This window comes from Chroicocephalus ridibundus, chromosome 1 (genome assembly GCF_963924245.1).
Source record: "Chroicocephalus ridibundus chromosome 1, bChrRid1.1, whole genome shotgun sequence".
Classification (NCBI taxonomy): Eukaryota; Metazoa; Chordata; class Aves; order Charadriiformes; family Laridae; genus Chroicocephalus; species Chroicocephalus ridibundus.
The window spans coordinates 138,979,932-139,040,879 of record NC_086284.1 but is presented as its reverse complement, the minus strand read 5'-3'; the positions used below and the strand labels follow the sequence as shown (position 1 = coordinate 139,040,879).

The window sequence follows — 60,948 nt, the reverse complement described above, 5'->3', positions numbered from 1 at the left end:
GCTATGCCCATCTACAACCTTGCAGAAAGCCTTCAAAGAAGAGGGTGAAAGTGTGCGTGGACTTGTCTATGCACACACATGCGAACACTTATATTTCCATCACTTCTTTAAATTAAATCAGGGAAGTCACATGTGTCTATGGCATCTTAGGATCAAATACATCCTGGATGAAGAAAAAAATATTAATTTAAAATGTTTGAGAATTAAACCAGTAAAACTGAAAACTGACAACTAAAAAGGCTCTTTAAGAATGCAAAAAACCCCAAACATTAAGAGTTAATTAGTAAAAAACATATTGAAATTTCTAGGACCTTCTGAAATGCAAACAATGAAAGGCAGTTGTATATGACCTTCAGCACTTTCCCTCACACACAGACGTGCATACATTTTACTAATGTCCCTTGACTACTATTAAAAGTAAACAGTTTTCAAAATGAATGCAGACCTTATCTGGTGGATAGAAAAATGTCATGACTAATTTCTGCATTGTATAGCTTACAATGGGTGTCTTATGCAGAAGGACATTAAAGGGTAGTGGACAGACCCCTTTGTACCCTCAATAAATCTGCTCCTGGTTATCCATCAGTGCATGGGGCTATCAAATATACATTCTTTCTAATGCCTTTACTTTCTAATGGAATAGAATCATTTGGGTTGGAAAAGACCCTTAAGATCGTGAAGTCCAACCGTTAACGAAACACTACCAAGTCCACCACTAAAGCGTGTCCCTAAGCGCCACATCTACATGTCTTTTAAATGCCTCTAGGGACGGTGACTCAACCACTTCCCTGGACAGCCTGTTCCAATGCTTGCCAATCCTTTCAGTGATGAAATTCTTTCCTAGTATGCAGTCTAAACCTCCCCTGATGCAACTTGAGTCTGTTTCCTCTCGTCATATCGCTCGTAATGTGGGAGAAGAGACCAACACCCACCTCTCTACAACCTCCTTTCACATAGTTCTAGAGAGCAATAATGTCTCCCCTCAGCCTCCTTTTCTCCAGATTGAACACCAGAGTTCCCTCAGCCGCTCCTCATAAGTCTTGTTCTCTAGACTCTTCGCCAGCTTTGTTGCGCTTCCCCGGACCCACTCCAGCATCTCAATGTCTTTCTTGTAGTGAGGGGTCCAAAACCGGACACAGTACTCCAGGTGGGGTCTCACCAGTGCCGAATACAGGGGGATGATCACTTCCCTAGTCCTGCCCACCACCCTGTTCCTGATACAAGCCAGGATGCTGTTGGCCTTCTTGGCCACCTGGGCACACTGCTGGCTCACATTCATCCGGCAGTCAACCAACACCCCCAGGTGCTTTTCCACCAGGCAGCTTTCCATCCACTCTTCCCCAGACCTGTAGCACTGCATGGGGTTGTTGTGACCCAAGCGTAGGACCTGGCAGTTGACCTTGTTAAACTTTGTACCATTGGCCTCAGCCCATCGATCCAGCCTGTCCAGATCCCTCTGTAGAACCTTCCTACCCCCAAGCAGGTCATCACTGCTACCAAACTTGGTGTCAACTGCAAACTTACTGAGGGTGCACTCAATCCCATCGTCCAGATCATTGATAAAGATATTAAATGTAACTAACCCCAATACTGAGCCCTGGGGAACACCACTGGTGATAAGCCACCAACTGGATTTAACTCCATTCACTGCAACTCTGGGCTTGTCCATCCAGCCAGTTTTTTACCTGTCCAAACCACGAGCAGAGGGTCTCTCCAGGAGAATGCTGTGGGCAACGGTGTCAATGGCTTTACTAAAGTCAAGGTAAACAAGCCTTTCCCTCATCCACTAAGTGGGTCATCTTCTTATAGAAGGAGATCAGGTTAGTCAAGCAGGACCTGCTTTTCATAAACCTATGCTAACTAAGCCTGATCACCTGGTTGTCCTGTACCTGCTGTGTGATGGTGCTCAAGATGATCTGATCCATACTGTGGTGTTTTGGACTCTCTCATTGTCATAAATTGTGTCACAGACACATACTTGGGTGCTTTTTCAGCACTACAGATAAACAGCAGTGAAAGTCTTTGCTTACAAAAATTTCTCTGCTTTATCTTCTAGGCTCAAAATAGGCCACACCTTTTCACAGAAGATACTTGGCCGCTCAGTGATGTTCCATGCTTACTGAAAAGGCTGAAGCTCAGCAGTGGCAAACGTTTTCTAAGAAGCAAGAAAACCAAGGGGGACGCTTTTCCAGCGTCCTAAATTTTGCATTTGATTGTGCACTGAATGAAACATGACTGCTGCACCCTTCCCCTGAACTGTTTTCAGTTACCAAGGAAAAAGGAATCTTCCTGCTGCAAAAAGAAGATGCCATTTTCATAGCAGAGCTTCTGCCTAGAATTCAAATGCATGTAGGCACCTTCTTCATTTTTCCTCAGTCAACTAAGTATCGTGTGTGATTTTACCGGTGAAGGCCGGTCATTGGGAGGAGTCCTCATTTAGCCTTCCATGATGTTGAAGAAGAAATTATTTCTTTCATCACTTATTTCTACAAAGTGTTGGCTTAGAATACGACCTGACGGAAAGTTTCGAATGAATTCTGATTAGCCCAGTACAACTAATTGCAAGCAAGGAAATATCTCTGTACTTTTATTATATATTTATATTGTTAAATCTCACTTAAACTCTACCTTAAGTCTATTTTTTGAGATTCAAGTGATGCATGAGCCGCCTCATTCTGATTTTCAGTACAGATATTAATTCCTTTCTCAGCCCTAGCAGTTCAATTCAGTGCACTTTAAATATATTATTTATAAAACCGTTTCCTTCATATACTTATATTCATATACACATGCAAATGCACACACATTTATAACTTTAGCAAATGGCAAACATTAAAGGAAATATGCATTGATTAATTCTTATGTGTGGCAACAAAGCAGAGTTTCAAGAGCAATTAGTTGATGCAAAGATTAAGGCTTAAGAAGACAAAAGCAGAATCCAGAAGAGTTGTGGTGAACAGGAATAAATAAAATAATTCTCTCAGACTTTCATGTGGGTGGACCATGGCCAGAGGCACGCCATTTCCACCTCAAAAAAAAAAAAAAAAAAAAAAAAATCTCTTCTTAAAGGAAATAAATACCTTAACAGAAATCAAGACTCAGCATGTATCCATTGACCTAGCCACGAAAACTTTAGCAACTTTAGCAATAACATTTTTTAACGAGACTATCACATACTGGTTTTCTTTTTCTGTTAATGAAGTATGATAAATTTTATTCAAATTATGCAACAGTTCAAAGAAGTTATGATTGACATTTCAAGAGAATTCTTCACAAATTGACCATATAAAGAAATGAGATGACAGGAAGGAGACAAGTAGGTGAGAATTGTACATCTGAGACCTAGGATTTACTATCTCCTGCTCCTACTAATTTTCTTTTGTTCAGAGTGTGAGGAACAGTGATCATACCAAAAATAAATGAAGCTAGCAACTGGCATGTACTTCTGTGTTGAAATGATCATGGCAGCATTCACTAGAGTACTATAATTCACCATTGTTTTAAGAAGGCGTAAAATAATAGTGCAGACCTGGCATAATTATGACAACTGTGTTTTTTCAGTCAAGTATTAATTCTCAGGCTTTTCATAAGGCTTTTTTTTTTTTTTTAATTATTATTTTTAACAGTGAGTAATCTCCCACACCACACAAATCCTCCGTCTCCATCATCTCTTCAGATCAAGATTTCTATTAGGACACAGTTTATATTTAGCAATAACAATGTATATAGTCACAGGTATCCATGAATGAACATGGGCAGACAAAGTTTTCCTCTACAGTCATGCTTGCCTGGGCAGAGAACCTGAATGTAGTAGAGCTAAGTAAAATTCTTGTGCTACATGTTGCTTGAAAGTCAGGGTTTTTTCAGCATAAAGAAGATGGCATGCATAGATAGATATTTTCAAACATACCCTCATTAAAACACCAAGAGTTGGTTGGACATGGTTTCCCTCCCCTCGCTCACTATCTATTATCACAGCGTTACCATAACCTAAAACCCAGCAGACTGAGGAGTACTGCTGGAAAATTCCCCTCCCCTTGAAGGTGTAGATTTCTCTCCCTGCCAAATAAAATAAAATTTAAAAAAAAAAAAACCCACAAAAAAAAGCAGCTTCAGACCTCACCCTTTACATCTGCATTGAGGATATTGGCAGATACTGCATAGTGATGCAGAGCACCAGTAGCCTGCTACTACATTCATAACAGCTGGAATTGCAGACCCTAATTTGGAGTAATAATATAATACCATAAAGGCAAATGCTTACTTGGGTTTGGTTACAGCACTTCAGCTTTCACAACATATGACCCCACCCACACAGAGACAGTTTCATCTTACAAAAATGGGGATAAGCCCTATTACCTGTATAATTGTGTCTGTAGACATCTGCATGGCTTACATTTCCCGATTACATTCTGGCCATAGTCCTTCTAGACGAAGCCCAGTCCCCTCCAAGGCTTAACTGTAACTTCAGCAACTTGCTTGTCAGCTTAGACAGTCCACCTTCTTCTGAGATCAGTGCCTTTCCTTGGTATCACTCCTTCTCTGTGGCCTCAAGCCCCTTTCAATATGTTGCTTTGCTACCCTCCCTGATGGCCCTCCAGTACTAACTCATTCCACAGTAACAGCGGACAGCACAGTCCTCCAGCATGGGGACCATGTTTAATATGGCAGAGCGAGCCCTTCTGATCTCACCATCACTTTCTTAACAAGGGGCCCTTTAGCACTTGAAAAACACCCTAACATTAAAAGCAAAAAAACAAATATATTCCTTGAAATTTTAAGAGCTCGCTCAGTGGTGGTGACAGATGTCAGATTGACACGACTGAAGAAGAGAACTTTCAGTGATGCATATGCAGGTTCTGGTTAGGCACTGATAGTCCTTTTTGCCTCCTCTGCCACCCCCCAGACCTCCCCTCATGAACAACATGGTGCTGAAGCCATCACCTGGAGAGACCACCTCGAAGAACAGTGTAATCCCCATGCCAAATTAATGCTTGGGTTCCTAGCTGACACCGCCAAGAGAGGTGCCAGTCTTGATGGTCTTAGCAATATAGATACCTGCCACCCACAGAGAGCCAGACTGAGAGACCATCAATTCATAAATTTATTCTATTTATTTTATGACATCACATCAATTAAACTTCTATTCCAAACCCTTATGTTGTAGCTGAAAATACCTCCAGGCAATACCTTCACATTTAAATTAAAAAAATATCTCACTTCATCTGGCTTCTTCTGTTCCTCCTTCCCCCTCATCATAGCTCGGAAATGACATACAACAGATGAAGGAGTATGGAAACAAACCTAAAATCACCATTTTAGACATTATCCCAGCAGGTGTGCATGTTTTACTTGGAATTTATGAGAAGTAGTAAATATTGCTAACTCAGCTCTGCCCATCTTGCCGCAAACTCTTTCTGACCAATTTATATGCAGCATCCTGTTGCCACTGGTGGCAGTGGATGTGGCTATCGGAACCCACTACAGCAGACTGTAAAGAGCTAACACTTTCTAGTATTGCCTCCCAGTAAAGCTTTAAAATTGTCATAAAAGCTTTTATATTTTATCTGTTTGAATGTGTATTAGCAATCAGCAGAACAAATCTCTAGGTAAAGTAATGGTTTGGGCCTCTTTCTGTTCAGATGCTAATCACTCAGCCTAAATAAGCAGCCTGACACTGCTGAATTTCATTACTCATTTGCCTGTCACTAAATTAGATGAGATTAATAAATAGAAACTGAAAGACAGTCACCAAATTCATCTCTCCAGTGAAACTCATCTTCAAACAAAACTGAGAAGAGACCCTAGTCATTTACCATATGTATTATGGGATCTTTTTTTTTCATTGTGTAGATGCTCAAGTATAGCGGGATTACTTTTCCTGATCTCTTTTCTTAACCCCATTTGTCCCAGACAGGCATCTCGGTCTTACACCTGATAGGAAGTACTCCAAGGCACCAGGCAGGTTTTGAAATAAATGAGAAGAGAATTAATCCAGTCACACAGCAAAAGCGAGATAAATTAATGACATCTCAATGAAACACAGTAGTCACCCTGTCCTAATAAGGCCAGAGAGGAAAAGACATTCACAAGGAGAAGCACCAAGCAGCCTGCACAGTCTCTGAAGCTGTTTCCTCTGCAAGGGTATCCTATTCCACGTGCCCCACTGGTGCCCATTCTTCTGAAGTTCTGACCTGAAGCTGTCCCCCACATCGCTATCTCCCTACTTTCCTCCACAAGATTAGACCGCTTGGTTAAGCAAAGTGAGCATGTGAGAAAAGCTGAAAGGGAAATAGAAATCAGACCGCAATTGACACTTTGCCCCAAACCTGATCCTATAGTGCCTGAGCATGGTGAAGCAGAGGAGACTGTTATTGTAGTGGGAGCTGGCACCAGCCTCTGTATGTAAGTTGCCTAATGCTTTCCATTATAAAATTATTGCAATCAATTTTTGAATAATGTTAAGACCTCTATTGTTTGTCTTTGAAATCTGGCAGAAGCAGGGATTGCCTAAGGGCCAGTGTCATGCCTTTCGCTCTACTGTTAATAAATTCAGATTTGGACAAGTAATAGAGGTGTTGAAAATCACCATATTCTTTACTGTAATTTCCAGAACGGAGAGTTATCTTGGCAAGTAGCTAAAACCCCAAGAGATCTGATGCGTCTGCCTTCATGCTGCACCTACAACATCTCCATGAATGGCTATATCTTGGGCTGGTACAGACAAAATGGGTCTGCCAGTCCACCAAGGTGACTCAGTGTAATAGGCATGGGATTACAATGGCCAGTGTGGGGACAGGGTATGGTGGCAGCTACAACAGGAAACAAGAAAGAAAGAAAAAGTCACTGGGGTGAGAGATCCAGAATTGGGAGCAGCTGACTAAAAAAAGAGATCCAAATGAAAGGAAAAGGGAGGGTTATGGGCAAAAATGTGATGAAGACAATACTTCAAAGGAAAATTTACTCAGAGAAATAGAACTCACTCTACATGTCCCTCAGATGTCCTGTTCACACAGGACACCTTTTTTTAATGAACTGAATAACCTGTTTCTGTTTGATGATGCTCAATCGGAAATTGCTTGTGTTGTTATGCCTGGAGGTCAAATTTTATCAATGGAGAACGATAAATGACTGCTGGGGTAGAGCTTTTTTTGTGTTTATTAATTAAAAGTCTGCGACTAATATGAAATTACATACACAATGATAGAAGGCTATTATTTCAGTTGTCATCTGAAGGCTTTCAAAGGTAGAGAAATGACAAATATATAATTGCCTTGTGTAAACCTATGTATTGCAGACCTTAATGACAGGAAAATATTTCTATTTTCTCACAGGAACCCTGTGTCAACCTGGAAAACATGTTAGTTCCTAGTCACCCTGAGGAGGTGGCAACTTGAACCTAATGCATCAAATGAACTTGGACCTAATAATACTAAATGCTGACACAAAAAAAGAAAAAAAAGAAAAAAAAAGAAAAAAAAAGGAAAATGGATTAAGGAAATACAGCATGTCTTTTGTCACAGTACCCTTCATTGGTTTACATTTTTGTGCTTAAAGTTAGACCCCGTAGCAGCAACAGAGATGATGGGAAGGGAGAGGGGAACACAAGTTTACTAGATAGCAGTGAGGCGGTCACATACACTGGTGGGAGGTGGAAGCAGTGGCAAACCCTCAAGGAATCATGAACTAGGCACAACGCCTACATTCAAGAAAATGGGAAGCAGGGTTGAAATCTGGTCTGCCCTGAACTAGTCAGAACTGCTGCTTTTAGCACAATTAGCCATGTAGCTGAGCATTCTAGCACAGCCCTGGGGACTCATATCCACCTTCAGCCTAGCCTACATGCAGTTTTCTAGCCTTCATTTTCCCAACGTCCAAACAAGCACTGCGGTTGTGCTTAGAGTGCTCCCAGGGCCAGCACTCTGGCACACACTGCTTGTCTGCTACTGTCTTCAAAACTTGGGAGCTCCAGCACTTCAACTGTATGTTTCCAACTGCAGAGTCAGTTATGGAGCTGTTATACCAGAAGTTATAGTAATTGAGTGCTACATCTGGCTTAGTTAAGACTTCTAGATATGATGATAGCCTGCAGTAGGATTTTGCAGTTGTTCAGCAGGGGTTGAACACAAAGCATTCCAACCAGGTAGAAGTAACAGTGGCCTGCTTTGGCAGGGGTGGGGGAAACTCTATTCCTATGGTTTCCATGTCATCTCTAGACCCATTTTTACAAAAATCTCAAACTCAGCATGCTGTATAAGCACATATTCAAAAAAATCTTGCGAGGCCTTCTGAACTTCGTCCATCTACCTAACAAAAGGGAAGAATTCTGCAAAGAAGAGTGTGGAAACTAAGAATTCCCATTCCAGCTGAGGCTATTAGGATTACCTCTGGGATTACTGTTTACTCATTTCCCAGCAATGCTTCCATATTATTATTTCAAGGCAATTTTCCAAACTTTTTTCCCAAGGGGGCGTATTAATATAACCTTCCTGAACTATTCTTTAAGTCAGTACATGCCAAACAAAGGCTGCACAAAGATTTGACAATGTAGCTCTTTTGCTATATAAAATTGCACAGCATTTGTAAGTAGACTAGGAGAAGATAATGTTCATGTCCCACTCAAAATTCTCTTAAGGTATTGTGTTTTAATTGCACTGCAGCTTTTGCTGGGTGCTATATATATATGTAAAATAAATATATTATTTTTCTGTGTGTATTTTCTTTAAGTATTGCCGAGTACTGCCATGCAGCGTTGAAATAATTTTCTATTCCATCCCATTTTAGAAGTGGGTGAAGTTGTAGTATCTGAGACAGAGTCATCAAAGCTAATGTAAGTCATTCCTTGGAATTTAAGTCACGATTGTGTTAAGATTTGCAAGTCATATCTTAAGTCTGCACAGTATTTTGAAAGCTTCTGGAAGAAGGGTGTTCTGGAAAGAGGAAAAATCATTGTAAGGTATAACTTTTCCTACAGGATAAATTATTCTTCAAGTACAGAATATATAACGTAACTCTTATAGAATTGTGTACAAAAAAATGAAAGAAACCCCAAACCCACCAAATCCAAATCCAAAAGAAACAATTTGTTAAAATACACATTAATCTTAGTTTCACAAAAGAACAAAACAGTTTTTGTAATTTCAAATTAATTCTTTCCATTTGGCAGGCAGAGCATAGTGTGAGAACTGATCAGTTATGATATGGAAATAACGCTCAAGAAAATATACTTAACTTTAGGGAAAAGGTTTGTTCATCTCTTCATTAAATGTAGAATGATTAATACTTCAGCTATTGTTTTAATACCTAAAGGGCAACAACTACTATTTTCCCATTAAACGTTAGTACTGACTCAGCGTGCGGTTATATGAGGTGTTCCTCTTTGGATGTGTCAACTGAAAAGGGAGCCTATTGCAATGGCAGTGCAACTCTGAAGTCAAAGTAAATGGAAAGAGGCACGTAGGCAGAATGTGATGATGAAGGTAAAAGTCTTTTTTTTTTTTTTCCTGTTAGTCTACCTAGCCTTTAAATGGCATTTTTGTTTTAAGATTTTATTATTTAATCATACATTATAGTCACACCTGTTAATCTTCTCGCTCACCAGTACTACGCACTGCTAGGTGTGTGGTATACTGGCAGAAACCAGGAAAACCTCACAATGGACGCTTTCTAGGTGCAGACGTGCAGTTTACATAAGTAGAGTTTAGCATTTTGGATAGTAAAACTAAAGTTCATTTTAAGTGGATTTACTGAGAGAAAGGAGGGAAGGGGAAAGAACTTTCAGCTCCCTCCAGTACACATTGGTTGGTGTGGTAAATGTTTCCCTACCACAAGATGCAGTCCCAGACATGAGGTTTCATAACCCCTTGCCAACCCTTTCTCCCTAACCAGATCAGTCCTGAGTCCTCTCCTTCTGCACACATTTTTAATCTTGAATTTTCAGTTGCTTAAAATTTTCCCAAACCAATTGACTTTGGGATGAAGCACCCTGTGCCCACTTTCTACCAGAAGTCGGTTTCTTTTTTAGTCTGAGCAAATCTCATTTATGTATATCTGCACTTTCAACTCACATGCCTCCTATATGCTCAAAGTCTTGCACTCACATAACTAAAAATCACAACCAGAGCTGTAACTTTTGCATGTGGATACATGTAGAGTTCCTGCATCTCCTACTGACATGAATAATGCTATCAAATAAAGCTACAAATTTCTTGGGACAACTCAAATAAAATGTTGTAACTGATATCCACCCTAAGGAGCCAGAAGCTAGGAATAAAAGAATACCCTAAACTAGGAGGGAAAAAAAAAACAAACCCAAACCTAAAGAGAGACAGTCCAGGACTGTAAGGCACTCGGCACCAAACCACAACTCTCTTGAGCAATATGTGAATTTATGTCAGGTTCTCAAAAGTGGAGCTTCACATGAACATAAACACTATACCTCAGTCATTTAACTCAAAGAGGGTCTCCCTAGATGGAAGAGCTTCCTGTTACTCCCCAGACTTACTGCTGTTCACAAATAGATAGGTCTACATACACATACATATATAATGTATATATCAAGTATGTACAATATGCATATGCATATCAATATGTACACATATGCATATGTAAGCTATAAACATGTGAAATACATATTAAGCATATTTTTCTATTATATATAAAGCACAGCCTATCTAGACACATGTATACGTATGTCTGAATAATCACATTTTCTTTTTTTATATGTTGGTCCCATAAATTCATAGGATTAGGACTGAGCAACCTGAAGTATAGCACTTCATTCCATGCCCAGTTCTCTCTGTGATAAGTGGGCTCCTCAAGAAAGCTGAGCTGTTCCCCAGCAAGAGACAGCTTAAAATGCTGAACATGGCTTTTTTTCTCTAGCCAGACCACAAAACCCTTTCTCAAGAAAGAATGACCTCATATCTTATTAACCCGAGCACAAAGTGAATGAGCTCACACACACACCAGCATACGCGCACACACACACATACTTGCACACATACACACATGCAACCAAACAGACAAGCAAAAGCTGAGATACAGACTTTTAGGAACAAGACTTCTAAGGAAAGGTAATTATATATGGGGTTTGGAATCTAAGGTTTTTTTCTAAAGGTAGTGCCACATGATGGTTCTTCAAGAGCTTTGAAAATTACATAAGGAATTTGCAGTCTTATTTTATACTTTCTCTTTGTTTTCCTTCTCTTATTTGAATCTAACAGACAAATAAACAAAAAAAATCCATATTTGGCATCTCTTTGGGTTGCTTAGAGGGGAAAAGCAACTTGATATTTTCTTTACAAATACTCCAGTAGGACAGAATACGAAGTAACCACTCAGGACAAGAAACACCGAAGCTGCGTATGTAATTGGCCACTACTGTGGAAATTAAATACTATAAATGTGTGAGGGAAAAGCAACCTGAGTTCTGCATATTCATACATGGTGTGTTTGTACACTTCTAAGTTTCATAATTGTGATTGTCCTTTGTTGATAATGATACAGAAGTGGAAAAGTTACAGAGCATAACTATTCCGAGAAAAACAACTTGAATTAAGGAAAGGCTTGCACAGGAAGAGAAACAAAGTGGACTACAACTTCCCTCCTGGAAAAAGAGATGACAGGGGAGAAATATAATAGGGTCTACAAAATTATGAATGGCAAAGAGAAGATGAGCAGAAAATGACTATTCCCTATTTCTCATAACACAAAAAATTAGGGAGAATTCAGTTCCCTCCACATTAAAAACAAACAAAAGGAAGTACTTTTTCGCACAACATAATAATTAAACTGTGGAAGTCCGCCACAGGATGTTGTGGAGGCCAGCACTGAAACCGAGGTCAGAAAAGGTTTTAGTAAAACTTGGGAAGAATAAGTCTATTGGTGGCTATTCAAAATGATGGTACAAATGCATGCCTCAGTCACCCTTTAAATTGGTGATTACTGAAAGACGGGAGAACTTGACTGGAGGTGATTCACTTTATATCGGCCTGTGTGTCTGCGACTGGCCCCTGCCAGAGGCAATCCAATGGGCTAGCTGCACCTTGATTCTGACCTAATACGGTTATTCTTAGCCTCTCAGAAACCTTTAGATATCAAGGTCTGTGTAAGAGTAGGTCCTATGAAATAATACGCGTAAGCAGAGAACTATGACATTTTCCTTTAATTTTCATTGCAATGTAATATCCTCAACTTGATGAAGAGATGAAACCATCATACGTATTACCATGAATCAGCAAAAGAATTACCAATATATGGTAGGGGTTCATTTTCCCCTTAATCTCCACGTAGTTTCACAGTGTCCTTACTTTTGATACATGTGCACGTTTCAGCATGTGAATGCTAGTTTAAAAATGACTATTTGCAGGATTAATGCTAGGCGTATGCTTAGGTTGGTTTGTATCATTGATTTCATAACTGTAACATCACCAAAGAGTCGGTTTCTCTATAAAATTAACAAATATACAGTACAGATTGATGCAGGGCATTGTGCGACCTTAACGGTCATTGAAGAGGCTAATGCTGTCTGAGGCCAGGCATGCACTAGAAGTTTTCCATGTAGACCCTCAAAGCCTCTCAATCCTGACATAGGTTCTAGCCCTCTTTGTATTTTAGCCCCTGTTGTGCTTGGTTCTGAACCAGAAAAGCTCAGCAGCCTTTTCCTCAGCTTAAGCACTTCGGTAGTCTCTGTGAAGTCCGTTTGGCGATTTGTACTTCCTACGTGCTTTGTTTTCTCATAGGTCTAGTGCACAAATCTGGCTTTCAGCACACTTTCTGTTCCATTTCTCTGGACTACTTCAAAGTATGGATTTTGTAGCAGCTGTATCTTTATTATTCATTAGGTATCAAGATGAAGAAACCAAACTCATGTCAACGTATTCAGGATGTTAGCCCAAGTCTCATGAGATGAAAAGTCAGTCAGGGCATAACCAAAAGGGCACCATCCCAAATTCATAATTTATTCCTAACAAATCCTACTGCAGCTTTCTTAGGATTGCCATAAATTTTCAAGGACCAACATTACTTCTGGAGTGCAGACTACCTAGGCAAGGATCTGATATGAAAACCGGGAGGGATAAGCGGTAATTTTTAAATCGGTTTCCTTTCAACTTCTGCAAGCACCTTATTCTGTTTATGTTCTTTCCTTTTGCATTGTTATGTGGGATGTTAGTAAGTTTTCTGCCAGCATGTTATCCATAGTAGCTGCTCATATTTAAAGCATGTCACACTCCTGACATGTTGGGAAGTATCACAGCCCAGTATAATATTTGGCTTTCAAATTTTTGTTTTGCAACAAGAGGACCAACAGTCTAGATCGGCAAAAGCGACTTTGGTTATTAGAGTTCGGACATGAACTTGGCTCGCTAACACCAGGGAAATACAAGAGCCTCCTTTCATGCTCTTAATGAAATCATTAATTATGTCAGCAGCTCAAACGATACATCTCCAAACACTTTACATTACTTTGCAAACGGGTAGTCGCGTAGAAGTCTTAGAAAAAATACTCGTCAATTCTAAATTCATAAATTCTAACCATAAAGAGATTTCTGGTTCCAGCGATTTGTACGGTCATTTTCTCTCATCCCCTTATTCTGCCATGCAGTGACTGAAGATTGTTATTGCTTGTTAAAAAAGAGTAAACTGAAAATAGATCTATATATTGCTGCCTTGTTGCAACCTGAATGAACTTCCTGAGCCTGAAAATTTGCCATCTTTCTGATTAGCAAGGAAACCATCTCAATAGATTTCTTTATTTTTAGCTAGGTATTTACTGTATATGTGACCCTTGCTATATTTCCCATCATTACTAAATAGCTTGTTTTGATTAAATAACCAACCTGTTGATAATACTATAAATAATAATTACATGATTTGTCTTTCTTGATTTAAGCATGCATGGCTTCATCTTTTAGAATAGCCTCCATTACAGAAATGAGCTTTTATATATGATAAATAAAAACAGATTTCAGTTGTTAAAATCAGAAGTAGACTTGGGGAAAACTGTTTCTAATCACAGAGCTAGAATAATGCCATCTAAATTAATGCTGTACTACACTTATGGAGACAGACTACTTGTGAAGTAAATCAAGGACCAACATTCAGATTGTTTTTGTTAATCTTTCACATAAAATATATGATCTAATGCTGTTACTGTTTGTTTCAGTAAACAGACAGTCTTTGCCTTACCCACATCACTGAAAGATGGAGTTTATCTGCTCTGTGATAGCATAAAAAGAATGAAAAAACATAGTAGCATGACAAATAAAGCAAAATAAACATGATGATATAAATAAATCAAAATTAATACATTTTCTTACGAAGTCTGTCATTATGTTTATGGCCAGGCACTGTATTCACATGCCTTGTCACAACATAATGAAACTTATAATGAAAGTTCTGCAAAAGAGACTGGAATAAAACCCCAGTATTTCTTCACACAGCAGTGTTTTCATGGAATTCTGTAAGTGGAACTTTTGGACTTAAAAGTGTGATTACTTAATTTATAAAGTGCTTCCAGCAAGACCCTGGAAATAATGACAGAAATGCAGAAAAATTTCAGATATGTCCCCCGGCCAATATTCTTAGGGACCCTTCCAGTACAGAGGATAAATTAAGCAATCAGCTATAACTGGGATTTGGGAGGATGGTTTCAGGTCAGTGAACTAGCCATCTTGGTTTGCTTCTTTGGAGCAATTTGAAAGACTCAGTATCTTCCATACAAATTACTTAAGGAGGTAAAGTAAAACTTAAGATGTTTCTAAAACAGCCATGATAGCTGAGGGGTATAATGAAACTGTACACAAAAATAAATGAAGATAGAAAAGCTTGGGGATCGGGGTATAAACCAACTGTAAGAGGCAAACTTATTACAAGAGTGAGACATCCCCAAAGGACATCCTCATAGGGAAACTTAGGAAGTGTGGGTTAGATGAATGGACAGTGGGGTGGATAGATAACTGGTTGAAAGACAGAGCTCAGAGGGTCGTGATTAGGGGCACAGGGTCTAGTTGGAGGTCAGTGATGAGTGGTGCTCCCCAGGGGTCAGTACTGGGCCCAGTCCTCTTCAATATATTCATCAATGACCTGGATGAAGGGATAGAGGGCACCCTCAGCAAGTTTGCTGATGACACAAAGCTGGGGGGGGTGGCTGACACACCGGAAGGCTGTGCCGCCATGCAGAGAGACCTGGACAGGTTGGAGATCTGGGCAAAGAGGAACCTTATGAAATTCAAGAAGGGCAAGTGTAGGGTGCTGCAGCTGGGGAGGAATAACCCCATGCACCAGTGCAGGTTGGGGGCTGACCTGCTGGAGAGCAGCTCTGTGGAAAGAGACCTGGGAGTCCTGGTGGACAACAGGATGACCATGAGCCAGCAATGTGCCCTCGTGGCCAAGAAGGCCAATGGCTTGATGGGATGCATCAAGAAGAGTGTGGCCAGCAGGTCGAGGGAGGTCATCCTCTCCCTCTACTCTGCCTTGGTGAGGCTGCACCTGGAGTACTGTGTCCAGTTCTGGGCTCCCTGGTTCAAGAGGGACAGGGAACTGCTGGAGAGGGTGCAGCAAAGGGCTACCAAGATGATTAGGGGACTGGAACATCTCTCTTATGAAGAAAGGCTGAGGCATTTGGGTCTCTTCAGTCTGGAAAAAAGATGGCTGAGGGGGGGACCTTATCAACACTTATAAATACTTAAAGGGTGGGTGTCAAGAGGATGGGGCCAGGCTCTTTTCAGTGGTGCCCAGCAACAGGACAAGGGGCAACAGGCACAAACTGGAACACAGGAAATTCCACCTCAACATGAGGAGGAACTTCTTTACTTTGAGGGTGGCAGAGCACTGGAACAGGCTGCCCAGAGAGGTGGTGGAGTCCCTGTCTCTGGAGACATTCAAAACCCGCCTGGACGCGTTCCTGTGCAACCTGCTCTGGGTGACCCTGCTCTGGCAGGGGGGTTGGACTAGATGATCTCCAGAGGTCCCTTCCAACCCTATGATTCTATGATTCTATGACAGTGATGAACCTGAGGAATTTTCAAAAAGAGAGAAAAGACATACTTTTCATACCAAGGTAAAAGTTCAGGAACAGGAAAACCGAAAAGTGCTGTGTTGTAACACAACTGAAGTTGATTGAAGTTCCTTATAAGAATTATGTTATACAAGAAAAATTACATACCTGTGAACTTTGCACTTGGCAAAATATTCCTGTCCTACACTAAAGGGACGAAAGAAGACAGAGAAAGCCACAGCATTACTTTAAACTTGCTGTAGTTCTTCCTGTCTTTAAAGAACCCATACTTGACAACATTCCCATTTTCTTTCTCCCCTCAAATGAGGAGACATGCCTTTTGCAACACCACCCCCCCAAATCCTTCTCGCTAATACTATTCACAGCTGTCTCTAGTTTGACTTCTAGCCTCTTTTGACTAATGCAGCTCTCAGATAAGTTTCCAACCTCTTTCAATTGGCTGAGTCCCAAATCTCCTCCTCTATCCACATCCTCATAAACTGTTCAGTTCTTCTGTTCAGAAACACCCTGTTTAAATTCCACGTTGCACTGGGCATTGTGTTTCATTATGGTTCTTTACTTGGCCATTTAGAACCTTATCCAGACGATCTTTCGTCTTTTTCCCTCTCCCCTTTCTTTGGGCTTTACACTGTGCTGTCATTGAACCCTTCCTTATGATTATTATGTGTTTGCATTACCATAACAGCTAAGAGCCTGAACTATGCACCGAGACCCACAATATGAGGCCTCCCTAAACACAGCACCTTTATTCACTCTCAAACTATTTTTTGGATAATGACACATTAAATTACCTCCATCTAGTTCCGTTCTTTATTCCATCTCTCATTTGTATAGGCTTGAGCTTAAGCTAATCAAGGTTAAGATCTCAGCAGAGCTCTTCTCCAAACCCACACTCTTTTTTTACTATTTCTCCCTGTTGATAAGAGTCTTATCAAACATGCAGTCCCTTGGGTCCATGGTTATGGATTTTTACTTGAGAGAGGAGGAGGGGGTGAAGTTTGAGGCATTTTGATGCTTCCAACACTTGGCTTATACTCAAATATTTTCCTCTTTCAACATCTCTAGAATGTATCCTGAATACAAAACTTTCACCTGGGTGCTTCACCCTCTGCATCTTAACCCTCAGCCATTGCAAGCTGTTCACCTCCTGGTCCACTCAAAGAATTGCCAAATCATCCTCTATGATAGTTGTTTCAGTCCTACAATCTATACCATTCATGGCCTTCTGCTACCTACCTCCCTCTAAAATGACAAAAAAACTCTCCACCTATTATCCCTCTAAATCCTTTCACAACTGAACTGCACCGTACCTGTATGTTCATTTCTTGCAGCATTCCCATCTTCACTAGCGCTACTAGCACTACCAGCTTTCCCTGCCTGTTCATCCACATCTACCTCGCACCCCTCTGTGCTTTGCCTCCTTGTGTCCCTTACGCCATTAAGCCACTTCCTTACACACCTTTAAATTCCACCTGAAGCTTTACTTCTGCCGTGATGTTTGGCAGTTACTCCCTTATAGACAGTGGGGTGGACTGATACAAAGCTAACTGAAATGGATTTGGGTTTATTGTTATCCCATTTGTCCTCTCCCTATTTGCTTGGTTTGTTTCCCTGTTGCAACTTGTGCTTAAAACGAATTGTTAAGCAGAATCTATTTTTGGTACCACAGGACGGTATGGCACCAAATACAGCAGAGCCCTTACGCTCATTTGCAGTCTGTAGATACTATCTACCATGCAAAAGCTCTGTAGAACACACATGGGATCTCGGAGACCCCCATGCTTGGCAAAACTTAACAAGGCTGTCTTAGTTCAGCTTTTATGTGTTTATGGAAAAACGTGCCTAAAATTTAACAAAGGCACTGGTTTATGCATTCTTACATGCATGTTTTTTTCTTTTTTTTTTCCAGTAAATGTATTTTGAGATATAACAAGTAAACATCTTGCACAAGCCTGGGCCTGAAGCTGAGCACCTGCAACTTAAATAAGATCATCATTGTTTGACTGGGTTTAAATAATTTAGTACAAATTGGCTTTCCTATAGGTGTTGACAAGCATATCATCACTACTTACTAATGAGTACAGGATTCCAGAGGACTGTACAGATATCACACTCCTCCTCAGACTGCGCATGTGTCCCTCGAGTCAAAGTATTTCATAAACAAGCACCTGGAGACCTTGATTAAAAAACACCTGCTCTGAAGCTGTTGGGAGGACAGATTGCACAGTGTGCAGATGGCCTCCACAACATGGGTTGCTGATATTTCTGATATCCGTAGTCACTGGAAATAAAGTTTGTTTCCCTTCCTCCCCCACACCGACCCAACCCTTTATGCTGGCTGCACAGTGGTTGGTTTCATGAAAGTTTATGACCGTGTCCTCAAAGAAGTGGTTGAGGGAGAGTCTGCCACGGTCTGACAGTAAGTGCAACCATAGAAATGACGAGTATAACAAACCCTGCCTTTGTGACAGGCCAGGCTGTTGTTATCGTTGATTACCTTTTGGCCTGATGTTGCAAAAATAGTGATATTTGGTGAAAAGAGGATAAAGGCATCTCAGGGGCAATTAGTGATAAGCAGCCATCTGATAAGCCTTACCACCTGTTGCACAATTTTTCCCTATTCATGCCTGTGACTCCATGGATTGTTAACAAAAAAACATACAGATTTAATCAGGTCTGACATTCACCCCTGGGTCCTGCAAGCTCTTTCTCTCCATACAAATGGGATAGCTCAATTTTAACATCAGTTTTTCGGTTCTACTGGTCCTGGCACAAGGTTCTTGTAGGAGTTTTAGTGCTCTGCTTTCAAAGATGGAAAATAATAAAGCAAGGAAGGGCTCTGTCAGGTCTGGGCACATGTGAAGGATTTCTGCAATGACTAAGGTCTAAGAGGGTGTCTGAAAAGGACTGAAATAGCCACATGCCCTTCTTTGTTGGAAGCCCAGGAGCCTTTTCTATCTGTGTGTATTAATAATTTCAAAACGGATAATTGACCCATGGCTGGAAGCAAGAAGCTTGTCACATTTCCATGTTCAGCTGCTGGCTCTTCCCAAAAAGCAACATCAAGCAGACACCTTTTGGTTACTTTAGGCATGCTTATTCGAGAGAGTCCAGTTAGGTGGACAGCAAGTCCAATACTCTAACAGGACAAAGATGGGAAAACATCTTAAAGATTTTGTTTCTAATCTGGTATTCTGCAAAGCAAATGAGAAATTTAAATATTTCCAATAAAATAGAAGCCAAGCCCTTGCTGCTATTCTGATCTACAGGTTGAAATGATGTATACAGCCTCCCTTTGTCAGGGCTGTGTATTACAATCTTGGATGTCAGTCCTGCCAGCATAGCAACCTGCAGATCCTTCCTAGAGCTGTCCTCAGCCAGCACTAAGTATAGCTTGCTTTGTTTTTACATGCGCTATGACTACAGAGGCCACCCCTGAGTCATACGGGCTGCTCTTAGAAAACTCCAATGTGTCATTCCCTCATTTGCCAGCTTAAGAACCTGTATAAGATTCAAGTCATCTGAAGGGCTTGGAAGGTAGAGTTGTTTCAATAAGGGCAGCAGAACCCAGGAACTCTGACTGTCAATGTCCAGTCCTGCTCAGAGCCAAAACTCCAACTACTTTTTGGGTTTTAGCAGAAAATTAGACCTTGCCACCTCAGCTTGCTAAAGCCAAATATTGCTTTATTGACTTTTTGCCACCTTTAGACTTCCATCTCCTACAGCCACTGAAACTGCTTCAAGCCTTTTATAGAGATAAAACAGTTAATATTCCTAAGAAACAAAGATCGGCTTTTAGACCAATTTGGAGGGCACCAGTGGTCAGACCAGACACACAGATTATTGTTTCTGGTTTTAAAATAGATGAAAACTGGAGATAAAGGAGCAATTAACTTAACCTCAGTGTAAAACAAGGTGTTAGAATGATGTAAGGAGCAGTTTAATCAACTTGGGACAAACAAATAACAACTAATATATAACTTTCATAGTTGACCCTTATTTATTCCTTCAGGTTAATTGAATTCCATATTTCATAAGCCAGTAAATTTAGAACCCTAACCTGCAAGGGTTAATTGAAGCTCCTCTAAAAATGTGCTTGCTTCAAGCTGATTATGCAGCGTATCACGGGCAACTCTACAGGCTACATTTCACTGCACATAGCCTCTTTAAAGCAAGTCAGGTGGTCATTACACTTTGCTGATTACAGCTTGGGCTTCGCACCCTATGGGACATCAGGCTGACCACCATCCAAATAAAGTGAATGAAGAGAATCAGTTTGGCTTCAGTGAGAGCTGGACCAGATCCCATGGTTTCTGGGAAAAGTTTAAAGATGCAGTTTGTTCAGTTCAGTTCCATATCCACTGAATTAGGGATATGAAAATGGATAATTAATGTAGTATGAAAGGAGGTTGCAAAAAATAATTAGATTAATGAAAAATAAAATGCATAAAACAAAGATATGTATTTAAGAAATGGTAGCAAATGAAGGCTATGCTCATGATAGAGCATGTTACGGTACCTTGCTGTCCAGATTCATAGGCATGACTTCAAGCTTCACACAAACAAGTTATTTCCACAAGCCCAGGTGTGGAAAGGCAGCCTGCCTTCTGAGCTAGGAAGTCAAGTGAGGCTAGGTATGATCCTAGGTGCAACTTTCTCCTGTGTTCCAGTTGCTAAAGAAATAGGAAAAAAAAATCAAACAAAACTATATCTAAGGAAAGCATACCTTAACCATACTAGTCCTCTGGCCCATGGGGAAGCATAGAGTCCTCTTTTTTTCAAATTAATCTGCAAACTTAAAGCTAAAGAAAGTATGCCTTAATCACACTAGCCCTGTGCACTACTGAAGGAGATTCCTTCCTTTTTCCTAGGACACCACTTATTTTCACTAATTGCAATTCCCTTCCATTGTTGTGTGACGGCAGTCTGGACTTCTCCTTTTTTAATCAAAAATCCCAGGCTGCTCAGCATAACTGTCAGATGGGAATTTTTCCTTAACTAAACATTCTTTTTTCACCCATTGGAAAATATCAATTCATCACAAATGTCATTGGAAAGGGTTTTAGGTCTGGGATGAAATTGAGAGAAGCCAACAATCCAGGGATTAGGGCTCTGAATCAGAGAAGGGAAGGACTTGAACTCTGGTGTCCCACAATCCCAGATGAGTACACTAACCACTAAGCTATTCCAAGACAGGAGGTGAGTCTGTCTCCTCTCAGGAAAATGTCTATAAAGGGCTGGATTTTGTTCCAACATAGCACAAAAACAAATTGCAATCCTTCTACCCCCACCCCCCTCCTTTAAATTGAATTCTTGTTCTCCAGCCAGCCCAGCTTGGTAATGGTTTTGTGTAAGTTAAATAGACCAGACACATTTTTGTTCCTGTTGGTACTTAATAGATATTCAGTCACAAAAATGCAGCAAATAAAACAGCCCAATCTATATTAAGGGATATTTAAAGATGAAGTCAAGACCAGACCTAGACAGTGGCAGCTTAACAGCTTAATGTTGCAGAGGACTAAATGAAAATACGCGCGTCATTGAAAGCATGGTTACTATCGGCATTTCGAGTGCCATGAACGCTTGGAGTGGGTACTTTTGCTAAGTCTCCTTTCAACGGGGGTCTGCAATAGCTGCCTCTTTCTTTCGGGTTGACCATACCCCACAGTTTAGGATTAGAGTACATTTATGAGTAGAAACGGCACGCGTCGGCCGGGTGGATCGCTGCACCTTAAAAGCAAGGGTCAGGGAGACGGTAACGCAGGACGTGTCGGCCTGCGACCTCGCTCCTCACCCAGCCGGAGCCGGAGCCGGTGCCGGTGCCGGGGCGGGCGGCGGGGGCTGCCCGGGGTGGGCGGAGCGGAGCGGAGCGGAGCGGAGCGTGGCGGGCAGCCGGTCCCGCACCACCATGGACAGCTCACTGGGGCGCACCGGCCCCGCCGCCGCCGCCGCCGCCGCCGCCGCCGCCGCCCGCTGGAGCCCGCCCCGCCGCCGCGGGGTGCCAGCCGCCGGCACCGCGGGGCTATAGATAGTAGGGACAGGCTTGATGAATTAATAACCGACTCCTTGCCCTCAAATTTGAAAATTATTCCCTTTCGGTGTCTACTGGATTCTAGGAACCAGACAGAAGATTTGGCAAAACCCTCCTCAGTTCCACACAACTTTTTCTTTTTTTCTTTTTTTCTTTTTTTTTTTCCTTTCTCGAGCGCATTAAATTAAATGCACGTCGTCTGAATAAACCGCGCATTGTGTCTGTGTCAATAGCTGAAGTTGGGGAGCTCCGGCTGCTTCTCGAGTGGGAGAGGCAGCTCTGCTCAGCTACTCTATCGTTGTTTAATAAAGGAGATCAGCGTGCGCTGATGGGAGTGCCACGACACGTCTGGGTCTTGCTGATGGGGAGGAAAAACACGGTTTTCTCTTTCTCCCCAGGCAATCTTTTCACCCAATTAGAAGATTACACCGCGTCAGACGTGGACTGAGGAGTTTCTCACCCCTGACAGCCGCGGGAGAGTCAGAGGGGAGGAAGGCAACCCTTACGGGAGCTGGGGACGGCAGAACGCAGCAAGGCTAGGTTGCGGGCAAGAATGAGTATATGCTAGAAAGTCTGCCTAAATGTGCAAGCAATTGCGTTTGCTACTAGCTGCATAACAGCCATGCCCTCAAGACCACCCTGGGAGCTTTGGAAAAAAAAAAAAAAAAAAAAAACCAAACCACTGGGACTTCGCACCTCGCCTGCAGAGCGCTGTGTTCGCTGGCTTTGAACCTTCCCAGATCACAGGGGTTGTGCAAGTCTCAGGGGATTTCTGGTGCTCGCAGGACGAGTCCAGCAATCGCTGTTCTGCCGCTCCCTTCCCTTCCCCACCAGACTCTCAAGCAGTCTGCACGCCTGTTTGGGTTTTTTTTGTAATTTTTTTTTTCTTTTTTTGCTGAACACCATTTTTTCCACCCTGGGAAGACTGGGGAGGTTAAACTCCCCGTCTGAACCGAAGCCCTGGACGAGTGCAACTGAGGTTATAGAAAACCGGGAGGGGAAATGACGAAAAAGTTTTATTGTGAATAAAACAAGAGGGAGGAGGGAGAGGCAGAACTTCACAAAGGTGAAGGATGGGAAGTTTGTAGAACTGAGGATTTAGCACCGGGCGGGGGTTAGTCATTATTTCCTTCTGTCTCTCTAAGGCTACGATGTCACCTCCTCCCCAATTAGCTGAACTTGTCCCACTTGTCTGCTTTTCTTTCAAGGGAAGGTTTCTCTACTGAGCGGCTTTTGGGGGGAGCCTGGTCACCTACCCGCCCGCAGCCCCTGGCCCTATTCCCCGCTCGGGAATTACGTGCCAAACCTGGAACAGGGACTTATCTTCCTAGCCAAGCTCCCAGGTCAACTTCCTCGTAGGAAAGCTGATTTATGCCTGTTTATACGTATGGAAAAAGGAGGCAGAAGCCAAGCGCGGCATCCCTCCAAAATCTCATTGTCTTTGAGGCGAGAAGAGGGGAGAAAGGGGAGGAAGAAAACCTAAAATGATAAGGTTTGCCTTGTCGCGGCAGGGAGGACTTGCCCAGAAAGGCAAACACAGGGTTTTGCCTCACCTCCCCGCGGCTGAAGCCTTTTCCAGGTCCAACAAAACGACCGGACCCTCCGTGCGCCCCGGCTGGGAAAACAACCAGCCTCCGCAAGCTCCTCGCCTTGGCGAGGAACCTTGCCGTAACCGAGGCCCCGGCAGGTGAAAGACGGACAAAATTGTGCCTTTTCCCCGCTCCTAGACACAGGACCAGCCGTGCCCGGGGGTGCCCCATGCGCGGAGCGATGCTTTGGAGCAGGTGTGGGGAAGCCGGACGGCGCGATTCCCGTCCCCACACCTGCGCCAAAGCATCGCTCCGCCGGTCCTTCCTCTCCTCCAGCCTCATCCTCTCACCCCCACCGCCCCCGAGGGCAGGGAACACCCGGACCTGTCAGGGAGAAGCGGCAAGGACCGGCGGGGTGAGATGCTGCAGGTGGCGGCGGGTCCCTCCCGGGAGCCGCTTCCCCGGGAGCTCATCCCCCGCGCCGGAGGAGAAAAGGGGGGTTTAAACCCTGCTAGAGGGGATTTTTCGCCCCGTCCCGCCACGGAGGAGGGCTCAGGCTTGCGTGAAGCTAGGTACCAGGAGGAGTTTGCTCACGGGTTAAGCATTTGTGTAGGTGGCAGGAGAAAAAGCGCTGTGCCGGTTGTTGCAGATGACAAACAGACTTTGTGGGGGGGGAGAAAGGGGGGAGTAGGGGGAGGGGGGGAAGGGCATGGTATCATGGTATGATAGTAAGTCTCTTAAACGGGTTTGGCACTGCTCAGTTCCTGCCATATTAGCAAAGCCATAGTTGGGTTGTATTTTTTTTTTCCAAGCCCACTGAGGCAGAGATGAGGCAAACTCAGCCATAGGAAGGTGGTTAGTGATGTCACAAGTTTGGTCTTTTCAATAAAAGCAATAGAGAAGGGTCTCCCTCACTATATATATTAGGAGAAGCTTCTGTTCTTCACAATAAAAAGAGCAGCAAGGGAGAAAAGCACCTGCTTTTAACACCCTTTATTTAGCACTAATCTGTTACAGGCAGAATAAAAACTCTGTAGGGCTGGATTTCTTTTGAAAAGTATTACTTTTTGATTTATTTCACTTCTTTTTTTTTCTTTTTCTTAAGGATAGGACATAGTTTTGGAAGCGATTGCTGAGAAGATCAACCACTGTTGGCCAGGGTGATCTCTGAGAGGCACAGAGGGCTGTAACTCAAGGAAAAGGTGAAGTAATAAATTGTGAAGAAACTGCACTATTCCAAGTTTATAAAGACTATTTATTTTTCCTGAGTCTGTAAGGGTTGGGGTGGTTGGTTTGGGGTTTTTTTTATTTATTTCTGGAAGAAAGGAAATTCTAAAAATATTTGATGGACGTTTTACCTTTAACATCAGCAACAGACGTATGAGTGTGTGGGGGCTGTTTTCAGGGGATGTCACAATTATTTTTAATTAGTCGAAAGGGCGGTGTAAATCAAAGAAGCCTATTAGCTATACATTTTAATTTATAGCCTACCAGGTGTTCAGGGAATGTATTTACAGCATAAACGATTTAATGTTTTCAGCATGATTTCTATTTCAGCACTTAGGTTTTCGATTTTATTTGCCTATGTGGTATGAAATTTGGCTAAGGAGCTGGGCTTTTAAATTGTGGCAGCAAGTGTCGTTGCACGCAAAAATAACCTGCAGGTAGAAAAGTGCTTTGCTTTGCGCCTAAACTTTCTCCAGAAAGCGTTCCTTAATACGGGGAGAGGATGGGAAGGAGCAACCAGCCGGCACACCTCGGTGTTTTGTTGCGGCTTGTGAGGGTGTTGGCAAAGCTTTTGCTGTAAATCAGGCTGTCAGTGGCAGAAACCAGCGAACCCTCCGTACCTGGGGGCAGCAGCGGTGCCTGTGGGCAGGTTGCTCCGGGGAGGTTTCGACGGGGCGCGGAGCGGAGCCCCGCGGAGGGTGCGCGGCCGCGGAGGAATGCGGGGTCCCGGGATGCTACAGGGACGGTGCCGGCGTCCCCAGATGGTTTTTGCTGCCCGCCTGGGCAGGGCCACAGCGTGCCCATCCTCTGCCGTCAAACAGGAGATTGGCTTGCAAAGCATTTCCCTTTGGAAGAGCCGCCGGGGGTGGGGGCAAGGGGCGCACCAAAACCCCCGGGCTTTCTGCCGGTACCTTCCTTCGGAATACCCGGGGACAGTTTGTTGCGCAAGCAGGCTGTATAAAGGGGCGGACTGTGTTACCTTTGGGTTTTACATAAGTGTTTTCCTGTGATGGAAAAATTTGGTCCCTCCGTCGGGGCGGGGGTGCGGGGCTGCCGGCGGGGCGCAGGGATGGGGGGGGCTCTGGCCGCGCTCCCGCCGCTCCGGGCGCCGCCGCCGCCGCTGCCTCCGCAGCCCCGCGCCGCTGCCCGCCTCGCACGGCAGCCCAACCTGACACAGATATTTGCAACGCCCTGGCCAGATTGACGGAGGAAGAAGTGGAAGGCGAAAGAGGGAGAGGAGGAGAAAACTTTCCACTAATCTACTTTTTTGGCCAGGAGCGCCTGTGTTCATAGACTGCGAGTCCTCCCCCCAGCCCTCCCCCTTAGCCCCCCCTCCCCTTTCACTAGCGTACAATTAACATCATTAGGAATCAACCCTCCAGCTAATAGGGGAACCGCGACGAACAACGGTAGGTGTGTGAAAGGAGAGGCGGCAACGATCGCAGGCTGGGCTTTCGGGCTTGATCTAAAAAGCGTCCCCGCTGATGCGGGGATCGCCCTTTCCACGGTGGTACGGCAGGGGAGGCGCTGACCTAGGGGTAAACACAAAAAGGGAGAGCTGGAGTGGGAGAGAGAGAGGAGCAGAAGATGCGAAGAGCTTGGCCGGAGTCCTTAGGGTCTCCTGAGTGCATGTGCTGTCTGTCGGGTGTTTCCCTTTCTTCGCTTCTTTTTGATTCCGGTCCCGGGAAGCGCTGATTTCTAAGTCTCCTTTTTGCCTGTGGGTATCCCGCCCGGGCTCTCGCTCTCTCCGCACATGTTCCTAGGGCGCCATCTCTTTGCAAAAACCCTCCGTCCTCCCGCAGGTCTCCCAGAAGCTGCTTCGGAGCGTGTGAACATCGCAGGCTCCAGCCCAATCCAACCTGCGGAGCCAAGCATGACTCCCAGCCCCTGAGCCTCCCCGGGCTACCGCTCTTCTCGGACCGCTCGGGCTCTCCGACTTGGGCAGCGCTCTCTGCTTGAGTTCACTTTCCTTGTCACTGCTCTGGACCCAACTTTCCGGAAGCAGAGGACGTGAACCTGACTTTTTTTTTTTTTTTTTCCCAGAGGTATACTTCAAGACAGATGTATAGATGCTCTCCCACCCCCCCACCCCCGACACCCCGACGAATCTCTGTGTGTGTGTGTGTGTGTGTGTGTGTCCGCGCCTGTGTGTGTCTGTGTTTACAAAGAAGAGGGCAGCTGAGCTGACTTTTGGGAATCTTTCCTTATCTGCAAAGAGGGCTTCGCTTGCAACTGAAAGCCCTGAGACAGCCTCTTAGAGGACCAGAATTGAAGAGGGCTCGGGGAGACAAACGGACGCTCTCTCTAACCCGACTCAAATATGAGCTAGATGATTTTTGAACTAATATTGAAAGAGATCTTGCCTCCGGGCAAGAGAGACAGAGAGGGAGGGAGGGAGGGAGGGAGGGAGGGAAGGAGGGAGAGGCAGGCAGCAAGGGGGAGAGACGGAGCGAAGTTTGGAAGAAGTGAGCCGCTGCCGAGGGCTCCGAAAGTTTGTTTTTCCTTCACAACCTCGGAGCTGGTAGAGCCGAAAGCAGGGACTGCTTGGGGACGGCGCTGGCGCATGTGTCCCTCGGGACTGATCTCCCTTTCCTTGCAGGTTTTAAGACCCGGAGGATACAATGTTCACTAAACTCTTCCAGCAGTGGAGTTTCGCAGTGTTTCTGCTGAGTTACTCCGTGCCCTCTTACGGGAGATCAGTAGAGGGGATCAGCCGCAGACTGTGAGTTTCTCTTTTTTTTTTTCTTTCCTCTTTCTGTCTTTCTTCTTCTCTGGGTGCGGGTGGGGAGGGAAGCGGCCGGCCCCCGTCCCCCCGGGCCGGCAGCGCCGGGGCGGGCGGCGGGAGCAGCCCGGGGCGGGGGGAGGTTTGCAGCCTCCAGCAGCGCAGAGGCTCCGGGTTACCTGCCCCAGGTGCTCGCTGCGGGGTGCCCAAGCCATGGGCAGAGGGCGTTTGGGGCAGGGAAAGAGCGCTTTTCAGCTGTTGGGGAAAGCTCTTTGGAGGGAGAGGTTAAAGCTGAGGGTCTCCCGAGGGGAGAGAGCAGCAGTGCAGCTGGCTGCTTGTCCAGCATGCGCTGCTGCCCCTGCACCTTTCTGCGCCCTGGGAAGGTCCAGGTAGAGAGCATCCCCTTTTATCAAAGTGCTGTATGTTACACTAAGTACCGTATACTTTTTTCAGCCCTGGCATGCGGCCATTATTGATAAGGGTAGGGATAACGCACAGTAGTGAGGGCTGTCATGAAAGTGAAGTACTGAACAATTTCTTTGGATTTCTGCCGCTTCAGGAAAAAAAAATAATCCAAAGAGAGTCCAGTATTTGACTTGTACGCAGACGCGTTTTGTTTTTTTTTTTTTTTTGATAAATGATAATGTAACTTAAGAGAGTCTGTTCAGGAAATGACCTTTTTGCTCTTTCCAAAATAATCAACATGGTTTATACTAATACCGCTATGCAAAGTGCAGAAGAGAAGCCACTGGGCTGATGTAGAGGCAGCTGTCTCACACATCTAACTCACTGGCTTTCACTGGACTTGCATCAGATTTTCTAAGGAAGAAACACTTCAGTCGTACTGTGGAGGGCTGTATTGTTACTGAGTTCAAAAGGAAGTCAGGTTGGAGAAAGAGGATTGGAAAATCCAATCACAACTTATTGGGAAACATGACACAGCAAACTGAATTTCAGATGGGTTTCCTTGTAACTGATTACATACATAAGGACAAGATCTCCAAATAGCACTTCCTCTGCCATTTAAGCAACAACAAAAAAAAAATCCCCCAGGTGAAGTGACTTCAGACACACCTAAACCTTGGCACCAGGCAGACAGCTATTACAAATCTCCTACAGCAAATTGTGTAGAACATGTTATTGCTGATAATTCCTCCCAGTCCATTAATGCTTAGCTATTTTGTACTCCTGCAAATTATTGTTGAGCTATTTATTTCATTTGAGACTATTTTCTTCTTTGGGATACAGAGGAACCAAACTTCAGTTTCAGAAATAAAAAAAAACTGAAAATAATTGAAGTACAGTCAAATGCTGTATTTTCTTGGCTAGGAAACTCTGAATTGGACCTAAGCCAAATCTGTTTTTAAAAAAGTTAGATTTGCTAAGAAATACTCTTTCTCTTTTTGAAGCTAGTGTTGTTCTAACACTTGTTTTTAAAGGTCAGGATTAGAGGTCTTCCCAACATCCCCATTCCATTCTGACAGGGGGAAAATAAAGTGGAAGTTAAACAGTCAAAATGCATTTCTCAGCTCCTTCTTTGCTATGGCATGTAAAACACACAGAAGAAACCAGTTAGCTGTCAGTTAGTGGCACTCACGTAGTTTTGTTTGTGGGTACAGCACAAACACAGACACCACACTCAAACATGTGTCCTGTTTTAATATCACCACAAACCATTCCTAGAGTTAATGGTTAATAACTCACTTAAGCCTAGAGATATTTTTTTTTTCAGTCAAAGACTTAAACCAGTAACGGATGAAAATACTGAAGCACGTTATTATAGCCATGCAAAAATAATCAAAATGACATAGGCCTAGTTCTACAGACTTTACTGAGGAAAATCTCCCATGGAAAGCAATGGCAAATTAGCCCAAGAAAAGAATGCCAGGCATATTATTTGTTATAGAAATGCTTTAGCTGCTAAAGAACTTCTGAGAAACCCAGTAATGCCTCAAAATGAAATTAGATATTTTTATCAGCATGCCCAGATATTGCAGCATCATGTCCCCATATCTGTTCAAAATATTTTTTCTAACCCTGAGATAGGTTGAGCTGCTTTCACTCCCTTTGGAGACAGTGGCAAGGGCACTTGGTCTTGCAAAATCCAGACCGAGAGATGAGTTATTTTGCTGAACTTATGATCAGACCCAATGTGAATAGTTAAGGATAACAACGGTTAAATAAGAGCAACTCTGAGGCAGAAAGTTGTTGCTTAAAGAATGTTGCCTCTCAGTGACGCTAGATAGCCAGTGAAAAAAAATGAAGACTGCATGGTCCTGGAAAGAACAGCTTACCTGGAAGTACATGAAGTCAGAATAGTCATAGTCTTGGATTTCTACTCTTTTCCCCATGACGAGACACTAAGTCCCATATGTGCATAGTGTACTTGGATACCGTAATTAGTTTGGACACCCTGGTGACATACAAACCATCAACATCCTTCTCTCAAAAGTGCCTACCACATGTAAGCTCAGCATTTACTGCACTTGGTTTGGGGTCAGACTTTTTCCTTGAATGAGAGGCACATTTTATAGAAGGATGGAAGGGACCTCTAGTGGGTCATCTTAACCCTAACAGCCTAATATTTTTTTACATACCGTACCCAATATGTGAATGCAATCATTCCAGTTTCCATTGCCTTCCTACTCTGAGTGTGTGGGTGAGATATTGTTGATATCTCCATTATGAAGCACTTCTTACATCAGCCTTCTTGGGCAAGTATTTTTCCCTGATTTACAAACACAGGAGTTGTTTGAATAACTGAGGCAGAAGGAGGCAGAAGGTCAAAGAGATATGTATCTACCACATCTTCTTTGTTTTAAGAAGATTTGTGATCTAGAGCATACAAAGGAAATTGGTAGGCAAAATGTAATCCTTAAGTCTGGCTGAGTAATAAAAGTCATGTGAAATATAACACTACGTAATGTTATACAATCATCTGGAATAGCAGAGTGTTATTTGGGGCCAGACTTGATGCTAAATATCATACAGACATTTAAACAGAAACCCACCCTCTTTGGCACACTAACCCCTCACACGTCAATCCCTGCATTATTTTGGAAATGCACACTCACACAAGATGTAGATCTTGTAATGCTCTTTGACTGCCTTGTGTGTACTGGAACCAAATCTTTAGGTTTCGGGTCTGTAAAATGGAATAGCTTTTCAATCAAGAGGACTTTAATAACAGGCTTTAGAGATTCAAGATTTTGTCACAGTGGGTAAATTGACCAAATACACATTACAGGATTAAGGCAGCTTTAGGTTGTCTGTGATAAAAGGAATTATCCTCGGTAGTTTACAAGAGGCAGTAGGAAAGCTTTGCTCATCACATATGAGATGTACTGTTTTAAACTCAGTAAAGCACCAAGATTTTGTACGCTTTTTATAAACTAGGAGAGTGAAAGGAGAACTGCATTTCCCATGCAAATATCCTGGGAAGATAGATTACTGAAGCTAGGAGTGTAACATGAGCCACAATGGACAGCTTGACAAGCAGCACAGAAGTATGCCACTCAGAGGAGTCCGAGGTATGCTAGCTTTTTAGCATACCTGCAAATCAGACTGACCTTAGTCAGAAGGTTGTTAGAGATGGCTATCGGAGAGCTTCAAGGAGTGCACTGGTCAAAAAAGTTCTCCTGGGGGAGATCTTGAGCTTCGGTTAGTGGTCACAGCTGCACTGAAGATAATGAGACAATATGGGTTCAACGCAGCAGTATCACGTTGCTTTTTTGCTTAGGGACATTGAGTTGAAGGGCACAAAACACTTGTCCTAAAGTCTGAAGTCACCCAAAACTGTTTTGGGGGAGCTTAAAACATAGACAATGTTTGGTCAAATATGTGCTCAAAAACGCGAGTATAGCTAGGCCTGATTTTGAGCAAGTATCCCTGCTGTATCACTTCATGCAAAAACAACAGTCGTCTTGTAGTCTCATTGTAGAATGTGAGAAAGCTGCTGTTTGAATTTTACACTGAGTAGTAGAGACGTAGTATCACTTGAACCCGTCACTTGAACCCAATACTCAAAAAGTGCAGCTCTACAAAGACAAAAAGTGAAGGGGATGCTCTTAAGCCAATGCTACTTGAAGTTGCCAGTTTCAAATAGCTCTACTGTTGATCCCACCACAAATCTAAAGTGTTTGGCTGAAGGGACTGGCAAAGATAAATTACAGAACACTCCCAATCATTTAGCATACTGTCTTTGTCCACCACATTTTGAAACCTGGTAACATAGCAGGATAATTAGGGACGGAAGGAAGGAATATTCACTCACAGTTCTGTGTCTTCTCCCATTTCACCCACATGCAGAAACAACTTCTTATCCAGCTAACTGACCAAATGATTATACGACAGGCAAGGCAGTGAATTCATTTTCTTTGGCCAGTAAGAATCCAGTCACATGTAGTACCCTGATGCAAGATGAGAGGATACATAGCCAATCTCAGCACACTGAAGTAGGGCAATTGGAAGGATAAACTGTATTATAGCATTCATGGGAACATAGCTAAAATCCCAGCTTGTGCTTTCTGTGGTTCACAGTGCAGCTGTGCGTCTATCCTACATCAAGGAAAAAGCATGTATTTTCTCACGGTTATGTGTTACCCAGGTGCCACTTGTATCTTCTTTCCTCAGATGTTTCATACCTTCTTTGCTAGAACAACATCTATCTCTAAAAGACGTATAGCTAACCATCTCCCAGTTCCTCGAAAACAGGACAGAGATTAGTGAACCAAAAGGTCAAGAACTCTGGAAAAGTACCAGGGACCTACTGAAACAAACCAGGATGCTCTTGAAGAAGATCCAGTGAAGAGGGCTAGCATAAAACTCAAAGAGCACAGCAGACAAGAAATTTGGCCCCAAAAGTTCTTGCTTAATGGAATACTAGAAAGGCATCTAAAACTATAATTAGACACAAGTGGCCACGCAGTAAAACCAACAGGAGTGGTTGAGGCTCATCTCTGCTGATGCTCAGGCTGCTGCCTCTCTGGATAGCTCGTTATGGACTCAAGTGCCTACGTTTAAGGTGCCCAAATTTGAACATTTTTCCATTATGCTCCTGCAATTGTACTCATTTAAATTTAGAAATTAAATGCACTTTTATGTATTCATTTATGTTTTTGAAGCACATTACTGAGCAGAAGAAAATTATTAGGATGATGCTGTATAAACACTGCTTCCAGCTTCAGTACAAAGTATTCGTTATTCCTTCTCTTGCTTGACTGCAGTGCTCCATTATCTGACCCTTTAGTTTTCCTATCTTTGACAACTGTCTTCCTGCTTTTACTGCCTGAAGTGTGATATATTAAGAGATGTAGTACTTTCCTAGAACAGAGCAGTGACTAATCCAACTCCAGGTCCAGTCGTGTATGATCGGTCAGCTGAGAATTATTACCCGCTTAGGTCTTTCCCTTCTCTGTAGGGAGCAGCTACTCTGAGAAGCAGGACTTGTTCCAGCAGTCTGACTTAACTGGATGTCTCCAAGCCTGAAAGCTGGTACACGGTCACTGTGGCTGCCACTGCCAGTGGAGAGAAGAACTCTGCCAAGTACTGGGCAATAACCAAATCCTAAAAGTTTTTTTTCCCCTCCTCTCTTCTCTTTCTGTAGCAAACGGGCTGTATCAGAGCACCAGCTTTTGCATGACAAGGGCAAGTCAATCCAAGACTTACGAAGAAGAATATTCCTTCAAAATTTAATTGAAGGTGTCAACACTGCAGAAATCCGTGCAACTTCAGAGGTTTCACCTAACCCTAAGCCTGCTACCAACACGAAGAACTACCCTGTCCGATTTGGTAGTGAAGATGAGGGCAGATACCTAACTCAGGAGACAAACAAATCACAGACCTACAAGGAGCAGCCTCTGAAGGCATCGGGGAAGAAAAAGAAAGCAAAGCCTGGAAAACGTAAGGAACAAGAGAAGAAAAAGAGGCGAGCCCGCTCGACTTGGCTAAATTCTGGCATGTATGGAAGTGGCATGACCGAGAGCCCACTCTTGGACAACTCTGTTACTACACATAATCACACTTTAAGGTAATCCTGCTACATCCTTTTGGGGGGCATACCATATATTTGTTGAAATTGTTATCCTTTGGTGTGCTAGGCTGAGGTCTCACGCAAGCCTGGAGTAATAGCATACCTTTATGCTCATAACTGGGCAGTGGCTTTTCAAGCAGTGCACAGTCTCAAGGTGCTTTCTGGAGGTAAGTACCCTTTACACTTTGCACTGTTAACAAAGTCGTTCTTTCCCATGACAAAATGAGCTTCCTGAAGCTGAGTGAGTAGCAAGTAAAGACATTTCTGCAAAAAGAAAGCACATCGTGGCCATTAAAATTTCCTTTCCTGTTTAAACCGTGGTGTCTCTCACTTAAGATCTTGGTCCCACACTTGGGCCCCAGCAGATTGAAAGCTTTGAGTTTTATTTAAGGCACTGCATCTATAAAATGGCGAAGTTTTCTTTCCTCCCTCTCAACGCCTCCCCTTTTTGGCAACTTTCCTACCCTTACTTTACAGTTTTTCATTTTACTGTTTAACCTTAGGGGAGAACACGGAAAATTTCTCTCTTAGTAATATCTGCAAACAATGCGGACCAGCCTTTCACTATAAAATTTTCCCTGCCATTAGGACTTTTTAATTCAGCTCCATCTTTTTACCAGCTCGTGAAACAATTACGTTGGTGCTGAAAAATGTTGAGCACTGCTTTTGGAGAGAGACGAGCTTTCCTCATGTATGACAATGAAGGGTTTTCAGGGCAGTGGCGAGCTGGAGACTTCAGCCCAGGTGCCCCAAGCGACTCATCCACTTGCAGCCATCTCAGCTTGAGTGGAAATCTGCACACTTGCAGACTAAGCGAAGGTGTCCACTCCTCAGTTCTCCTTAAATGTTTGCATTTACAACAGCAAAAACTCCACCATTTTCTCTTCTCCTCCCCTTCACTTTGGAAGAATAGGAACATAAGAGAAGTGCCACTTGCTCACAGTAAATCCCTTAGAAAAAGACACCAGCTGTGGGATTTACTAAAATCCAGCCTTGGGTTAAGCTTCACGGGCCATAGTTTGCAACGTGCTCCATTGCCTCAACTTCTGCTGGCATCGACAGGAGTTACGGACCTTTAGGTCTAGGCATTCTGTGTCCCACACCACAAACCAGTTAGCATGGCTGTAGCAGTAAGTGGTGAAGTACGAGAGGTTGGTTTGTCTCAGCGCCTTAGGAAAGGCATGTTGCAGTCAGGAGTCACCTGATGTTTCAACAGGTGTTGAGGAACTGTGGTGGCCAATAAATAGCATGTCTTTGGCACATAGACATCTGGAATGCAGGGAAAACACATCCTACAGCATTTTGGCTGTTATTTCTTTTTCTTACTACTCTGTCTTTGGTTGTATATCCAATTGGATATGTAAAAGAATGACAGGTACAACCCTGTTGATTTTCCTAGTTCAGCCTTTCTGTTTCAAGTATGGTTGGATGGCTGAAGGCAGTCAGCCTTACAGTGGAGCCCAGACTGCTGAAGGCAATCTCCAACTTTACCTTACTGATATTATTGCCCGAGATGCAGTATTTCTCCAGGGCAAGAAACAGATTCCTAAAGAGGACCTATATTTTAGATAATTAATTGAAAATGATTAAACAAAGAGGAGCAATAAAACAGGAAAACAAAATTCCCCTTTCACAAGGATAGAGCATAATGTGCTGGTTCAGCTCTTAAGAACTGCTAGTATATGAGCTTGTAGTTATCCCAGTAGACTGGTAAAAGATATAATTTCTAAACTTTAAATGAAAGCAAGTCCCAACTCCCTGACATGTACTTTAGGGGGAGCCAGGTTCAATGCAGTTGTCTATGCAGTTGTTGGCACAAGGTGGGCAAGCACATTTTAGATGGAGGGATGACCACATCTGAGTGAGGTTGGATCCTCAGCTGTCCTGAGCTGAATCAGGAACTTCTGCTCTATCTGCGGGTGGGGGACAAGGAAGGTGTGTGCAGACAGGATTTCCACATGCTACACGAATAGAAGCTGCTTTTGTAGCACCCCTACGGCTAGCTGCAGCTTAGGAGAACCATCATCACTTTCTAGTGAGGGAGTGGCTATACATAAAGCAGTAGGGCAAATGTCAAGGAAGTACAAAGATAAAGTTTAAGCTTGCTTTTCCCTTCTGTGCTTCTTTTCTGCTCAACACACTGAACTAAAATCCTCATGCCAATTCCCTCTGCACAAGCTCAGTCTCAAAATGTTGGGTTTAGGTCAGAAAAAAAGACCAAAAATAATGTGCTCCCTAGATCTTTTGACTTACAACAGGATGTATCTCATAAAAGAAGGCAATCTTGCAAAATCTGGGACCAAATCACGCAAAGCAGCTTGCAAGTAGTCATTAGTACAGAGCCCATTGTCAAAATGTGGCTTAGCTTAAACTCTAAAACAAAGCCTAAAATCCAAGCCAAAATGAAAATGTCAACCTCTTAAAAGTAGGCCTGCATAATGCAGACCCACATATACAGTCACACTGTATGAACTGTGTGCCATTATTATACATATTGTAATGTAGCCTGAATACACCCTAATATTACTAGCTAATTATTAGGGGGGAGCTTCATGCTAGGCTTTCCATTCCAGGCACTTAAAAAAGACTTTCTCATGGACTTTCCAGCTATATTCCCATTCCAATTCAATTAAGCTGTTATTACTTAATTTCCTAAGAAACCTTTCGAATGAGTAGACTCCCTAATTCTAAATTTAGTCTCATATTCAATGTGCACATAAAAAAAACCCTTTTAAACTCTCAAGGATTTGCTTTTTGTGTGTGTCTCACGCCCACACACGTCTGCCATGTGGAATGCTACCCACAGCTTCGGCGATCAGTCCAGCAACAGAGCGAATCACGCTCCATCCTATAGCTTCGCATTCCACCCTATAGCTGTTTCCCAGGGAACCAACGTGCGTTACAGAAATGTGCTGTTCACAGGGACAGAAGGGAAAAAAGCCCAACCATTCAGCATTTTCTGCAGCACCGCTGAGAAGTAACTTAAAATAACATCGTAGTATAAGAAATATACTGCCAGGATAGGAGCAGGCTCTGCTTCTGTTCTCATGCCTTCACAAGGAAGGCAGGAGTGCAGAACTCACACCAGGCTGCCAGCATCCCTTCAAAAACTCCCAGATCTTAGAATTGTGTACATCTGACTCTTTCAGCTTTGACTGAATGCAACAGGAGTCAGAGCTTAACATGACGAGATGCTCGTTTTCTTTCAGGACCCAGCTCTTTGGCTCATGGAGGGGATTTCTAGTCTTTCAGGACAAGAAAGTTTCAGGACTCTAGTCTTTCAATTCAATCAAGCACTTAAAGAGACACGCTATCAAGGGGCAGTTCACTTCCAGACCTGAGCAGCCTTTACTGTACGAGTACTGCATTTACTCGTATTCATGACAGCATAGAAATATTTAACTCTACAGTAAACAGACCCTTGTCTAACAGGTGGCCTCTCAGTGCGAAAGATAGACCAAATAAGCCTTGGGAGACTGTTGTAATGCCAGCAAAAAGCCCAACACCACACCCAAGCGGTTAACAGAGCAGGGGCACGATTGCCACAGTGCTCAATAAGGACTTTCTTTCTCTTACCTTCAAAAGAAATTTCTCGTTTCTCCAACTGTACTTTTTTTGGTGTGTTTATTATAGGTTGATACAATTTTTCTACCTGTAGCACTTGGGAATCTTCTTGCATAAGGCTCTAAAGAAAACTAAAGCCCCTTCCTGTTTCTCTGAGTGTACAGTAGAGTGGAATAGATGGCCTCAGTGTCAAGACAAACTGCAGGTCTTCATACAGCTACCTGAGTTGCATCAAAGGAAATATAGTAGAGGTCTTGAAAAGACGTCTAAAACTGTAGCATTCTTGCCCTATTATTGCACATATTTACGAGCAATGTACACTCGTTATAGTCCATGTCACTCTTGCTACTAATTTTGTGTCCCTGTATTTGGAATGAAAATTAATTTTTATATTTTTTCTGTCCTTCTTTTCTTTGCAGGAGGCGCTGACATTTTCAGCAAGAGATTTTTGGAAGACATATTGCAGTATTCTGTAATAGTGAACATATGGGAAGTATTAAAATATTTATTACTTGTAAATATTGTAAATGCTCAGAATAAAACCTTTTCCCCCCATTGCTCTCTGAAACTGCACATTTGGTTATTGTGAATTTTCCTTTTTTTTTTTTTTTTTTTTTTTTTGCTAAGGCTAAGACAATTATTATTGTCACATTTACCATAATTTATTTTGTTGACTGGTGTATTTATTTTGTGAAAGTATCTTGGTGCTGCTGACTTTCTATATTTTTTGTAACATAATGCACTTTAGATATACATATCAAGTACATTGATAACTGACATAAAATGTTCCTGTTTTGTGGTTGACTTCAATGAATGCCTACATACAATTGTTCAAACTGATTTTCCTTTGTGCATGTATAATAGCAGTATTTTAAAATTTGTAAAGAATGTCTAATAAAATATAATCTAATTAAATCGTGACTCATAAGGAAAAATGTGTCCTTTAGGAATTTCAAGAGCAGGAAAGCTATTTTTTTCTTTACTACATTTGAAAATCGTTTTAAATTTAATGTGTTTACATTGGTTCAAGCTCCCACATTTTCACATTAGCTTTTACTTAAAAATCACTCAGAACGTATTTTGTTCCAGTGCTCTATTTCAAGTCAGCTAAGTTGCTGAACTACCTGGGGGTACTGTCATATAGCCCCTGCTGCAGGGAAAGCATGATTCCCAAACTTTCCAGCCCCCAGCCCTGCAAAGGCTGAAGCATTACACTCTCCGAATGAGAGGATGTGAAAAACAGCCCCAGGGGATGCATCACTTACTACACTCTTGGAAGGTGCTCTCATGTCACACCCTGTAGTCTTGTTCAAAAATAGGCAGATGCTCAGTGTCCTCAACTCCCACCAACTTTTCTCAAAGATGAAAATATCTACCACATGAGTGGAGTCTCAGGTCTTTGTACTTTGGGACCACCTGATGTTAATGTTGGGGGTGGGGGGGGCTGGGGGGGGGGAAGAGTGTTTACTGGTGAATATATAAAGGAAAAAAAGCATGGAGACTGCAATAGGTGACACATCACTAGGTACTGTTGGATGGCTTGAATAACTTTTCCCACCACAAAGATGCCTCACATGGCTCTGTTTCTGAAAAACATCTGCATTAATTTTACTTCTGCCTTATACCCATAGATGACTGCAGTTAAGGGGGAGACCATCTTCATTACTTCATGGTCGCTGGCTGCAGAAAACAACAGAAAAAAATTATCTCCTATCCCTTTTTTTAAAGTGAACATATGAGTCCTGCTTCCTATCCCTTTTGCTACCACCCACATGTTAATCGCAGCAGCTGCTGTGGGGGCAACCTGAATAAAGGAGATTGTTTCACGGAGATATCTGTACTTTGTAAAATCCTACTGAATTTTCTCTGTCTCGCTCCTTTAACATCAGCAACATCAGAAAAATGCAAGCGTGGAAAAATAAATTACAAATCCTGGGAATTTTAAGATAGTTCTTGTAATTGTTGCTCCATTCTGTAGTTGCCAAGCTTTTCTTTTTTATTCTTCTTTCCTTTTTTTTAAGTGCCATCTTTTTCCATTGCCAAAGTACAGCCATCATATAATATAAACCAGATGTATTTATGCTCACTACCCAATCTTGCAGAAAACTACCTCCAAGAAAGGACTAAAAGCAAAAAAATTTGACAAAAACTTACCCATCCTCACCCGACCACTTCTCTGAAGTGTGAAATTTAACGCTTCATTATGCCCAGTTAATTACTACAGCCACAAAGCACATGCGTATGATTTCTTTTTCAGATGAAAAATATTATACATGATGAAACGTAGCACAACTTTGGGGTTGCATTAAAGAAAAAAGGCATGGTTCCTGCACATTTTCAACTTGGCCTCCTTGCACATCCTGCCTATTTATAGTATCCAGCTAATGCTTGGATTTATACAACTGAAGTTAACTGCAATATATTCAGAAGATGATTTTGTACCTCAGGATTACCAGCATATCCCAGCTGTAACTAAAACTTAAAGCTACAGTGGGCAAGGGCAATTTATCTTTGTCAGAGAGGATGATCCTCGGCAGAGGGGGGCTGCCCAAAGAGCATGAAACAAAACCATACACCCAAATGCTAAACCTTGGCTCTGTAGAACTGACCACTTCACAAGAGGAGGCCTGATTCTGAAGTGCCTCTGGTCTCCTCCTTATCTTTACACTTTTCATTAAGGACTTGCAAATTTTTGCTACTTCCTATGTGTAAAATTTGTGATTGTAGTGAATTCAAACAGAAGTCCTGTTTTTCTTACAGGCATTTACAGAGGCCTTATAAAAGTTGTCTACAGATCCTGCGGTTCACAGACTATGGTTTGCAAGTCACTGCTGCAGACCATTGGATTTAACTCTGCAAAGCCGAATGCAAGTTTTTTTTCACCTCTCGGCTTCGCAGGAAAATAAACCCTGAAGACCCCTATTTCTGAGGCAAACTACAGCAGCTTTGCCTTCCTAACTGCACAGGTCTAAAATCTTACAGAGACTTTGGTTTTTCAGACAGTTTAACCTTAGTGATTCAACTTGTCTCAGAGACACTGCAGTAATCAGGACTTATCCTGATATTTTCTGGTATACATGATGTCAAATGTGAGGTATGATTATTGCAGAGGAGTAAAAAAATAGTTCTAGGGCTTCAACCTGCACATTGTATGACCTCTTGGAAGACTGTACTTTCGCATTCATGTATGTCTGCCCACCTGATGTTCTACATGACATACGAGCACACCTAAACATTCCTAAAATGGACAGCATTACGGATAAGGAGGCACTCCAAGAGTTTGGAAGGGCCAGAAGAAACGTGGCTCATGCAACTTTCATTTGGCCTCTGGCGTTTCTCTGACCTCTTCATCCCAGCTTTTCTCCACACCAGTTTCCTCTAGCTCTCTACCTACCTGCCAGCAGGAAAACCAACCAGAGTAGTGTGGGGAGGTGTTCTCCTCACTGTTGCTTTACATTGCCCTATCCCAGTGCCTTTTCCCAATCTTCTGGCTAAGCAGGCACTGTGGGAATAGTCTGCCTTTGCCCTCATAGCCTTTTAGCACAGGCCTGCTCAGATGGCAGGGTCTGTGGTCCGGGTGCAACATGGGAGCTGGAGGGTGGTGGGGTGCCTTTGGCTGTTCAGTAAGGGAAGTGCTCTCAAAGTCCAGTCATGCACAGGAGTTGGACCATGCTCAGTGATGAAAGCTTTTGCTGATAAAGGAGCCTTCATTCAATGAGTGTGATTTTTCAGAGGGTTACAACATGGCCAAGTGTTCTTTAAGGTGATAAAAGAGCATTTCTAATGCGAAAGATACACTTCCAATTTTCCATGTTTTCCCCTGAGCCACAAAGGTGCTACAGCTTCTCAGAAAGAATTCCAGAATATTTTTAACATGGATAATACAATGTGTTTTCCTTTTTCTGCATTTAAAAATAGTATGACTATTTTCGCTGAAACTTTCTAAAAGACGGTTTACAAGTTTTCAGCTTGAGAGGTCAAAGACGAGCCAGAATTACAAAGAAATGAAGCCAGGGTGTCATACTAGGAGATGGTTGACTACCTCAGAAGTGCGCTGAACAGCTGCACTCAGATCCAGCTAACACATTCAGAAACGTTGTTGCTGCCCAAGACCTCCAAGGGGAACCTACATTTGGCGCCCCACTGCTGCTCTGGTTTTAAAGCAGTCACCATGTTTACTACAGAACTTAAAAGCTGTTAAGAGACACCAAATGATGACAGTTCTTCACAGCAGCTACACTGTGCTGGACCTCAAAAACAGACCTTTTTAGACCCTGAGCACTTGGCAGTGGTAACTCACCAACAGTGGAGTTCCAGTGGAGTTTGTTTCGTGGTACTTTGTAAATACAGACATTCATTTGGCTTTCAAGAAACACACAAAAAAGGCCAATGTAGTTTACGCCTATACTATGAAATGACTCTATGCTCTCAAGGAAGGCATTTCAGGCACAGGAATTATTTGGCTTAGTTTTAGGCATTCACCATCCCAACATGTGGACAGCACTATTCCCAATACAATGCACCTACAGTGTAGTAAGCATGCATGTTCACTTATGAGTAAGTGCCCTTGATCTCCTGAGCCACCACAGAGAATTTGGCTCTTGCAGTAATTCAAAAAGTAGGGAAATGCTGGATGTATTTAGTTACAGTCATTGAGAGTTCAAAACATTTTGTTATTTGGTCATAATTTACTGCAGAGAAAAGGTGCTGGAATAGTTTCTCTGGAGTTTGAAGGTCTTTACTTTATTACAAAATAGATACAAGTGGAGGAAGCACAAACTACCTTTAAGCACCACACCAGGATACCTCCCATAATAGAATGGAAACCGTCACCATGAGAAGTCGGGCCAAGTGAGCAACAAACTCAATTAAAAAGTATACATTTTGTGCTCTACTGAGACCACCACCAGTTTCTTCTGAGGGCTTCAACAACAAAGCAGGGAAAGAGGCATGTGCATTCACCCCTGATTTTAACAACAGGAGCACTGGGGCTCTTTGGAGAAGTAATTTTAGTTTTTTATTCCATTTATTATTCAAAATGGGGTCAGACTTGCCCACTTTTCTAAAATGTTCTGAGCTCTGCTGAAAGCTTGGTGCAGAAAGGCAAAACATTATGGTATGGCCTACCGCTCCCTTTTCGCCCTCCCCTTTTCCTCCCTTGTTCCCACTTGGTTTTTGTTGGTTGGTTTTTGGTTTTTTTTCATGCTTGGTTATGCCAGGTCTTTCACTCAGGCTGTGAATACAGTCATTAGATAATCAGTCACAGGCTTCAGTATTCACCCAGATAAAGGTGACCACGCTTAAAAATGGTTTCTCATCACCCATCCACCACAATGCCCCTCTAGACATTGACTTCAGTGGAAGTTATGCACACAACTTCCCACGCAATTCTTTGAATATATACCCCCTAGAGTCCTCTCTTTTAATCGGTTTCCTGGACTCTTCCCCTCACAACTACAATAATTTTTTCCTATAGTTGTTAACTAATTTACTGTGGAAAATATCTATGAGCTAACCCTCTCCATGCCCCTCCTGAATGAGTGAGTGATCCAACGGAATGGTTTGCTTTGCATATGCCATGGACTGACCTTTTCCAACAGCTGTATCCCGTTCTCTGACAATGCAGGTGAGCAGCCTCTGCACCTTACTGGGTGCACTGCTACACTAGAATATATGCTTGGACTTTAGAGGGCATGTTTAAGACCATTCCGTGTATGGTGGACAAGTTTCCCTTAGGAAAACTTCAGAAAATTTAAAGAGATTTTTTCCCCAGAGGAACTGCAAGGTGAGCTGTGTGTATGCACTAATGAAAGTCCTTCATTAGCAACAAGATACTGGAACGGCCTTTCTTGCTACGACTGTGCATGTACAAGCATGTTAAAGGCTGGAGGGATTTGTGTGGATTAGTGCCATTAGAACTACATTTTATAAGATCTGGATCGCTCAAGTAGAAAACAAGGGCACAACAAAAGGAAAAAATATCCCACCTTGTAACCTGAGTTTTCCAATATGTACCCAAATTTTCCATTTTGTACCCAAATTTTCCATTTTGTTGCTACACCAGAGGAATGAAGAAGACCTACTCTGACACATTTAAAGTTTTCACACTGTTAGTCACTTTACTTGTGTTCAGAAACTAATTCTTGGCCTCTTTGACCCTGAAAGGATGAGGAAACACACATGCATGTCAGAGTAAATCACTGAGCGCAGCTGAACTCTGGCCTAAATAAGACCAATTCTTTCCCCAAGAAGAAGAAAATGTGTCTGTATACCACTTTGTCAGTGGTTCAGTACTGCAACCAGATCAGCCCTCAGTGTGAAATGTGAACTGCCCAAAGGCTGCTCTAATCCAGGCTGGGGCTCATAGGAGTGGAGACCCATCAACACGAGAACTGGTGGTATTAGTAACCAGTTCCTCAGTCAGGCTTTCAGGCCAGCCTGCTTTTGCAATTCTGAGACAAAACAGGGAAGATTTAGTGCTTTGCTGTACCCACTTAAAATGCCTACAGTTTTCAATGCCAGCAGCCAAGAAGATTCTTTTCCTTTCTACCTTTTGCATCGCTCCAGTTCCTGTTCCAATAATAACCAGGAGAGATTTACCAGGAAAGCACATAGACTTAATAAATTTTCCGTAAGACAGAATGGGCTTATCATGCTTTTGGGGCTAATTAAGAGTCTTCTCATTGTATAGTGATGACATTCCGCTCACACATATGAAATCACAAGAGATGAAGGACAAGGCTCCTTGTAACTCACCAACTACACTGAGAAGTTAGCTTCAATTTACCTTGGGTTGACAGGGTTGCTTTGCAGCCTCAAGCAGTTTGAGTCTAATACACCAATACAAGTCCCACATGATTGCTCATAATCAATCAGTAATCCAGGATTGCATGGTCTCCTTGAGCACAGAGGGGTGGTTTACATACAGGACTGCTTGGTATTGCAAGAATGGATCGCAGAGAGGCCCTACATGTTTGCTGGATGTCGAATCTATCAGTCGCACACAGTAAAAGCGTGGCAATGCATGGACTCTGCAAAGTCGATGTACTCCTGGGAAGAACCCTGGCAGAGCCACCAGCAGCGACTGGAAAGATCTGAAGGCTTATCTCTCGGTACAACTGAGCAGCACAGGGCAGCATTACTGACAGCCGCTTGGGTGACAGTCGGTTCCAAATGATACGCTGTGAGGAACTGGCACCAGTATAAAAACTTGACAAAACCCTGGGTTTCTTTAAATGTGAAAGATACAGAGAGGCTGTTCTTTAAAAGGCCTCTTCTCAAGTAGCCTAGCTGTTGTGCAATGGCTACAGGAAGTTCCTTACCGGACAGAGTAGATTTGTTTATATTTGAAACACCAGATCATGAAACAAGATACAGAAAATGCTATCTGCATTAATGAAATGCAGATGACATCAACTTTTTTTTTTTTTTTTTTTTTTAACATTTCACTTACTCTCACGTCAGGACTCCATAGGGCTAAGCAGATCCAGAGCTCTCAGCTTTGCTCAGTTTCAGAGGCTCAATATTGGCAGGAGAATGAAAACTTTAAATAAATATATCACAATCACTATGACTGTATTCGAGCTATTCGGATAATGATAAGATGACATGGGATAAATACTTGGAGTTAAGAGCAGCTCTAGTGACAGATGATCTGTCATTTATATTTAATCCATTTAAGAGACAGTTTTATCAGACAAAGATCAACCCACGGGGACCATTAATAGTTACACTTACAAAAAAAGCCAGCAGCCAGAGACCAACAGAGACAGACATAACAAGAGTTAGTCTCACAGTCCAAAATCACCAGTAAATTTAGAACACATTAACATGAACAATTTGCTGTGCATGTTATTATTTAAACAGCATCGCAGTAAGAACATATGCATGCATAATAAAAAACAACTACATGGATCTAATTAAAACTTTCTGAAGAAAAAAAGACCTCAGGAAAATGTGCAGCTCATCCTAGGTGATTTTAATGTATTAAGAGGAAAGAGAGCACACTGGCAAGTCGCCTGAAGCTGGGAAAGAGCAATCCGTGATGTGGTCTTATTTGTCAGAGCCTAGGTAGGGTTATATGGAACAATCTACGGCGGTATATACAACGTCTGTTAGGTATTGTGAAAGGAATGCTTGTCTGGGTGCACTATAAACACCCCACAGAGTTTTTGTTGATGTTAGCAGGAGCGATCCCCGGGACCAGGGCACATGCATCAGACGTCGTGCTGCAGGCTGCCCTCACCCGCTCATCATCTGCCTCCTGTACAGGCGGACTCCGCTTGTCTGAGAGCAGGCTTTTCATCCAACTGGAAAAAAAATAACAGTAGCTAGCACATAATCCAGAGGCTGATCTCACGCTGGATTCTTGAGAGTCATCCTGTACTTCATCAGTATTTTCCCTTCTGCCACTAGACAGGGCTAGCAAGAATGAGGAAGATCTCACAGCAGATGAGATTCATAGCTACCTCCAAACTAAAGTGAACACTGCAGGCACTTCCAAGCAGCAAAATTTATGCGTCATTTTTTCCTTATACCGTTTGCAACAACAGGCTATGAATTCATTCATGGTCATTTTTTTTTAACTCCCAGACCTCTGCTTTTTTTTTTTTTGTTCGGCCTGGGCAGGTGGGAGGAGGGATGCTCTAGGGCTATGTTCAACCACCCTTAATCAGGCAAACCTTCCATTGAGTTCACTCATAGTTTTGCCTGCATAAAAAATATTCCCAAGGGCCTCTCAGAGTTCGAAAGTGTTTGACTTGTTTTCAACACAGTTCCTTTTCCAGTCTGTAATGATTTGTCTCTTCTTTGCATACAGAGGTGTCTCAGTCCTAGCCTCTGATGTGCTTCCCTTTCACTCCCATCTTCCAGGACTGTCCCATCATCCCTCTTTAAGAGTACAAATTTATATGCTGTACTTAGAAGGTGAACAGGCTTATAGCTTCAAAACTTCTGGCACAAGGTACAAAGTAATAGCAACAAAAACACTGACATATGCAGCTGTTTCTTTAAATAAGAGAAGGCCAAGCAAGGTGACCGCTGCCAGCCAAGTCTGAATGTATAAAGAGAACCACTTCCAGAAAGAGGGCTCACAAAGTTCTTGAAAGTGGGACCACCTCAGAGATGAAGTTAGTCCCTTCCCCTCCCCCAGTCTTCCCTGACCTGCTTCAAACTTGAGCAAATCAGTTTTTCCAAGCCTCTCACCCCCTCCTTCCCCTTGAGCAGTCTGATTTTTCTATGTGAACATTTTGGCAGATCTCAGAACAGTTTTACTCATTCATTTAATAGTCACAAATAATGGTTCTGTTTCACCAGCTAATTATTTCACCAGTCTCACAGATGCACACCTTTCCCGCACGTTCAACGAGGAGGAATCCAGTGCCCGAATGAACAACAACAATAACGTGGTTAAAAAACCTGATGCATTCCCATTTATTCCCTTCAACAGGTTTTGTTCTGTGGATGTTTAAAAGAAAAGGGAAAAAAAAAAAAAGGGAAAAAAATAACCAAATTTCTTTAGAAGGACACAGCATGCAGGACGTAAATGAAGAGAACCACTGGAGGTCACTGTGACAGAAAAGGAGAATGAGTCAGACGAAAGCAGGACCTCCAATGCACCAGCCACCCGTTTGAGGTGGCGGTGGTGGTGGCGGCGGCGGGGGCTGAAAGAGCAAGAGAAGAGACTGCATCTCCAGTCTGACTTTTCTGGAACTTGGAGGCACTGGCTACAGAAGCAAGGCAGGAGATGAGGCTGGTGTCCACATCAAAAGCTTGAATTCTGACCAGGTTTCCCTCCAAAGAATCTCAAAGTTTTATCTCCTATATGTGTTTGCCGTCTTCAATCTGACTGTGAAGTGTCCTGCCCTGCTCAGAGCCTCCCAGCTCTACACCGCGCTTAATAGCAGCTTTTGTAAAAAAAAAAAAAAAAGTTACGTTATATCTTACATATACAATACCATTTTGCTTTCAGAAATAGTGTTTTTCCCAGCACTGGGGGAATGTTAACCAAAGACTCCGGATGCTTCGCCTCTGCCTGGGCTGGCAGCGAGGCTTTTGCGCCCCAGCCCCTGTGCACAGCACATGGGACTCGTTCCTAAAAGGAGAATCACACATCAGTTACAGCACCGTCGGCTCTCCAACCTATTTCCAAGAACTGCATAGCTTGAAATCCTTATTCGCTTTATTAATGCATGTGTAGGAGGGAGGGAAGGAAGTGCGGTGGGGGCGAGGGGGACAAGGCAAGAAACATCACGCCTTTCAAATGTAGGGGGTCATTTTCTGCTTTTTCCACCCTTCCCCCCGCCAGCTGTTAAATCCCACGTTTCTCCAGCGATGCCTGCTGCCTCTGCGACAGAGGTATGCACAGCAATCATCACTTGCAATGGCTGAAATCACTTGGCTGGACCCACAGGAGAAGAGGTTTGCAAGTTCATTTGGAATAAGAATCCGAAAAGCTATGCAAGCTTTTTTTTTTTTTTTGCCCTTTAGAGGCCCCCTTTTTAGCTGGCAGCTTCCTTTCTACCCCATACTCTCTTTCTCAGATCAATTTCTGATGTGCCCTTAATCCACCCTGTTACCCTCCGCAAGCTTCTGGTAACTTCATACTCAGCACAGAATACCTTATAAAAGCAAGAGAAACATGAAATATCTGCGATCAAATAAAAGAACAAAAATGAAGCTGTAAAGGCTACAACTTGCAAATGATGTTCTTTCAAGAGCAGCTTTCCTTTCTGCCTTGTTTTTTGTGTATGTTTGCATGTGTCTTTGACTAATAACTATGCATACATGCACATGCACGTACGAGTGTGTGTGGGAGTGAGAGCCAGAGAGCATATAAAGGGTATTTGGGGATTCTTTGGTTTTGGACTCTCACACACAGTTGGGGGAGGCAAGTTATAAACATATAGGTAGATCCAAGAATGAATACTTTAATATTTGCAGATCTTGATGGCTGCCAAATGCTAGCATTTCAGGGATGCATATTCACATGCAGCTGGCGACACACGTTGGAAAATACCCAACATTTTGCCAGTTAGGTTCCAGACTAGAAATATCTCAGCAGACCCATATGTATATCTTAACACCAAGTAGAGAATGTTTCCCCTTATTCTCCATACTCATCAACTAATAAGCAAGCAAAATCGTTTGCTGAGAATAGGACAATGGAAATAAATGCTTTACTAGAAATCCTGGCCTTTTAGAAAGAGAAAGTTATCCTTCCCAGGGCCTCCAAGTCAACCTGTTAGCTCTCTAACCCGGAGAAAGACACCAAAGCTTATTAGGCTCAATAAAAATCAGCCCACAGCCATCCCCCTTTGGGATGCCTCACCTTCATGATACTTTCTAGGTATTTGTGCTAAATGGTTCATTGCAGCTGGGCTTTTTATTTAATTTCATTTTCTTAAGGCTATCACACAGCTCCAACATTCCCCAGCTTGTTTACTGCTAGTCTCACCAGTAAGCCGGGTGCCAGTTTTATTTAATTTGTTTTTCCAGTGGCAGCAACAATCTGTGTGGAAAGCATAAACAGAGGGAAAGAATCTGGAATCAGCAAATGGTGTGCACAGCTGCACACCATAATTTCTGCTAGTGAAAGTTTTAATTCAGTTCATCAGAAGAAGAGCAGAAGAGTTGGAGGCAAAGAAGAGGTGGAGTAGTGGAAGAAATATAGCAAGAGGAAATAGTAAAATCCAAGGCAGCTGGAGAATCTTGGAGTCATTATAATTAAGGCCCAACAGGTTACAATTTCTCCAAAAAAGAAGTCAAAACCAGAAACCAGCCAACAGGTCTTCAGGAGGGATTGCTCAAAGATGTGATTCTAACATACCTTGTAAGGGAAACAGGAAAACTGCATTCTGCCTTTATTTATCTTCCAGATAAGAACATTTCACAAAGACACAAAATGAGAGGAAAAAAAAATTAATAAGAGGAAGAAAACTACATCAATCCAAAAAAAGGAAGTAAATAAATTTTAAAAAACCAGAAGTTAAGAAGCATTACTATTGGAGGTGAAATGTCCAAAATGACGTTTCAAACCCCTCTTTAATAGCAATATAACAAGTAAATGGTAAAGTTGGAAAGCATGGCAAAAAGGAATTGTAAATATAGAAATGACAAGAAAACATACCCATCCATCACCTGCTCCTTGAAGGCACCGCACAGCAGCCATTATTGGTTGTAGAAGCAAGTTAGGTAGTGAACAGACAGAATTGCTAATATCTATACTTCGAAGTAATTAGGAGAGGTAATGGAAAAAAGTGTGTAATCGATAGTGCTATTTAAACAGAGAGGAAGGAAGGAAGGAAGGAAGGAAGGAAGGAAGAACATCGCCAATTAACAGTCAGGAAATACAATTTCAGGCCGTAATTAGAACAAAATTTCAAATGCTCAGAAAAGCATCTTCAGCATTTAAACGCAGTTAGGTGAGTCAGGAGTAAGCAGTATGGCTCCTAGCTTGTTTCTGGCTAAGTATCTTCTGATGTCAAGTCCTTCCCTTTAAAGGGAAAGCAGTTTTCGTACTTTCTGGACCATCACATTATAATCAATGCATTCATCCAGATGGATTCTGTCACTTGCCTTGCTGAAAGGTTTTTGTAAACCATGTTCATGCCTCCACAGTCACAACTGCCTTTTATGCCCTTATTCATGAGATATTATTAACTGTCCCATGTTCAGAGGCAGGGGATGATCATGACTGTTGCTGTTATTGTTAAGACTGAGTTCAACAGAGTAATTTAATCCTCTGTGGACTTGGATGATTCCTTTCCCTCTCACACCCCAGCAGATGTATTTCACAGGAGCAAGTAGGCTTTCATATGATCACCTGTCTTGTAATTTTCTTAATGTATGAGTTTGTGTGAGCTTAGGGAGGCTTCTACAATGTGTTGGGCTACATTTGAATGCCCAGTACATCTAACCATTGTTTCTGGGTAAGATTTAGTTGTGTCACTGCTTCCAGACGAGGAGGTCAAAAATAAAGCTCTTAGACAAAGCTGGAGGTGACACAGGTGGAAAGATTTGGAGTTGCCACCAGGAGCCATGTTTTATCCTTCCTTTGCAAGAGACTGCACTTTTGTTCGAGTAGCCGACAGCAGCTGCAGTCCTGCTCTTCTCCTGCTGGGTCCTGAATTAGCACCAGTATCTGGATAGACCTCCTCTTCCTCACAGTCCTTGCTTTCCTCTGGCTGATAAACCTACTGAGAGGTCACCACTCCTTTTTCTTCCCTGGTGAGCATTTATTAACAGTTGGCAGAAGTCAAGGAGAAGAGAAGAGAGAAGGCAATGGCCCACAGCTATAATCTCCCAGTACAGCATGTACTAGGAGGCCTTCACTTTCTGCCCTCGTTCATCCCCTTTCCAGATAACAGCTGCAACTGGCCTTGTCAGGCTCAAAGTATGGTCCAAATAATGCTCCTTGGCAAACATTTAAGTGGTTAATTGTCTGCAGATATCAGCAAATTGCTTGTTTTGGTGACGGCATTAGTACAGAAGCTCAGCATGCTTGTGCTGCACGTACTCCACAGCTACCCTGCTGCCTGTGGGGTAACTGGAGACCAGCTTAACCTCGGCTTAGGGCAGGTACTATGAGGCTGGTTCACATTCATATTTTAAAGCCTGCCTCCTCCCCTGTGTAACCTTCCTCAGATGGAACAGAAACAACCCAGATAAACCATTCAGCACACAATACTTGATGGAAAAGCCAAGGGCTGGGGTCATGGTTACATGCCCACTTTAATTAGACACTCATTTGTGCTGCGCCAGAGGAACAGTCCTGCCCACACTCAACCGTGTTCCACTGCAAGAGTTCATGCAGCCATGTGGTAGAAAGATCAGGCTGAAGAACAGTGCTAGTGACAGTACAGGAGAGGCAGAAAAAGACAGTAGGCAAGTGCGATGGAGGGGAGGAAGGCAGAAATACCCCTTTTGGCTGTATAGATTTATGGCAAATCAAGTGACCATTCAATAAGTGGGTGAGATCTCAAAATCTGTGATTATTGATATTTTTCATGAACTGACATAGTCTCAAGCTTTTTACAAAAGTTGACAGCCCTTGCAATTTTCTTTTAACCTACCATCACGCAGTTGAAGACTTCTCCCTTTTAGCAGTGGTTGGCATTCATATTAATATATTTAAAAGAAAGGATGTTAGAATATTTATGTATAAATACCTGAGTACCAGAGATGCAAAAAGAACTCTTAAAACCACAAATAAATACAATAAATTTATATAAAAACAAGTCTTTTCAGGAAAACAATGCCTATTTTTCTTTTATTATTCTGTACTTTAAAAGAGCTACAGAGGAAGCGAACACAGTGAAAACTGTATCTGAGTTTTAGCAAAGATTTCAAGGTGTTGATATTGAACTTTATTCATTTATTTGAAAATTGACTTGAACTTCTATACTGTCAGACTGGAAATTGGCTGAAAGACCATAAACAAAAGGGGAGTAAGAAAGACTGCATTTTTGTCACAGCTGTCATGTGAGTCATGGATTTTCATGTGCTTTCAAAGTATCCGTGACTTTTGATATTTAGGGATTTTGCATGTGGGCTGGTAAACGTGATGGTTAAAGAGCTGAACCAATTTCTCTGAAAACCTTGAGTTCTGCCAAGTTAAACCCTAGACTGCACGGGAGGCTAATAGAGAGCAGGAGCTCAGCAACAACACTGTGGTTACACAAAGGATCAGCCCAGCGAATTCTCACTGAGAGCTTTAATTCCTCCAGGGATAGAGGTTTCTCTTTCCCCACAACATTTGCAATTAGGTAGAATTTGCAAAGGCCAGCTTTGCCAAAACAATGACTGACTCTAAATGGCTTCTCAGAGCAAAACATAGCGTATTAATTACTTGAAAAAAAAAAAAAAAAAGAAAAAAAATTGAAAGAAACTAAAAAGAAAAGAAAGGAAAGGAAAAAAAAAATGAGTTACCTATAACAAAAAAGCGCTTCTTCACCTGCATCCCGGCATCTGTCACGTCTCTCTCATGACACTTCCATAAAATTGTAACGGTACTGAGTCAGACCAAAGATCCGTCTGGCTCACTACCCTGTCTCCAATGCTGGCCAAAAGCAGATGCCCAGGGAAAATTATAAGCAAAAGATACAGTGATACTTCCTTGGAACGGTCTTCCAACTTCCAGCAATTTGCAGTTTAGGGACTTTCTGGTTTTATATTTAACAGCCTTAGTAGATTTTTCTGCCATGAATTTGCCCACACACTTTTTGAAGCTGTGTAATTTTTTCTTGAAGTTACTGTCACTGAAGATTAATCAGAGAATTCAGTACTAAACAATGATACTAAATAAATACTCAGAAAGCACAGGCAAACTTGCCAAAGGAGTTGCCCTTGGTCCTGTGGTGAACATTCCTTTTAAAAAAAAGGAATTAAGAGAAAGAAATCTTTCTATTGCTCCATCAATTGCTTGGTCGCATAACTAGTATGAAAAAAGTGAACGAGTATCTGAGGATACACTAGAGTTAATTATATACCAGAACTTCTATATATACAAAATATACGAATGAGAAATAAAGATGGAAAAATAGTGCTTACAGTAAGAGATGCTGTTAATAGCTATTACAGCATGGAGAGACATTTCAGACAGACAGATGATGGTTTCCTTAAAAAGCAATGATCAGTCTATTCATCCCTTTCCAACTGCACTTGTTCAAGTAGAAGATGAGTTTTGCGAAGGGACACTTAGTTTTCTTCCCTGCATTTTTAAATTTTTATTCTTATTCATCCAGGGAACCCAAGACTTAATCATAGAATCATAGAATCATAGGGTTGGAAGGGACCTCTGGAGATCATCTAGTCCAACCCCCCTGCCAGAGCAGGGTCACCTAGAGCAGGTTGCACAGGAACGCGTCCAGGCGGGTTTTGAGTGTCTCCAGAGACGGAGAATCCACCACCTCTCTGGGCAGCCTGTTCCAGTGCTCTGCCACCCTCAAAGGAAAGAAGTTCCTCCTCACATTTACGTGGAACTTCCTGTGTTCCAGTTTGTGCCTGTTGCCCCTTGTCCTGTTGCTGGGCACCACTGAAAAGAGCCTGGCCCCATCCTCTTGACACCCACCCTTTAAGTATTTATAAGTGTTGATAAGGTCCCCCATTCAGCCATCTTTTTTCCAGACTGAAGAGACCCAAATCCCTCAGTCTTCCAGTCCCCTAGTCATCTTGGTAGCCCTTTGCTGCACCCTCTCCAGCAGTTCCCTGTCCCTCTTGAACCAGGGAGCCCAGAACTGGACACAGTACTCCAGGTGTGGCCTCACCAAGGCAGAGTAGAGAGGGAGGATGACCTCCCTCGACCTGCTGGCCACACTCTTCTTGGTGCATCCCAGGGTGCCATTGGCCTTCTTGGCCACGAGGGCACATTGCTGGCTGATGGTCATCCTGTTGTCCACCAGGACTCCCAGGTCTCTTTCCACAGAGCTGCTCTCCAGCAGGTCAGCCCCCAACCTGTCCTGGTGCATGGGGTTATTCCTCCCCAGCTGCAGCACCCTACACTTGCCCTTCTTGAATTTCATAAGGTTCCTCTTTGCCCAGATCTCCAGCCTGTCCAGGTCTCTCTGCATGGCGGCACAGCCTTCCGGTGTGTCAGCCACCCCTCCCAGCTTTGTGTCATCAGCAAACTTGCTGAGGATCCACTCTATCCCCTCATCCAGGTCATTGATGCACATATTGAAGAGGACTGGGCCCAGTACTGACCCCTGGGGAGCACCACTCATCACTGGCCTCCAACTAGACTCTGTGCCCCTAATCACGACCCTCTGAGCTCTGTCTTTCAACCAGTTATCTATCCACCTTACTGTCCATTCATCAAGCCCACTCTTCCTAAGCTTCCCTATGAGGATGCTGTGAGAGACCATGTTGAACAACTTGCTGAAGTCAAGGTAGACAACATCCACTGCCCTCCCCTCATCTATCCATCCAGTCATGCCATCATAGAAGGCTATCAGATTAGTCAGACATGATCTCCCCTTGGTGAATCCATGTTGAGTACTTCTGATAGCTTTCTTTTCCTCCACATGCTTAGAGATGACGCTCAGAATGAGCTGTTCCATCATCTTTCCAGGGATGGAGGTGAGGCTGACCGGCCTGTAGTTCCCTGGCTCCTCCTTCTTGCCCTTTTTGAAGACTGGAGTGACACTGGCTTTCCTCCAGTCCTCAGGCACCTCGCCTGTTCTCCAGAACCTTTCAAAGATGATGGATTAATTGATCCAGTCAAAAGTCTTAGGACCTGTTGTTCCTCCTTTACCTTCTGCGCTATAAACAAAATAGCAGGAGCTGGTATAGGTTTGATCAACTGTACGCTTTTGAAAACTCCAACTCTGAAAGGCCTTACCACAATAATTCATTCATTTATCATAACACTGATAAAAAAGGCCCTGTATCTTCTTTGTAAAGCTCTCCCATTTTGTCAGAAGTGGAATCCTGTGCATGTGCATCTGTACATAAAAGTGTCATGTCTGCTCTGACATGCCAAGTTCCTTGGGGTAGAGATAATGTTCTCCACCAGCAAACATAACAACTCTGATGTCAAACCAGTTAGAAACAAAGTAAGGTATTATTTTTTAAGTTTAAATTTTATTTTCATAAACACAAATAAGGAAAAAATCATGGCAATGAAAAAATCAAGCTACAGAAAAGATTCTTATGGACGTTGTAGGAAATCTGTTGTATAGGCCTTTAAAAACAGATTGATTACACTAAGCAAATTAAAATTCTGAACTGAACCTTAGTTTTTGAAAATGCCAGGGCAATTACGTGTCCTTGATTTGCATGCACAATTATAGCATTCATGCATACAAGGGAACATTTATAAGGGGAATTATTGCAATGACATACCAAAATAAGGCACTCGGTAGGGCGTTGGGTATTATGAAAAAGCCAATCTCACACAGCTTCCTTATTCCCTGTATCTACTAGTCACTGCGGATACAACAAAACTCAGAAATAATCATGTGCATTGAGCCAGACCTGTGGTGTGAAAGTTGCCCATTGAAATCGTTGCAATTCAATAAATTCAAAGTCCACTAAAAGTGGGGTCTTACACCAACAGGTAGTTCTGCCAGCTCTGACTTAGTTCTCAAACGGTACTTTTCATACTAGACTTTGGAAACGTCTACTGTCTTGCAGATGATGTTTCCTTGGGCTCCAGAACCCCACAGCATCCAGATTGCAGTGTTGTGACAGAGTTGGAAATCCGTTATGGCGTAGTTTTGCCTAGCTGCCGGCTCCTGTGGTTCAAAAATCGTTAGTCAAAATAAAGAAAAGATCTTATTTTTTAGTGCTGCTTTCTGAATCTATTTGTGTTTTGATCTGAATTACAATATATTCATTTTCTGTTCCATATACAAACTGCTGGGACCCATAAAGTGTCTTTTGTGCATATATGATAGACAAAAAAACCTGCTTCCCATTCAGTTTCTGGTTTTAAGGCTACTACCCTTCAATTTTTTGGGGGGTTGTGTGTTGGTTTTTTTTAGTTAAAGTACCTATTTTCTATATTATTCTCTATCAACTCTTATTAGGTTAAATTTACTTTTAATGTCCTTGATCACATCCCTTGAAGAGGAAAAGAAAAATTTTAAATTACTTCTGCTTCAGTCTCATAAACCATAGTGGCCCACGGGAATTCCACAGTGCCATCTACTGCAAGGGACTAGAATAACTGATAATGCAGCACATTTTTTTTCAAGTTGATCTAACCCTTGACTTGTTCCAAGGTCTCTCTTCCTTCTGCGCAGATCCCAGCACATTCTGTTTCCATGCCAGTTTCTCTGGCTCTCTTTTGTGCTGTCCTTGTGGTCATAGCATTGCACTACTTATTTCCAACCCTAATTTTCCCATTCATATTATTATTATTTTTTGTGGGTAGGTGTGGTAGAGCCATGTTGGTTTCTGAGGCAGGACTATGCCTCTTTGCCAGATCACTGGCATCATCTTTACTTCAAGAAGACCTCGAGAAAATTCCCTTCAGAGTCTGCCCGTGATGACTCTTCATTGGCTAGAGGGTGAGGTGAGAGATTCGAACCAAGCAAAGCACTAACATCCTTCCGGAGGGAGACAAATGTGCTGTCTCTGCAGCTTCTGCTGGCCTCGGAAGCAAGAAATCAGGAGCGAGAAATATACCACTGCTCAGCTGGAGAGCAATAGAGTAGAGCCCGCATTGACTGACAATTCGAGCTCAGCCTGGCACAGCTCGTTGCTTAGCAAGGATCAAAGCAACTAAGGTTCACTAGAGTGATGCTTTTTCCTTTGACACTGTGAGTTCTTCCATTAAGGTTAGATTTGGAAGCCTGGTGCTTAAGTGGGATATAAATGGGTTGTAGAGACCTTGGGCTGGCACTCTGTGACAGCCTGATGTTTTTCAGGCTTTGTCTTTGGATAGTCTGATTTTTCAGGCTTTGTCTTCGTTTTAGGAAAACTTTAGGGTGCAGTGAGACACAGTAAGAAATATTTATCAGCTAACGTGATCACCAGCTGACAACATAAACCCATATTTGGAATAAGTGTTTCTTCAGTATGTCAGTAGTTTTTTAGCTTTAATATGTGTTAGAATAAAAACAATAATAAAAAAAATGAATATTTGATATCATCAGGCTCCACTACACTCAGGCACTTATTTTATCCTGCATAGTTCTGCTGCTGGGTAGACCAAGGGAACTTAATCTTTGACCATGGAGTACGTAGCCACTGAGACACTTACCTAGCACTTGCCTGCAATCTACTTAGATCATATTAAACTGAATGCTCTTCACTGCAGCTGCCAGAAACTGTAGTCTAAAAATCCCTGTAGAATAACAAAAAGGAAACAGAATGGAATGGAACGGGGAAAATATTAGGCTGCAAATCACAATATCCCTCCAAGCCAAAGTAGACATGTTTATTCCCCAGAGCAGTTCTCACCTCAGATTTGATTGATTACTGTCACATTCTGACCAGATTTGAGAGATAATCATGAATTACGCATATTATGGAAACACAGAAAAAAGAATGAGGTATGACTATCAATTTATATGTTTCTTGAAATTATAGGCATTTGTGTACACTGTTCACATACAAATGTTTGAACACTAGTGTATTTTCAACAATTCCAGGCAGGAAGATTTCCTTCATTACTATAAATAGATCTGTAGCCTGTTAAGCACTAGCACAGTCATTAACAAGTTATGCTTATTCTCCGATCAGAAAATAGATCTACCTAGCCATGCCAAAGAGACATTGATGTTTCCAAAATTAGGCAGGGGAGGTCAATAATCTTTTAATAGCCCTGTTAAAAATTGGCATCCTAATTAAGTTATGAATTACAAAAGGCTTTTTAAGCTGGAGCTACTTGCTCAAAGACCAAATAGATATATAAGGAGAAGTTCTTCGTCGAGTCTCAATTCCTTTCTATGTAAGTAATTCCCAGGAATCTTGAGTAAGGATTGATCCTAGCTACATAAGTGTCTTGAGAGCTGGCTAGCTGGTTAATAGGTGATCTAAGGAAAGGGTAATTGTAAATGTGGTTTTGTTTATTTCTGTGTGTCTGTTTTGTTAATCTTGGAGTAAGAAGAAATTAATTTTTTTACTTTCGCTTGGTTTTTTTTTTTTTTTGGTTTGTTCCATGGAAAGGGCAGTTGGCAAACCACTCAGCAGAATTAGAGTATTCCTCAAGAGGGGGGACAGGACCACAGCTGTAATGATCAGCATTTCCAAGGAATACTCGAGGTTACTGAGGAGGTAACGAGGTGGTTCCTTGCTAAGCAGTATGGAGGCAAGTCGGGCACAGCTGCTATTAGGAATTGCTGTGGAAGCGGGGGCCTTACCAGGGTGTCTCCAGCACCTGAGCCATGATGGTCACCCACAGATTTCTAGCACACACAGAGGAAACTGGACAGTGTGACCCTGTTTACCACGGTCCTAAAACATTTCTTAAAAATATTAAATTACAGCTCTTCTACCCCAAAACAAAGGATTCCCTTGGATTGCTGGTGGTCCACCCCCGCAATTCACTCTAAATGACCAAAAAGGCCACTCAGCCTCTCCCCTTTGCCAAGGAGAGCAACTTTTCATTGGGATGGGGGCTATTTTCCCATACAGAAATGACCCCCTGGGCATTATAGCATATGCTCAGTTCATATTTACCTGATCTATTAGAGGCAAAAGCAGTTCTGACAAGAACAGTAATTACAAGAATGTAATGTTCATTTCTACAGAAGGCACGGTGTCTGCATGCCTGGGAAGGGCCCAAGATGCTTACAGCATTTCTATTTTCCATGCTGTGGTGAATTTGGAACCTTTACACAGCTTAAGACAGAATAAATTTCACTCCAGCACAAATCTCTTGATCATTTCTCCTTCAAATGTGGGAAAACAACACTGAGAATGTGGAAAGTGTAGAGCACATCATAAATCCATGGACACAGGAACTCAGAAAGCTGCATAAGGCACATAAGGTCTGCTATAAAGGAAGCACTGTGCTTTCATATTATTTTCTGTTTAAAATCTACATGTGTGGTTTGGGACAAAGGTCTTTTAGTGTGGAAGAAAGAAGGTTCAGTGTTTTTCTTTTTTTTTTTTCTTTTTTTTTTTTTTTTCCTAAAGAGAGGTACGTCTCTGGAGAGACAGTGAAGAGATGTGCTCCAGCCTCCAGCACACACTGCTGCAGGAAAGGTGAAATTTCTGAAACCACAAAATAATAATGAGGAGAACTCAGCACCCAGGATATAGTTCATGTCTCAATAACCAACAGGTGTTTAAGCAAAGATAAAGATTTGCACGCTGGCCGTCATCTGGTGAGTTTCATTACGGATTTCTGATCCTAAAATTGGGGTGTCTTGAGGGAGTCTTCCTCCACCACCTGATCCCATCAGAAAGCACATGTGTTCTTTCCCTCTCTCTTCTCAGGAAGGCAGAGTGATCCTGACAGGCTCACTCTGTAGCTGCTTCTCTCTCAGCAGCAGAGCTAGAAATGCCACCTGCGTATTCCTACTGCTGCTTTAGAAAACAGATCCCTGACACCACAAAAGAGTTTATGTATCTGTGTCACCTGGTTTCTTAGGGCATCTGACTCTGATTCACAAAGCCTGGGAAACTTTCAGGTTTCCTTTTTGCCTCCATATGCTCACCATGCCTACTCTTTTACTTGTCACAGGTGACATGCAGAATTAAAATCCCCAAAGGACTTTAAGTACACGTAATATGGACAATCTAAAAACAAATTGTAGATGAGTCTATATAATGGAATATATATTATATATATCTATATAATGGAAGTCAAATCATCAGGATCAGCTGTCACAATAAATGCTATCGACTCTATTTTTGCTAGCATATGCTTTATATTAGGGAGAGACACAGAAGCTGAATTTTGCAATTCACATTCACTGTGCCTACCAATGGCAGTAGAGTTTAGGTGGGGCTCACCTCCCTTTGTTTTCAGTCTTTACAGAGTAGATTTCATTCTGTAGACAAATGTGTCATTCTGAGCTCCCTTGATAAATAGTGAAGAGAAAGTGGCACTTTTAGAAACCCATTCAGTTGGACTAGATGATCTTTGTAGGTCTCTTCCAACTGAAATATTCCATTCCATTCCATTCCATTTCTATTCTATTCTATTCTAAATCTTACTAAGCCAATATAATTTTAGTTGTCAAACTTTGGATGGGATAGATTATACTCTAGGCACCACTAATTATACTGACTTGATCCTGACTCTAAATGGAGCCCAGTGCGACCAGTTTAGATATGGTACACCTGGATCATCTCACCATGCTTGAAGCAAGGGAGATTTAGTTCTCACAGCGTTGCTGACTGAAGACTCACACAGCTTCTACTCTCTTTGTGGTAAAGTTAATTAAGAGGTAACTGGAGTTTCATGCATGACAAAGCCCAAGTTTTGCCCTCATTTACACCGATGAAACCTCAGAGATGGTTCCCAAGACAACCATGGAACAACCTCCAATGGAAAAAAGCGGTCATGCTGTGGAAATGCAGTGGGACAGCATTATGCTAATAGGTTTCTAGCTCCTTTCCTGAAAACACACATCAGGATATAGTCTCACCTACCCTATGAAACTGTCAAAGGAGTATCGGTAGGAAGTTATAATCACAGTGTGGGATAAGTTAGAACATCTGAGACCCCACAGACCTCCAGAAGGACAAAACAGACTGACGCTCAGGTTGTTTTAGGAGGAATACGGCCTGACTTCTTTGAAAGAAATCATAAGCTTCACATTATCTGTGGCATCTTAAAACATTTTTTCATAATTCAGCCTAACTTCCGTCATATGACATTTTCTGCCTTTCCTTACATAAATGTACTTTTTTCTCATTCAAGGAAGTATTTTAAAAACTACATGCCTCACAAGCAAGATTTCTAATCCAAATAAATCTGTACAGTATACGGTATACATACTTGTTTGCAAATCTTTGTTAAATTGTGTGATGGAAAGGAAAAGCAAGATAATATTTTCCTCAAGGGAGGCTTTTCTGGGTGCAATGAATTTCAGAAGTTATTACTGCTTTAGGAAAAAATTATTTTTGCTTGTGGCACAAACGTGCAGAAACGTCAGAGTGCAACTAGAACTAAAACTACATGAAAGATTAATCAAATTCTTGGAGATCACAAAGACTGTTTCGCTGTTCTTTATGCAGATATTCTACAGCACTGCAAATTGCAGAGCAGTGAGGTAGCTCGTATTTGGCTACTGCTGCTCCCGTGGGCTGCCGTGGGAGAACAATCGCTCTTCTCTGCTCCATAAACGTGGGTTTTGACAAATTGGGGGACTGTAGAAAATCTAGGTTCCTTATTCAAAGAGGTTTGTCTGTGCTGTCTTTTAT

The 60,948-nt window shown here is 42.5% G+C and overlaps 1 protein-coding gene across 2 annotated transcripts; it reads left to right on the top strand.

The window, feature by feature from the left end:
• The first annotated feature begins 24,771 nt into the window (after window positions 1-24,771).
• PTHLH (parathyroid hormone like hormone) lies at window positions 24,772-37,678 on the top strand. 2 transcript variants are annotated; one of them, XM_063322705.1, is made up of 4 exons: window positions 26,205-26,217; window positions 27,408-27,530; window positions 33,136-33,558; window positions 37,545-37,678. In XM_063322705.1, the coding sequence occupies exons 2-4, from the start codon at window positions 27,430-27,432 to the stop codon at window positions 37,552-37,554; spliced, it is 534 nt and encodes a 177-aa protein (XP_063178775.1). In that variant the 5' UTR covers window positions 26,205-26,217; window positions 27,408-27,429; the 3' UTR covers window positions 37,555-37,678. The 2 variants fall into 2 exon arrangements, with proteins under 2 accessions (XP_063178785.1, XP_063178775.1); XM_063322715.1 differs by lacking the exons at window positions 26,205-26,217; window positions 37,545-37,678 and adding an exon at window positions 24,772-24,783 and having other exon boundaries at window positions 33,136-33,562.
• The last annotated feature ends 23,270 nt before the right edge of the window (window positions 37,679-60,948 follow it).

Coding starts and splice junctions, on each gene's coding strand:
- PTHLH (XM_063322705.1), top strand. CDS start 27,430: ATGTTCACTAAACTCTTCCAGCAGTGGAGTTTCGCAGTGTTTCTGCTG. Junction 27,531..33,135: donor GAGGGGATCAGCCGCAGACT/GTGAGTTTCTCT, acceptor CTCTTTCTGTAG/CAAACGGGCTGTATCAGAGC.